The following is a 72,089-nucleotide window of genomic DNA, read 5'->3' on the forward strand; positions in this document are numbered from 1 at the left end:
ATAAAAAGGTCAATCACAAGTAGATACCAAATATGCATGTGCCTTAAGCTAGAAGATGCATGGAGTAAATCTTGCAGAACTAACAGGAAGAATAAGCACAGCTGTAACCAAGGGTAGATGGCAACATCCTTTTCTCATAAGCGGACTGAGCATCTATATGGAAAATTTTGATAATGAAATAGAAGACCAAATAACAACCTCTGTCTCATCGACAGTCCCAGAACCCAGATGTGAAATCTACATTATTTCTAAGAAAACATAACTACTTGCCAATGTTGGTTTTGGGTAGGATCTTCAAACATGGTTCAATAAATTTCAAGTGATATAAGTCCTATATAATATATTCTATAGTTAAAAAAAACTGAGCACAAGGGTACAGAGGTTGGCAGCTGAGGCAGGAGGCAGTGTGGGAGGAAAGATGTTCCCTCATAGTCTAATCCTTGCATCTCCAGCTGCAACCCTGCCCTGCAGTGTCCAGTGAAGAGGTCAGCTAGATGAGTTGCTGAGCCCAAGTTAGAACCATGTAGAGTCCTCTGTCTACTGAAGGCAACTGCCAGGATCAGATCAGGATGTTCTGCTTCATGAGGGATGTGGAGCCTGAGGATACCATGTTCCTGATGGACCCCTTCACAATTCATCACCAGCATATGGACCACATGTTGTCAGGTAGCTTTGGATATACCCCTTCCTTAACATCACAGATGGTAACATGCCAGCAACCAGGCCTGTCAGCAGCACGATGAAGGCTAGGGCTGACTCTCCCTTCTGGATGTTGGGAATGTCTGGTGGCTTCGTGGATATATTTAGAATGATGAATAAACAATTGGAAGCAGGGAACCCATGGTCACTGGAGGCAGCTGCCAGGACTTTTCTTTCTCCTCTCCTACCCCAACACTGGGGATGGTGCCCTCAAGATTTGCCAGGAGACATCTGAGATACGCTCTGTCCCAGGTGGAATCTGGGAGGGATGGGGATGGAGGACTGTCTGGGTATCAGACAGTGGCCTAGAGTCGGTGTCCACTGGGTACCATGTTCAGGACAGGGCTCACATCCTCCAGTACTCCTAAAGCCAGTGTACAGGGTCCAGAAAGAACAGCAGGGCTACATCAACCAGGATGAAAGTGAGGCAGCAGCATTTGATGATGAACAAAAGCAGCATCCTCTGGAATTTCAACAGCATGAGGCATTTGAGTGAGGGATGAGGACTGAGGGGCCTTCCTGCTTGCTATCCAGGGACCTGAGGACTCTTACTCCTAATGGTCCAGGTGTTATGACTGGTGAAGGCCCTGGGCTCTCCGCTTCTCTTGTACAGTCCAAGAGGCTGAGAAATAATCTTCGGGATAACATTGTCCTTTCCAACTTCCATTCTAATTTAATATTAAATTAACAGGAAAACTGACCCCCCCCCCACTTCTCCCTAGGGATCTCAGAAAGAATCTTTAACTACTTTTTCTGTCTTTTATTCCCTCACCATGATGATCCTACCTGTTAGTATTCAGGCATTTGCACTGGCCTATCCTTAGGGTTCTGACAGGATACACCCTCAGCTGCAGCCACTCAGAGCACCACCTGTGCATAGTCACTGTACTCCCTTTTAAAAGGGCCCTGCCTACCTCCCATCCTTCTCTGTCTCTTTCTCTCTCTCCCTCTCTCTCCTCCTTCTCCGATGCTCCTGACTCCAGAGGCCGGTCTCCCCACTCCCCTTTCCCCTTTTTATGATCCTTTTTCCTAATTAAAATAAAAAACAGACAGACAAAACAAACAAACAAAAAAACCATGCTTGAACCTTGTTGCATGGTGTCTTTGTCTCCGCAAGCTGCTTTTCTTAAATTGCAACACTACCCATCTTGTATCCACTAACTTGAGTTTTCATTTTTCTGCTCCATCTCCAAGCCGCCTCATCTTCCCCTGAGCTCATGCCACACACTGAAAGGTTTGGAGTTAGGATTCCTATCCCTCAGCTCTTCTGAATCCTTTCCCACCTGTCCCACAGACACCACCACCCCCCACACCCCACCTCCACCCCCTACCCACCCCCCACACCCCATCCCCCACACCCGGCAGATACCATAGTTCTCTCAGGGCTATTGAGGGAGTAGACTAGTTCCCAACTCTTTGTCCCTTCTCCCACCCCTGCATCACAAAAAACACTTTCCTATACCCTTATCTGCCTTTATAAAAATAAATGACTTGTGCAACTTGTAATTCAGCATTTATGGAATAAAGGAGAATGGGGGAAAAGAAGATGTAGGTAAAATCTCCCCCAATGCGCAAGTTAAGCAATATGTACTTAAGTTACTCATGGGGGTCAAAGGCCTTGCCAGACAACTTAGAAAATAGTTTTAACCTAATCATAGAGACTGAAGATGAAAATAATGAGTTAAACTAAAATAATCTTTAGGTTCAAAGTCTTATCATTTTCAATGTGTATATTAGAAAGGTTGCTTTAAAAAATCAAATACACAATCACAGATCCCACTTACCCCGAATGTCATGACTATTAGTTTTCAAGATTAAACCTGATTAAACTCTTCCTCAAACTAGATTGTGCAGTAAGCACAGGACCCAGAGCCCTCTCCAGCCCCGCAAAGAAGCAACATTTTATGACCCTGTGTGTGTCCTTATTCTTAGAATAAATGAATTGATAGCTTAACATAGCTGAGTCCAAATAAGCAAGCAAAGCAACCTGCAGTGGCAACATACAAAGGTTCAAACCCCTGATGTGTGTGTGTGTGTGTGAGAGAGAGAGAGAGAGAGGAGACAGACAGATAGACACTCATACAGAGAGAGAGAGAGAGAGAGAGAGAGAGAGAGAGAGAGAGAGAGAGAGAGAAGTGCTCACTCAAGGCTTTTCCAGGCACAACCAATAAACAGCTGCAGAAACAAAGGAACCATCCTGATCCCTGAGTTGCTTTTGTGAAATAAAACTGTCTCCTTCATCTTATTCTAAGGGTCCTCAATTGAGTCTGCGTGTGAAAGTCCTACATATAGTACATATTGTTGGGTAATTTGAGCATGCCGGAGATGTCCTGTCATCACCACATAACCAGAGGAAAGCCACCCAGGCTGCCAGCCACGTGGAGACCTGGCCTCAGCAAACCACATTCTTTGTCTTCCTGTTATTCCTGCCAACATGATGGCATTTGATTGACTTTCCTTAATCTTTCTCAGACAGCACAAGCTTAGAAACTGTCAGTATAACTCTTTATACCATACTAAAGTCCATAGGTTAGTGTGTTAGTAATTACAGGATAGTACTTTTTAATTACATGAGGAAACATTTACAGCTGCCTCACACCCAAAGAGTTGTAAGTGTAGAATGATGATCTCTCAGTAAAGGAAGCATCTCTTGGATTGCTAATTGGATTAGGAAAGTCTTTGTTCATTCAGTCTAATTCAATTCACTGAAATCCTGCTCTTTGCACATCTTTTAGCTAAAAGCTGGCGCTCATGGTGGATCCTGATACTAGTTTCTGGGTACTAGGTACTAGCTGGTACCTAGCTGGTGGTGGTAGTATGGGGTACTAGGTGCTGAGAGGGGCAATGAGGTTTCTATCGCCAAGGGTCATGTACTCTAAAGGCATGCAAACCAACTGTCAGCCTAACATGAAAGGAAGAAAGATGTTCCAGGACAGAGGGAGAACTGCCATTATTTGTAAGAATCGAATGCTCTTTGAGTCTTGAAGGATAAGAATGACTCTTGAAGATGGGGATAGGAAAACCTAAAACCACAAAGATTTGGGCTGCTGGATGGCACAGCAATAATGGAACCATATGCTCTGGGAATAAATGCTGCTGTGGCTGTGACTGCCTGGCAAAGGCATGCAGTGAACCTTCAGCCTATAGAATACAGCCTATAGAATATATCCTATAGAATATAGCCTATAGGATATATCCTATAGAATACAGACTATAGAATACAGCCTATAGAATATAGCCTATAGAATATAGACTATAGAATATATCCTATAGAATACAGACTATAGAATACAGCCTATAGAATACAGCCTATAGAATATAGACTATAGAATACAGACTATAGAATACAGCCTATAGAATACAGACTATAGAATACAGCCTGTAGAATATAGCCTATAGAATACAGCCTATAGAATACAGCCTATAGAATACAGACTAGGGCGAAGGACCATAGAAGCCTTTACAGGGTGTATGGAGAGTGGTGGGGCAAGCTGCCTGAGACCACAACCCCAGGAGCAGTGCAGGAGAGGTGGGCAGCTGACTGACACCCTCGGGTATCTCAGGACGCCCACCTTTTGTTGTCAAATACCACTGCCTCTGTTATGCTTTTTCTGAAAGCCACAGGCTGGTGCCACCCAACTTCCAGTGCCCTGCCCTCATTATAATTATGATTGTTAATTGTCCCTCTGGAGGGTTGTAAGAGTAGGGACTAGGGCTGTGAACTTATTTGTGGCCTGGTCTTCACATACTTGCAGATACTCAAAAGATTATTGAGCGAATGAAAAGGATTCTGGGGGGTCCTAAAGTGGGCCATCAAAAAAGATAGGGAGCAAGCCAGGTGAGATGGTTCTCTGCTGAGCAGTGGAGGCAGGAGGGTTGTGAGTTCAAGGCCATCTTGAACTACATGGAGAGATCCTGTCTCTAAAAAACTAAGAGCTAGGGAGAGAGCTAAGTGGTAGGAAGTTTGCCTAGCATAGTAAGGCCCTGGGTTCAGGCCCGAGCACTACTGAGAGAGGGGGAAAGAGAGGGGGAGGGAGGAAGAGAGGAAGGGACAGAGAGAGAGAGAGAGAGAGAGAGAGAGAGAGAGAGAGATAGAGAGAGACAGAGAGAGAGAGACAGAGAGAGAAGAGAAATTAGAGAAAGGAACGGAAGTGGTAGCTGACTGCTGCTGGAGGGGGACAGGGATGATCACGTAAACAGCCAGAGGAGAGACAGGCGGGGAAGACAGGGTGGATTGCCACAACCTTCCGGTTGTTCTTAGCGCTCACCAGCCTGCCCACCCTCTCGCTAGGACCTGAAACAGAGCCTTATGGATAAAGATAGACGACGTTCAGAGTCTGCTTTCTCGTTCTCCCATTCTCTCGCTCCCCCGAACACTAGCACAGGAAACAAACATTAGCCACGTCACTCTTAATCTGCCAGGAGATATTCTTTTGCCCGCTTCGAGCACATGAATGATGGCTTCAGAGCACAACCCAACCTATCCGAGGCTCCTGCAGCCCGCAGCCACCCAGATCAAGGGTGTATCGCGGCCTCATTGGTGCTGAGCTACTTTCTGACACCAGCTGGAACAGCTCCTGGTGAAAACAGACTCCTTTGTCACCAGTCTTAAGATGCTTGTTGATCCTTCCCTGGGCTGAAGTTAGGAATTTTGCAGCCAGCTCTCAGCTGAGCCAAGTTTTCAGTTAAAGATTCAAAGCAGAGCCAGGGAGACGGGCCACTTGGATTGCCATCGTTATGGGACTTTGATACAAGAGCCCAGGAGATAAACAGCTTAGGATCCCAAAGTCTGATGAAGGGTCCCGATAGGTCTGGTTCATAGAGCCAAAGTCAGTTGAATACTGCTGGGAACTAGCTCATCACCCAGCTCTTTTCTCCTTTTTATTTATTTATATTTTAACTTACTCTTTGAGAATTTTGTGTATATGTATACTGTATTTTGATCATACCCACCCCCACTGCCTCCCCCTCGGTCCCCTCCCAGCACATCTACATTTCCTCCTCCTAATTTCATGCCGTCTTTTATACTATTTAACCTATTAAGTCCAATTAGTGCTGCTCATTTGCGCTCGCATATGGGTGTGGGGTCGCTGGAGCAGGGGACACACTCCTAAAGAAAAAGGTCTCTCTCTTTCCCATTGGCCACCAACCAAATGCCTAGAGTTCCCTAGTGGATACTCAGACGCTGGAATAGTTACAGCTCGGTCCTGTGCTGGTGTTGTGCAGGGAACCATGGCTGCTGTGGGCTTCTGAGTACAGGGACTGAGTCATGCCCAGAAGACAGCATCTCACAGCACTCCTCTGCATCCTCCAGCTCTTACTCTGTTCAGCAACCCCAATTCTATGCTTCTGAGCCTTGGGTAGGAGTCAGTTAGAAATGCTCTGAGAAACCCTGTCCTGGGAAAGTGACTCACTTTGGGTCCTGTTCTTGGCTGATTTGTTACAAAAGAAAAGAAAAGAAAAAAAGATGGAAGTCTCAAAGCTACGTGTGGGGGCTCACTCCTCTAATCCTTGGAAGGCCAAGGCAGGAGGATTGCTGTGAGTTCAAGACCAACTTCGGCAACAGAGTAAATTCTTTCTCGGGAAACAACACAACAGTAGCAAAAACATAAAAAAAGAAAAATATACAGCCTTTAAACTTCCTGCCAGGCCACGTCACAGAAGTTATAAATGAGTAGCCTTGTTCATGGAGGCTGGGGCAGCCTCGGCTACAAAGACAGAGGGATTAGTGAGGTGACATCTGTGTATTGTGAAATCCAAATGGGCCATAGCTTAAGACTTCCCAGCTAGATTCATTCATTCAACACGTGTTGGGCACTGTATTAAGTCTGGGATACAACGAGTGTTCAATAACTTGTGAATGAATTAATAACAAAATCAGTACAAGAAAGTTATGTGGTAAACAGCACATTTATAATGATAAGAAAATGCTTGCATATTTTGTGGTCTTGTTTTTATGTAAATGCTGATATAGAATGTGCTTCTGTTAATTAATACAAGACCTAACGTTAAAGAACCAAGGGTTTTCAATCAGTAGATCCATTGTTATTTATTGTATTTTACTTCTTGTGGTACAGGGCCTCACACGTGTGAATTCTCTACCTCTGAGCTGATCTTCAGCCCTTGGTCTTTTTTGAAACAAAGTCTTCCTATGGTGCCCAAGCTAGCCCAGGTTAGCCTCATGCTTGTAATCCCCCTGCCTCAGTAATTTATGAGTGCTGGAATTACACGTTGGACACCACCAGACCTGGCAAGAGAGCATTTTGAGAACAATCTCACATTTACAGGAAACTTATGCATGAGAGCCCCACAAACCCTTTCTCCCAAGTGCCTCTTCTCTTCACTTCCTGCACTGAGATGGTGTGTTGGTTACAGCTGATATGACAATGAAGTCCAGTTCAGGGCCCACACTGTGCACTACTCTCTGTAAGTTTGGACAGATGTATAATGCTATCTACTCCCCATTAGAACGTCATGAGCCTTTCCCCTATCTAAAACACTTGTGAGCCTCACCTACTCCTTCTCCCATCCAGCAACCTTTCACAGCCACTGAGCTTTTTATTGCCACTAGAATTTCACTATTTCCAGTTATCAGATTGTAAGAATCCTACACACACACAAAGTTTCTCCATGAGTTCCATAGTTAAATTTTTTGAGTGGTGAATAACATTTCATTATATGGACATATCACTGTTGGTTTCACTTATAGAAGGAAGACCATTTTGTTTTCTTCCAAGTTTTGCTATTCACAAATAAAACTTCCACAAATGTCCTCACAAGTTTTTATATGAGCATCAATTCTGAATTTCTTGGGCAAATAACAAGGAATTAAATTGCTGGACCACAAAGTAGCTTTTCAAGAAAGAGGCAAACTGTCTTCCAAAGTTTCACACTCCCATGAGTGAGGAGAGAATCCTACACAGTTCTTGGTGTCATCAGGGCTCCAAATTCTGGCCATCCTAAAGGTGTGTAGTGGCATCTCACTGCTATTTTAGTTTGTGTTTCCTTGATAAGATGTTAAATGGAACATACTCACATGCTCTTTGGAGAGATGTTTGTTGAGAGGTTCTTGCCTGTTGGGAAATATTCAAACATACTGTGAGCCCCCAGTTAGCATTTTCATTAATTAAATAAAATTAGCCTTGTATCAGGAGGTTGAGTTAGCAACAGGAGTTAACAGAAAGTAATTATAGAGCATCAGAGGGCATCTGAAAGAGATAGAGAGATGCAACGAAGGCAGTAGGGAGGGATTTTGAGTGATGTGGCTTTTTGCTTGTTTGTTTGTTTGTTTGGCAGAGCAGAAGGATGGGCTTTTCCAGAGATGCCAGCAAGGAGAGAAGGTTGGCTAATTGCTGCTCAATCTCTCTGAGCTAGCAGGGTTTCACCTCAGCCTTTGAATCTCTAGTCTTATTTGCAATAAAAATATAGAGATTTAGTTAAACATACTTGTAGACCTGGCATCAGAGCCAGTGTCAGCAGGAACAGAATTCCCATTAGGCTGTGGCCTGAGTGGCCAGGCCACTGCCAGAGGAGCAGGCTGGTAACTGCAGAGTTGCAGTTGCTGGCTGAAATAGCAGTAGATTAAGGTGCGGCCACTGTGCTGAAGGTAAAGCAACACCTGCCCTTTTGCATTGTAAACTGTGTAGCTGGAGCAGGAGAGGGACTGGCCTGGAACTATGCTGGTCTCCCAAACCTCGGGATTACAAATGTGAACTTTTCGATCACCACCTGTCTGATCTTTGAATAGTTTGGGGAGTCTGGGGCCCAGGTTAATTAATTCACTATCTTTCTTTGATACTAGCTCATGATTAAATGGGGGGATGTGTTCCTCTAGTCTGGCTAGTCTCTTCATTCTTCTCCACTCCCCTCCCCCACCCCCAGTGTCTTTCACAGGGCATAGAGTTCAGCTTCCAATTTTCTCATTTCTGGAATAAAGATTTTAATATGTTATCATCAAACTAAGGTCACCTAATTTTCTCTTCCATTTGTTTTCCAGAAGATTAACAATTTTGTACTTTTCATTTTGATATGATCCATTTTAAGTCAATTTTTTTGTGAGAGGAATCCCTTTTGGTTTTTTGTTTGTTTGGTTGGTTGGTTGGTTTGGTTTGGTTTGGTTTTCTTTTCTGATCAAAAATATTTTAAGATTATCTTTTCTCCAGTGAGTTGCTTTTGTTCACAAAAGCAGACTTTTGAAGTTTGAACTAACAGATAATACCTTTTGTTATTACTAGATGGGGTCTCACTGTGCAACCCAGGCTGGCCTCCATTTTCAGTCTCGCCGTTCCATTCTGCCCAGTCCTGGGGTTAGATGTGTGCCACCACACCGGACATGCATCTACCAAATCTCAAGCAACAGAAAGGAACAACAAGATGTTCTGAAAAATGACTTTCAGAGGCAAGGTCCTCTTTAAGATCATAATTCTGCAATTTAGGTAGTCCCTCTGTCCCACGGAGGACACTGAATAGGAAGGAGTAAACATGGGGTGGGGGAGGAAGAAGAAAGAGAAGGAAGAAAGAGATCCATTTTGGGGACCTTCTTGCTAAGGTGCCAATTACTGATGGTAACTTGACTAAATCTCCACACTGCACCCTCAAAGGTTTTGCAGTGGCAATTGGCTCAGTTGAGACCTGTTCTTGACAAGAGCCAGGCCATGGCTATAATTAAACATTCAACAATCCACACAGTCTGGGAAGCTTTCAGAACCATGCTGGCCAGCAGAGAGATGTGCCATAGCATCCTCTAAAGACTAGTTGCAGTGAAGGTGACATCCAGGAAGTCACCAAATATAGAAGAATCAAAAGTTTAAAGAGAGACTGGAAGAGTAGAGGAGTGAGAGTTTCAGAAGTCAGCTTTGGTAACTACTATTTGGGACATCCCTGAAGTCACAATGACGTCCCTGTAAATGGGGACATCTTGTGAGTTTATGGACAGTAGAGATCCTGCCCAGTCTGTGGTGTCTCTAAATGGGTGGCACAAGTCTTTGTAGTATGTTCTCATCATTGGTGGATGGGTGTGCTAGGCTTGGAAGCCCAGAAAGGGAAGGTCTTCCTGTGGTTTGAAGGAAACATTTAGGGGAGGGACCCCACAGGGCAGGGAGTTTTGAATCTTGTAGGAGCAGCTTGTATTAGTCACTGCCATGTCACTGTAACCAAAACACCTGATGTTGACAACTTCAGGGTTCATATCATCCCACGGTTTCAAAAGGTTTTCTCATGGACAGGAAGACACAATGGGAAAGCTTGGTTCATGGTGGATGGAGCGGTGGGAGGAGGGGAAAGCTGTTGTGGCAGAGCAGAAAGCAGAGAGGGCAAGGAAGGAACTAATATGAGATACAGCCTTTGAAGGCTCTCACTTAGTGACCTATTTTTATCAGGTAGCCCTCAACCCCCCAACATTCCCAGAACTTCCCAAAATAGCACCATATCTGGAGACCAAGCATTCTAAACAAAGGCCTCCAGCACAGTGCATCCACCTCTCTCACACCTGTGTCTTCTTTCCCATCCTCCTGCATTGCAGCCTCACATATCCTGAGCTCTCTCAAACCATGGCCAGAACAGTCTGAAAATATAGTTACAACTTGCTGCCAATTGAGTGAGACCCCAGCGCCAATGAACAAAGCTCCCACAGCTCTCCACCTCTATGCACCAAACATACTGCCACTAGCTTAGGAAAAGCCAATGTCCTTCACCAGGAAGAACAATTAAATCTCTCGTAAACAAAAGAGGGTGGGAAGTGAACACAATCATTTCTTTCCAGTTGCTGTGACAAAATAGCAGACAAAGCAACTCAAGGAAAGGTTGCTTTTTAGTTTGCTGTTTAAGAAGGATGCAGACTTCCGTGGTAGGGTGGGCACACAGTGTGCAGTAGCAAGAGTTCACATTGCAGAGCAAGCCAGATGATGCTGCTCAGTCCTGTCACTCTTCATATCCAGCCCGTGATCTCTGCCTAGCGGATGGTGCTGCCCTCATGCAGCATGGGTCATCCATCCCCAGTCAATCCTCTCTGGAAAAGCCCCCACAGTGGCACCCAGAACTGTGCTTCCCAGGTGACTCCAAATCCTGTCAGGTTGACAATGGAAGATGAACCATCATGGTATTTTACTAGGAAGTCTTCACAGAAACACTAAAGGAGAATCAAGGGGAGGCATAAAAGCAAACAGTCTGCTGTATGTTTCCTGAAGCATACGGGTCTCACACTCAGTGTTGTCTGGTAATTCTGCCGGGTACCCTAGTTATCCTTCAGGACTGAAAACATTGCAATGTTTGTGCCCAACCTAAGCTCTGAAAGCATTCATTGTCAACACCCACCAGCTAAAACTGTCAAATCCTGGCTTCTGTTTTAGAGATAGTAAAGGGAAAGAAGTAAGAAAGCAGAAAGCAAAAGTCAGTACAAATTGCTCTAAATGCACTTGTAGTTAAAGAATTTCACATCAAATGGTGGGTGCATTCTTCATTTCCAAGAACAAACTCACATATAAACATTTCCAGAATTACTATTTTTTTTTCGGGGTGGAGGTGAAGACAATCATACTTAAATATCCCAACTCTCTACTAGTTTGTTTCTAATCTTTTTTTTTTCCTCATAAATATATCACATGCTCATTGGGGAGAAAGCAGAAACAAAATTAATTTTATTTGTAAAATAACTTATTACAGATAATAGATACAGTTGACATTTCATGAGGTGAGATGTACTGGCACACACCTGTATTCCCAGTGCTCAGGAAGCAAAGGCTAGAGGATCACAAGTTCAAGGCCACCCTGAATTATATGGCAAAACCCTGGCTTAAAACAAGTAATAACATTTGGGGTAGTGCAAACCACAGCTAAAATGAAGCTCTAAACAAGTGTCTGCTCCATCCAGAAGCCATTTCCTGGCTCTAATGCTCTTGATCACATGGTATGTTGTCCTTGAACTTAGCACAGTCCTTACCAATGTTCTATACATAGTTGCTTACAAATCATGACTCTCAAAAGCTTTTGAATTTTGTAGTTCACAAATAGTTTCTCTTTTGAGAGTCATGAATGAACCCACACACATACTTGTTAATATTATGTATGAACTTGCCTAGTACAAAGGGCCCAGACATGTTTTATCAAACACCAGTCTAGATGGCTCTATGAAAACAGATCCATGTAGTTTTTAGATGTGAATAACATTAAGTCATTGACTAACACAGATGGCCCTCTGTAATGTGAGTAACCCTCATGCCATTGGCTGAAGGCCACAGGAGCAACAGCTGAGGTCAGCTAAGGAAGAGGGACCCTGCCCCAGACTGTTGTGAATCTCTACACTGAGTCACCTGCTCTACCTGGTTCTCTAACCTGACCTGTGGATTTCTGATTTAATGACCCCACATTTCAAAAGCCAAATTCTTTAAAATGAATCTCTCTGAATACACATGCAGCTGCCTACAGGTTCTCTGTAGAGAGTTCTGACTCACTCACAGGTCATCCTTCAGGAAACTGTCCCCACCTGGGCGCACATTGCCACACTGGCCCCTCCCCAGCCCAGCTGCCTTCCTCCCTGATTCCTGCTTCATGTCCCTCCCACCCCAGGTGAACCTGTGTGGCCTTGGCCAGCCACAACATCTCCCACCCAATTCCTACCAAAAGACAGAGCTACAACAAACATACCTAAAATGGCTTGTCCACAAGTCTAGAGCCAAACAGGCCTGGGGCCAGAGTAGCTTTTGAAGACTATGGTGCTACAGTGTGCCTAGATGATATCTGTGGGCAGAAAGCTGGCATGAACACACGTGGAGACAGCTCAACCATCCTCAGCATTCCAACTCATTTCCACCCATGGGTCACCTGCAATGATTGCAACTCAGTTGCCATGACTGACTGATTTATTGACTGACTCATTGATTATCTATACTAAAGTGGGTTGATTTTTGTTGCATAAATGCTTGAATACAAAAGGCTTCCTCTGGTTTTAACTTTGTTTGACAGAGAACTCACTTTTGCCAACCAGCAAACTGTATGCTGATTTGATTCCATTGAATTGTACTGTGTCAGTCATGCCATAGTTATGAGTGTTCCAGAAGGGTAGATCTAGGTGGGTGGGGGTGGGTCAGAGAGAAGGGTCTGGAAGGTTCCACAGGAATGAAGCCTGGATGTGCTGCACATGTCTGCAGCAGAAATGAAACTACACAGATTGAAGTGAGGGTAGAGGTGGAGGGTGAGTACAGATGGAGGGGGTGCAGGTGGAGGGGGTGCAGGTGGAGGGGGTGCAGGTGGAGGGAGGGGGTGCAGGTGGAGGGGGTGCAGGTGGAGGGGGTGCAGGTGGAGGGGGTGCAGGTGGAGGGGGTGCAGGTGGAGGGGGGTGCAGGTGGAGGGAGGGGTGCAGGTGGAGGGAGGGGGTGCAGGTGGAGGGGAGGGGGTGCAGGTGGAGGGAGGGGGTGCAGGTGGAGGGAGGGGGTGCAGGTGGAGGGGGTGCAGGTGGAGGGGGTGCAGGTGGAGGGGGTGCAGGTGGAGGGGGTGCAGGTGGAGGGAGGGGGTGCAGGTGGAGGGAGGGGGTGCAGGTGGAGGGGGTGCAGGTGGAGGGGGTGCAGGTGGAGGGAGGGGGTGCAGGTGGAGGGAGGGGGTGCAGGTGGAGGGAGGGGGTGCAGGTGGAGGGAGGGGGTGCAGGTGGAGGGAGGGGGTGCAGGTGGAGGGAGGGGGTGCAGGTGGAGGGAGGGGGTGCAGGTGGAGGGAGGGGGTGCAGGTGGAGGGAGGGGGTGCAGGTGGAGGGGATTGTCCTCTAGCACTTCACTTCTGACTTTCTGTCTCACTTCACATGGCTTTTTCAGCACAGCCAGAGGCCAAGGTCACCAACACCAGGTTCTCTTGGAGACCCAATTTTTGTGAGCATTTTTTTCTGCTGGTGGCAAGAGAAGGCTTGGCTCCCTGAAATGTCTTCCTCTGAGAGGTAGCTGAGCCAGGGCAATCTTTATCTATAACCCCAGTGACACTTGGAAACCCATCACCCCATGCCCCAACCAGCAGCCCCTCCCTGTGGGCTATTCTCTGGCCTTCTAACACACCCCAGCTGCCTGTTCGATTTTCAGCCGTGACTGTCTTCTTTATCAAAACATGGCAGGGGACTGTTGGCTCAGACTAGTTTAGAAGGTATCATCCAAATTACCATAGCTGCTGGCTACTGTCTGAGCAGGCTTAATGCTGCCCTAACAGAGCACCTCAGACTGAGCAGCTGATAATGAACACCGAGTTACTGGCTCCAGTTCTGGATTCTGGGAAGTGCCATGTCGAGATGCTGGCCAGCTGAACAGTTCTGCTTCAAAGATTGGTAATTAGAACACTCATCTTCACATGGCAGAAGGCAAGGGGTCAAAGACAGGCGGCAAAGACAGCCATAGGGGCCAAGCTCACTCTTGTGGAGGCATTAATACTTTAGAAGCGGAAGCCTAATCGCCTCAGCACTGTCAAATAGTTCTTAAATTCTTGTGTGGTCATTTCAAAGGGAACATTCAACCCAATGCGTGCAATCCTAGCACACTAGCTCTTAAATGCAACCTTCATTAAGATCTCCTAGTCAGCTCTGCCCAGTGCTATACCTGTCTCGTGTCCTAGGCTCAGCTTCCCTGCCAGATTAGCCACACACCCCAAACTATGTGTCCATTTATTCCCAGCACAAGCTTTCCACTCTAAGCAGGTCAGCTTGTCTCCTCACCGTCACCAGCACGCGTCAGACTCACCCAGCCACCCCAGCTGAAAAGCTGACCCAGATCTTTCCAGCCCTTCCTGAAAAATAAAACTTGGAAACTTTTCCATCTTGTTTGTCTTTACATTGTGGAATAGTACCGAGTGATATGATTATGTGGTGTAACATACTCTTCTATGGCAGAAATGAAAGTGTTTTAATATATCATGGGGGTGTTGATTTAAGGCTCTGATAATCTTACTCTCAAATGAGTACTGCCCTCTATGGAAACATCCCAAAGAAGTTACATATAAGTTATTAAAGAAACACTGGATATACTTTTAAAAAATCCATTTGAAAAACGAAATCAGGAAAAATTATCTCCATAAATGTATTGGGGGGAATTTTTACAACCTGTGTTGGTTAGTTTTTGTCAGTTTGACACAAACTACAGTCACCTGGAGAAAGGGAACCTCCATTGAAGAATTGCCCCCATCAGATTGGCCTGTGGAGAGTCTGTGGAGTATCTTCTTCATTAATGATTGATGTGGGAGGGTCCAGCCTACAGTGGGTGGTGCTATCCTGGGTAGATGGCCCTGAGTTGTTTAAGAAAACAAACTGAGAAAGCTTTAGAGAACAAGCCAGTAAGCAGCATGCTCTCATGGTTCCTGTCTTAGTTTCCCTCAGTGATGAACTGTGAGATTTCAGATTAGGACTGTAGGCTGGATGCACTTTAGGCAGCAAGAAACCAATGATGCAGAGTCCAGAAGTTCTTGGGAAAATGCCATATTGCAGACACTTCAGATCGTTTTTCCCAGAAGGCCGATGTATCCAGCTCTTGGGTGGAAATAACCATTCAAATCTCCCAGCTTTTGCGATCCTCCCTCTATACTCAACAGCAGAAAGTGTGGGCATGGCCTAGCGACACACCTCCAACAGGAAAATGCATTGGCATTGTGGCCTAGAATGTGATATTTGCTGAGCAAGGTGTCTTCAAAATGTAATTTCTGGGCCTGGAGAGTAAAGAACCATAGTGGCATTCCCTGTGCATCTCTGTAGAAGCCTTTCAACGCATGGCTGAATGAGGAGGGGAACAACTCTGTATTTGACACCCTGTATAACAGCATTTGTCACACTTCACTATCAGACCAAACCATTTTTACACAAAGCAATGTTATGTTCTAGCTGCCACCACCTGATGTATAAGGCACCTGTGCTAGAACAACTCTTTTCCTTACTTTTTAAAAGCCAGATTCTTCTAATGTTTGCAATTAAGTATCAAAGAACTCAGGCAGGCCTGGAACTTGCTATGTAGTGGAGGATACTCTTTCCTTATCCCCTTGCTTCTACTTCTTGAGTGTTGGAATGGCAGATGTCCACTACCACATCTAGTTTAGGCTGTGAAGGGGATCACACCCAGGGCTGCATTCCAGGTGACTCTACCAATGCGAGCTGCATCCCCAGTACAATAAACACTTCTTGAATGCATTCACTTGACAAACACCCACTGAGATCCCAGAGTACACCAAACACAGCCCTTGTATATGTACAGAGTTATGAAGAGGCAGAGGATGCTGCTGTCAGCAGGGTATCCCAGCTGAGCAGGAAGGTCAGCAAAGACTAAGCAAGCATGCATCATCCAGCAGAACACCAGTAAAAAGACAACTCCTTAGAGAAATGGATGGGTCCAGGGCTGGAGCCCAGAGTACCCAGGGTAAGTCTGCAGCATCTTGTAAGGACAGACAGAAAGTGCGGCAGCGTGCTTATGTACACGAAATTGTAGGTGTACAGCAAAGAGGAAGAAGGAGTCAAGTGAAAAGGTGGAAACAATCAGAATGAGGAAGATACCATGGGGTTGTGATCCAAAGAGAAGAATAAATATCCATGAGTATGGGATGATAAAAAGAAGTGATTGGGAGAACTGACAAATTTCATCTGCAAAAACTAACAGATGATCCCCACACCTTAGGTATGGGTTGTGCAAGTGGTCTCATCAGAGACGTACTATGTGGAAGGGGGAAGACTGACACTTGAAGGAGCAAAACTGGACAGGCACTACTGAACCCTTTGCCCAAGATGGGCACTGGTAGTAAGGGGCCAGTTCATTACGGTTCTGTACCTTTGGTAAGATGTGTTGAAAGGAACTCTTTCTTTCCATGGTCCTTCTCTCGAAGCACTTAGCCCCCATCCAACCTGCAGACAGACTCAGACAAACCCAATGAGGGACAGTCTACTAAATCCAATATGGCCCTTTTGTTGAGTGAATAGACAAATGTTAGATTTTATTTCGAAGAACACAGATGTCCCTCTCTTCCAGACATGGAGAACTATGTCAGTGAAAACACAGTCTGGTACTGTGTTTCCAAGTTGGACAGTAAAAGCCTGAGCAATAGGACAGGACTCCATCTCTGAGCACATGCACCAGCTGCCACAGTCACTCTGCTCCTTCTGCAAAGGGATGTGAGGGCACTCAGGGGAGAAATGTTCAGAAGAGCCTCTTCTGCTCACCTCTTCTCATTCAGACTGCAGAGCCTGCACCTCATGCACCTTATACCCATCAGTGTCAGGGCCTTAGAAATCACCCTTGTAATGCAAAGGAAAGCAATAATCAAATTGATTCAGGTTCTCAGTTACAACCAAGTCTACAAGGATCTTACTTGGGGTGGTACAATGCTTTGAGATGGTAATCAAGTGATATCTGTCTCCTGAAAGTTTTCATGGCTGACACACAAATCCACATGATCCATCACCACTCCAGGCATCTCTGTATCCTTATCAGAAAATGACTAAGCTCACGAGGTCTACATGAATTTCTGCTAAAACAAACCTCTGTGATGACAACTGAAAATTGAACAATAAAAGCAACTGCTAAGAAATACATGACAAGATCAAAGGCCTCTGAGCTGGCATAGATGATCTAAACAACAACAACAAATGTAATTTTCTGTGTTGAGAGGGCTGCTCTTTGGACACCTGTGTAATAAGACAATCCTTGGGGCTCCTTCTGTGTGGTCCTGGAGCATCTTCCACTGGTCTGCCCAGGCACTGTCTACAAGGAGCCTGAACCAGGAGCGAGATCATGTCTTTCCATAAGAAGAAGCAAACGTTGTTTTCCAGGATTATCTGCTATACCAGTTCAGCTCCGCCAAGCAATGAACAAATGCTTGTGGACCCATGCCTACTGTGTGCAAACTGCTCATTACTGTAGGAATGAAGAAAAGAGAAAGAAATCAGAAGCTTAAAATTTGCAATGCTGTGATCTCCAAAGAAGTTTATGCTCTGCTTGGTGCAGGGAGTAGGAAAGCTGGTTTTCCTGAGCCCACCTGTAATGCACACTTCCAGTGAAATAGAGAAGGAATTAACCCTGTGCTGTGGCCATGCTGCGGGAGGCAGGGAAGAACACCAGGGCACTCTACAGCTGTCTCATTTTTATCTCCATCCCTGGGTTCAAGGCCATTCCAGGGACCACTCATATGCTCTAAATTTGCATGATTTGAGGCCTATTGTGAGAACTTTGTGCTCATGTATTTCAGAAGGTGGGTTTTCATAAAGTGTTGGCTCAACTTCAAGGGCCTGGGAGAGACATTTTAGGAAACACTATTAATTCTTGTTTCGTGAAAGAATATGACCCAACAAGTAGAATATAGCTACGGTGGGGACAATGTAATTACCAACCAATTCTGTGGAATAAGCAAGTTACACATCTCTTGTCTGATCTAGGATAAGGCAAGCTTTGTAAAGCCGAGTTCCTAAATGCTTTCTAGCATTTCCAGCCCGGTGAGCCCCATATCAACTTCTCTGCTTGCCCTCACCTGTCTGCAACAGCAGATACAGTGGGGTCTCTCAGTGACCTGGACCAGAGGAAATCCACTTCATTTCCATGGAGAAGGCTTTAAGGAATTCAGGTGACTAATAAAAACAACACTTGTGCCTCCTAAGTGGTCATTAATGAATACAGAACCCGCAGGCTGCACTGAGGAGAGGGTGCCCAAAGGGTCCAGAAAGGAAGATGAAAATAAGGCAGCTGCCTCCCTAACACTGCTACCAACAGAAGAGACATGCCGCTGGCTCTGGGTCCACTCCGCCAAAGTCTGTTCCCTTGGCATTCTGGGCAGCCCTCACCTCATTACTCCAGTGTCCAGCCCCAGTAAGGCCTCAATGGGCAATTCTTCCCTGCCCTTGTTGGAACCTGGCTGAGCTTGCCCATCGTGGTCCATGCTCCACCCACATCCACGAGAAGGGACATGCCTTATGTCCCCAACCCATGAGAAAACCATCTTGCACCTAGTGCTTAGGCTGGTACCTCTCCTATGGGACACTTGCTGTGTGTGGTCCCTGACCCCAGAAGAAGGGCCTCACCTGCGTCCTCTAATATATGCACCCTAAGACGGACCCGCCCTGCTCCCCTAACCACACAGGGAAGGCCCCCCTGCGCCCTGCTCCACAGAAGGGGACCCCGTGCCCCGTGCCCCGTGCCCCGTGCCCCTGGCCTGGAGAGAGGGCGGTGCGCACCTCGGCAGGCAGGCGCGTCGTGTGCACGCGCTCCTCTCCCGCAGCCCTTCTGTGCGGCGCGGCGTCAGGCAGAGGCGGGGTGGGGCGCGGTTAAAAGAAGCCGCAGGTGGGAACCGGGGCTCCACCCGCACAGTCCCCGATTCCCATCCCGCTTCGAACCGTAGACACCCGCCCAACCGGAGCTGTCGGCACCGCTGCAAGCCAGGATCAGGATTCTACCGAGCAGGTAAGCGCGAGTGGGGGAATTTCCTCAAGAGAAACCCGGGCAAGTGAAGGAAGTGCCCTGTCCCCTTCCTCGCCATATTTGTCCCTGTGGGGCGCAGGAGTAGCGACTGTCCCCAGGTGGCCCGGTGGCCACAGGCAGACTCTTGGTGGTATGGTGGGTGCCTGCACCTTGGCTGCCCACATCCTTATCTGCCTCTGATCGGCATCCTGGAGCCTTTGCGCGCCCCCCGCGGATAGAACCGTTGTGGGATGGTTGTCATCTGCGCCGTCCCCTCCCCCCGCGCTGCTCCAGAAACTGGGATCGACTGGTTTGACTTCTGCCCGTAGCGTGCCCCTCTGACTTGCACAACAGGTTTTAGAAATACATCAAGTTATGTGAAGTGACCAGAGTCCGGACTGAGTTCCTTTCCCCATTTCCTTTGCTGGTTTGGGGCTGTCTTTGTTCAGAGGTCATCAACCTGTTCCATTTGGATTTGGGGAACAGAACAGCAGAGCGAAAGAATGATGTTTAAGTTCAGTCCAACCCCAAAGACTTGGAGCAATGGATAAGTTTTGAACAGAAATGCCCGTTCAGACTGCATGATTAAGACTCAGGAACTTATGAAACAAAGATGACAGTGGTGTGCACAATAGTAATTAAAAGTAATTGGTGACACACCTGATTAAAAAGTTCAAACACAGGTAGTATTTCCTTGTCGGGTGAAGGAGCCTAGTCCCAGGTGTTGTTAGCCTGGTTTTTGCACACTTGGGCTCCCTTCTCTTCCTGGGGACCGGGCCTCGGGTCTCAGAGAGTGTGGACCTACAGCTGTGGACACTGGAAGGGCTATGGACCTGCAGCCGAGGTAAGGGACACCAAACAAGCCACTTTCGTCAGTTTGTGCTTGCAGCCTTGTTTTCCTTCAAGTAGACTTTATGCTTTCTTTGCCCCAGTTCTAGCAGAATCTAACCAGTGTTCTAGAAGAAAATGTCCTGTCCTGATGCAGATTTTAGCAGTGCAGGATACTGCACAGAACTGCCCCTGTGGAGAGCTTTGTCAGCTCTTTGGATCCAGCAGAGTCTTTGGGGGTTGTTGTCTGATCAGTGCCAAGGAGGGGAGGCAGTGATGGAGAGAGCTGCCTGGGTGCTAGGATGAGAAGGGTTCCCACTCACCTCCCCAGGTCTACTGAGACCCAGAAGGCTGACCATCAACCTGGGTCACTGGTGGCTGTCATTAAAGGTAAGTTCCCATGGCGTGGTGACTTTCTTCCTTAGTTCTTTTTCTCCATTGCACTGCAGGAGAAGGAAGAGACCTGGGCAGGGTCTTTCAACAACCTCAGCAAGGGAAAGAAAATCCTGACTTACATGTCCTCACCATGCATTTCTGATTCTGTCTAAAAATCCCAGAGACTTTGAGCATATTGGGGAAAGTTGTTTTTAACCCATTAGGGAATGATCTTATATTGTCCTAGCTAGGATATCCAGGAGCTGTTGCTTGATCTGGGAGAGTGGAACTGGGCCCCTGGAAGCTCCCCTCCCCCACTTCAGAGTCATTTAATTGTAATTGAGCCTAAATGAAATGTTGAGAGAGGTCAGAGCTTTGCTTGGAAAGGGCAGCTGCTAAGAAGGCCTATAAGAGGGATGTTGAACTTAATGGGAATATTTTTTGTAACTCAAGTGGAATCAGAAATATAATTTTGTAGATTGTCCATTCTTACATTTAAAGACACAGCAAAAGTTTCATTGAGATTGAGTTGATGTTGGCAAGGTATACAAATCCTAAACCCCATGCCATCACCAGTCACTGTTTTGAAATCACAGTTCCTGATAGTTTGCATCATTAAATTTCAAACCTAACTATCAGGTTGTCTGTGGGGTCACCTGGGATTTCCAGAGACTTCTTGATGAAAGAAAGAAAAGCTTTTAACTCTGCAATGGGGGGAGGGGGTGTTGGCTGTACCAAGCTTCTCAAACCCTTTGCCACTCTTTGCATACTTACTGTGTTTGAGGTTTGGGATAGAGTATCATCATCACCATTGTTATCATGACTACAGAGAAATTAGTCTACCCTGGAGAGTGCTTTTGATGAGGACGGGAGGCTACAAAGCATAGGAATCTGACAGGACCCAAATTTACCTTTAATGGGCCTGGTGATCAAGGAAAACAACCCATGAAATTCACCAGTGCACTAACAGAGAACTTGAAAAAATATGGCAAACAATGATTTTTTTTTTTCATCCCACAGGTGACATTCCTACTGCCACCCATAAAGAGAACATCGTTGTAGTGCCATCATCACTGCCCTGCTGACTTCCAGAGGAGCTGGAGGAAGAGCCAGAAGTCCTTACAGAGGGATTTAACCTTGGCTCTTGAGCTGGACACACTGGGAGTCCTTGGGAATAAGACTCAGGTTTGGGTGTTTTGCTTGGACCTGGTTTCCTTGTACCCTCGACTCTACAGACCTCACGTGGGCATTGTAAGGAGTGTGCTTTCCCCTTGGATCTAGTCAATAATCAAGAGATATTTTTTTCCTGAAGTGTACTGTAGCTTGATTTAGAAAAGGAAAGCTCTTTCTGTGTGCTGAGGGGTTTGGTTTGGGTCCTGTCTTCCGTGGAGCTAAAGTGGCAACATGGTTAAGTTTTGGAATTTCCTTTGCTGAGCACAACTCAAGGGGCAAGGCTTTCTCTCCTCTTCCCCCTTCCCCTCCCCCAGCAGCTTCTGACACTGAGAGCTCCTCAGCCCAGATGCTTCCTCTTCAACTCTAATAAAATTGTCCTCAACCTTCAAATACCAAAAGCTTCAAAAGCCAATTATTGTGACATATACCTGTAAATCTCAACCCTCAAGGAGCTGAAACAGGAGGATTATTGTGAGCTTAAGGTCATCCTAGGAGTACAAGGCCAGTCAGAGATGCATAGTAAGAACTGTCTCAAAACAAAATTGTAAAAATGATAATAAACTTTCATCATTGCTGGCTGGGAAAAAAGTAGACCTAGCTTATTTGTGAAAGGGAAGAACAGATGCATTTCAAAATGGTGTCCCAAAAGTGAGGTCACTGCTGTACTTTTAGAGTTAAATATTTAAGACTGGAATTATAATATCAAGAATTAGTATAGAATTGTGCCCTGTAATTAAATACATCACAGAAATAGATGTGATTTGTCTTCTTAAGCCTAAAGACGACCACATTCTTGTAGGGTGACATCTGTGGGGCTAAGCATATCTATTTATTTGTTCCTCATAGGCAAGCCAGGAAGCTGTCAGGTTAAATAAGCTTCTGTGGCATACTAAGAACGAGTTAATAGCTTGATTTTCACTGGAAAGCCTCCTCCCATCAGGTCAGGCCCCTTGAAGCATGGCAGGAAAGTGGATTGTTGCTCACTGCAAGTAGCGAAGGATTGTGGTGGCTGCAGTAACTTGGAAAATTATTTGTGAGTTGGTGACCATTTCTCAGATGGTGGGTACTTCCACTCTTCTCTATGACTGAAGGTCATGAAGGTATGAATTCCTACAAGAAGACAAGGTTCAAGGCCTTCCTAGGCCCTAGTGTCAGTCTGCCCTTCCATTGGCCAGGGTACCTCTGCTCACTGATAAGGCAGGCCAGAAGGGCAAGTCCTTTACTCTTCAGCTGTCCACCACCTCAACCCCTCTTTGGGTGCAGAAGAGTCTCCAGGAAGCAGCCAGACTTTCCCAGGAGCTGAAGTCATGAATATAGAAATGTAGGACTCAGGACCCCTAAACTTCTCCATCACCCTGGACTGACTCCTAATACTTATAAGGTGACCTCCACTTTCTTGCTTTTGGCCCGTGGCAAATGCTATGTAGGACAGATACCCAAGGTTTTATGGAAGACACCCCAGGAATGACATGGTCTAGACAAAGAAAGTGCAAGATCCATCTCACTGATGGAAAAGGCTAACCCAAGTTTACCTCATGTCCTTGGTACTGCCACTTAGGGTCAGGGTGAACTACAGAGGGTGGTAATAACCCTCTTTCTTGTTCATATCCTCTGTTATAAATAAAGGGATCTTTATTGCTTTTCAAGAAAAACCGTTGAAATCAGGTGACTTGCTTTTTGCCCAATTGTCTTGAGTGACCAGTAGGCTAAACAAGCCAATATTTGAGTTTAACTTTGTTTTCCTTGGTGACTTAGACATTTTATGTTGTTGTCATCCTTTAAAGCAGTGGTTCTCAACCCTTATGGGGGTAGATTGGCTCTTTCATGGGGGGGGGTCACCTAAGACCACTGGAAAACACAGATATTTACATTATAATTCATAACAATAGCAAAATTACAGGTATGAAGTAGCAACAAAAAGAATTTATGGTTGGGGGAGGTCAAATTCTTGTCTGAAATATTTGTTTGAGGCAGGATCTTGTAGCCTCAAACTTCCAGTCCTTCTGTGCAGGTTCCCACGTGCTGGGATTCTAGGTATGTACCATCACACACAGCTAAATTTATTTGATAAACCACATCCATGGGACAAGTCGTTGAGCAAAGTGCAGAGTTCTGAGCTAACTGGCTAACAAGAGAACATTTGAAAATGAACAATAACTCATGGGGGAACAGTTGTGGCAAAGTATGTGTGACTACAAGATTTACACACCTCTGCCTCCTCACAGGCCACATATTGACACGCCTCCAGAACATGGCAGCGACAGTTGGAGAAAATTAATATAGTGTCTTCCGGCAAAAACTAAAACTTAATTTTCATAATTCATTTTATTTAAGGTGAAGTTTTTTTGTTTGTTTGTTTACCACACAGATACTTATGGCAGGGAAATGAAAGCTTCTTTGGGGCTTGGAATACATAGTAAATAAGAGAGAACACTTAGTAAATATTCTTACTAGTGGAGCTTGAGATCATGACTTCCCAGCAATCTATTTCTCTGCCTGGTGGGTCTCAGCTCGCCTCTGACAAAAGGCTTCCAGGGCTGAGAACCATAGCTTTCCAAGAGCCTGTTTCAGCTTTTAAGATTCCTAGTTTCTGTTAATGCTAAAGACACAGCCCAGCTTCTAAGTTCCAGGTCAGTACAGGTTTGAATTTTCTTTTGCTATAATTCCCAAGATTGCTGTCAGTCCAGACCCACAGTCCAGACCCACAAATTAGTTTGCCTTGGCCCCTTAGCTGTTTCTCTTGCAAAACAAATTCCTCATTCAAGACCCTACCACCTGCTGTATAGACTACCACAGGTACCCCAGAATGCTAGGCTCTCCCCAGAACCAGGAAGTGAATCTGTCTTCAGGGAGCCTGAACACTCTGTTCTCATGTAGCCTAAGTCATTCTTCTGCAGTAAGACAAGAGACACTAAAGTCCCACTGGAACAATGTTCCTTATACAAAGCACTTAACCACAGAGTGATGATGTGTTATTAAAGAAGCTGTGAGGATGCAACTTTGTTATTGATGTTATGAGATGTCTACAAACACTAGTGCCTACAACACTAAGAAGCTGTCCACGTGGTTTCCATGGTAATTATTACCCAATTGTTACAAAATAGAGAATGCCATTGAGGATCCTTGTTGGAGGTTAAACAGAAAGTGCCTTAAGTCAGGCTCACCCATACAGTTCAGCTGGTAGAGTGCTCACCTGGCACACACAAAGTTCTAGAGTTCCGTCTCCAGCATTATGAATAAATAAATAGGTACTTTTTATTGGTTGCCAATTAAAATTGTACTGTCTGGAGTGAAGCATGGTGGCACATGCCTGTAATTCCAACTCAAGAGGCAAAGGAAAGAGAATCAGGAGTCCCAAGCCAGTTCGAGCTACATGACTTTCTCAAAAAGCAAAACAACAACAAAAGTTAACCACAGCCATATACACCAAGAAGCACCCCCTACTTGCCTTTTCCTTTTCATACTGTGGATGTTTGACTTCTGTTTGTGTGTTTACAGATTTAGGCCTCTCCATTAACCCTCGATGTTCATTGTCTCTATCTCTCTGGGGCTCTGGATTCCCACCCTCACCTCCCCTCATAACAATGGACACAGTTTTTTGAGAAGCTTCATTCCTCCACTTTTGCAAATCCTTGAGGATGGAATTCAACTCCTCTTTTCTATTAAGAAATTAAGATTTAACTCAGTCCAGACAGAATTAAAACCATTGTTTGAGTTTGCTCCCTGTACTGGGAGTGAGCAAGCTCAGTTTCGGTGTGGCTCTAAAAATCCAGCTGTTTGGGTGATAACCTTGTAGTCACAGCATGTGATCAACGTTTGGAACTGTGAACACTCTGGTGTTCTGCCATGGCAAGGAGACAAATTCTTGCAACCAAAACACAGAAATTTCTAGCTATACCCCTATCATGCCTGATTCTATCCCCATGGTGGACACCTGAGCTCCCATCGTCTGGCCCAGCAGGAACAGAAATCAGCACACAAGGGTCAGATGGATGTATCAGCTACTCTGTGAGCCCAAACCTGGTGGCTTTCTGAGAAAAGCATAAACTCTAAAATTAGTCAAATCCAGGACATCCCGGGGACGTGGTGGGCAGTGTGAGGGCCGTGGGTGGACCAGGCATGATTAGATGGTGACCATGGTTAACTTGGAGGGAAGTTGAACAGTGTTCCTCAGCTACTTTCAAGAGAAAGCCTCCCGAGGCCAGCAACAAAAGGACTTGGATGACTCTCATCCCCTCCATGTAGATGAAAACATGCCTGTCATCGTTTCTAAAGATTTTCAGTGTCTGTCATTCATTACCTCCCACACATACATATCCTCAAAAAAAAGAGAGAGAGAGATAAAGAAAAGAAAAGGAACATGCCAATCAATTCTTCTAAGAAGCAACTGTTTGAACTGTTTGAATTATAGTAAGAGTTGCCATAGAACAATGATTCTCAACCCGTGAGTCTTGACCCCTTGGAGTTGGAACAACCCTTTCACAGGGATCACCTAAGACCACCAGAAAATACAGATATTTACATTATGTTTCATAACAGTAGCAAAATTACAGTTATGAAATAATGACAAAATAACTTTATGGTTGAGGGTCAGCACGACATGAGGAACTGCATTAGAGGGTCACAGCATGGGGAAGGTTGAGAACCACTGCCTTAGAGGAAAGAAGTTCCTTTTCCTCTCGAGATGTCAAATCAGTCTTTTAGAAGGGAAGAAAGGCCTGGGCTTCAGTGGCCCCTGGTGCAATGGGACCCGTGTTTTTGAGCAACGGCCAACACATGGCCTGCTTCCATCAGAGAACAAGGAAACAACTTGTGTCAAACCTTGTGATTCTCTTTTGGGGAAGGTAGTTGAAGATATTAGCTTTCCTGAGAACACATGATTGCAGCAGATGGTCTGTTCAAGCTAGAAATAAATATACACTGAATAAGGTCAACTGGCAGCACTGTTTCTTCTTAGTCTGCAAAGTAAACCTGAGTATGTCATTCTAAGGAGTGACTTTGACTGCTATTTTGTGGCTTGGATAAACCACTTAATTACTAAAACCTATGGCAAAAGTTCTGAGTCCCTGAGTAAAACCACAATGATACAATATGTTCATTTGGATAGGGAAGAAAGGAAACTCCGGCACATGTTAGTTTAGCTGTGTTCTTGGATTAATGACAAACAGCAACTAATATACAACCTGTGTTTAATTGAATTTAGATGACTTATATTGCATATGAAAGCACAATTCTTATATAAAAAGTGAAATCAAGTTCCTATTTACTGTGACAGTTGTTTATTAAAACTCTTCATCTAGTGAGGAAGTTGTCAGATTGATGTTGCCTCATAGTAGGAAGAAATGAAGTTTGTACACTATTTGTTATTTGTGGTCAAAAATGAGAGACCATCTATATAATGGGCATTTCTTACCAGAAAAACACATAAAAATAGCAGAGTAGGCTGAGACCGCCTAGATACACATGACCTTGTAATTGCACTACAGTACTGGCCGGTCAATTCAGAGGTGCCTTCCACTAATTGGCGTTGCTCCTATTTGTCTATTTAGGAATAGACCTGCACAATGGATTGGGGGACCCTGCACACTGTCATCGGTGGTGTGAACAAGCACTCCACCAGCATAGGGAAGGTGTGGATCACAGTCATCTTTATTTTCCGAGTCATGATCCTTGTGGTGGCTGCCCAGGAAGTCTGGGGAGATGAGCAGGAGGACTTTGTGTGCAACACTCTGCAGCCAGGGTGCAAGAATGTATGCTATGACCACTTCTTCCCGGTATCCCACATCCGGCTCTGGGCCCTGCAGCTGATCTTCGTGTCCACCCCAGCACTGCTGGTGGCCATGCATGTGGCCTACTACAGACATGAAACTGCCCGTAAGTTTATACGTGGGGAGAAGAGGAATGAGTTTAAAGACCTGGAGGACATCAAACGGCAGAAGGTGCGCATCGAGGGTTCGCTGTGGTGGACATACACCAGCAGCATCTTCTTCCGCATCATCTTTGAGGCTGCCTTCATGTATGTGTTCTACTTCCTGTACAATGGGTACCACCTGCCCTGGGTACTGAAATGCGGCATTGAGCCCTGCCCCAACCTTGTGGACTGCTTTATTTCGAGACCAACCGAGAAAACGGTGTTTACTGTTTTTATGATTTCCGCATCTGTGATTTGCATGCTGCTCAATGTGGCCGAATTGTGTTACCTGCTGCTAAAACTGTGTTTCAGGAGATCCAAAAGAACACAAGCACAGAGAAACCAGACCAACCATGCCCTGAAAGAGAGCAAGCAGAATGAAATAAATGAGCTGATCTCAGACAGTGGTCAAAACGTAATCACAAGTTTCCCGGCTTAAGCATTTCAAGTGTAGATGAGCCCTAACAAAGCCTGTGCTCTGTCTGTAGACAATAGCAATCTGACAACTCCCTCTAGGTCCAGAGTTTATCTGCAAATGACTCACAGCGAATAGATGCCTGAGTTCAGTGTTGGTAGAACACCTGAACTATTCACACACAATGTAAGTCAAAATTGTGGTCCGTCTCTGAAAACAAAATCCTGGTGACAAATGAACCTTGAAGTCACCCTGACAAGTCCTATTCAGACTGTCGGACTTAGTGGGTATTTTCTGAAATACTTTATATGACTTGTTGGTAAAGAGTGATTTATCTAGAAATTAATAGTTTTATCAGTAAGATATTTTTATAGGATTGAATATTTTAGTTCTGACCTTGAACTCATATAAAGTATTTTTTTATGACTGGCCTTCCTTACCTGAAAAAAACACAAAGTCAGCTTTGCAAGTGCACCCCAAGTTTCTAAAGTCTGAACTTGTAAAGGGTCTGGCATGTTGTAATGTTGCACACTATCTGAGGACAGTTTTATGAACTAGTGTGTGCTCTTAAGGTGGGGCGTGTTCATTGGACAATATATGTTGCTGCTTGCTAAATACAGATGGAATTGAAGGAAATGGATTACTTTTTTAGACTGGCCTTCTCCACCTATGGTGAACAGTGCAAACATGAGTATGATTGCCCCAATAAAGCTTGACCCTGTTGCTTAAGCCTGTGTACACTGTGGGTTTCTGTTCCCTCCAGGTCGCCTCCATCATCACTGGAGGTGATGAGTTTTTGCTGGGGCGTTAGGTACCTGGGTTTCAAGAGGCATGCTTGTATCCTCGGGTCCATTGGCACCCTGGCACTTGTAGGACTGTGGGAAATGTCTTCTTGGGAAGTTCAGCCTTATGGTGCTCCTGTTATCCTGACACTTAGGAGTCAGCAAAGGCAAACTAGGTCAGCATTGGCTACATAGTGAGTGAGTGGAGTTTTCTAGAACCTGCTGAGCATTCATAAGAGTTTTCTCCATCATCAGAACATGGAGGATAGCTTTGTGATGGGAGTGGATGTGAGAAAGATCACAGGCAAGGCAGAAAGAGGGCCAGTGAGTCAGGGATGTATCAGCTTGCTTATCACAATCTCCAATGGGGTTCCCAGAAGACCCGCATTCATCCCTTCTAAGGGCATGCTCCCATGACTAAGTGCCTTCTGATAGGCTCCTCTCACAGGCTCTGCCACTGCAACATCACCCACTAGCTACAGATGTGCAACACTCTCAATCCACACCCAGCCTATAGCAGCCCCAGACAAAGCTGACCTTGAAGGATTGGTCCACAATGACTGAGCACACTGTACATCACACCCAGGGATGGGGAAATGTCTTTCTCCCAGGGATTTCCAGATTGGACACACAGGCCTCACAGTGGGTGTAGGTGAATCAGGGCAGACTGGTCACTCTGGAGAATAATGAAATGTGAAGAAACCTCTCCAGTAAGGACTCATTAGCATGCTGCTCAGTGCTTCACCATCCCAAATGACTAATGACATTAACTGGAGGACACCTAGTCAATGATGAACAAACATAGGCGGGCTTGACACCACACTCCAATTCCTAAAAGACCTGTTTTGGAGCCTCTTTCTAGAAGAACAAAGGAATAATTCTTGGATTCCACCTGGGGTAAACTATAAACAAGTTAGTGCCAATATAAAAAAGCAAGAACCAACCTTTTAAAACAGCACCACAAATTCCATCATTGTGAATAGGATATAGTCAGCCTGTGCAAGTTCTGATTCTCCTCTGTTGTTTTTTCCTTTGAATGGAGGGGTGGCGGTGCTTTCACAGACATGGCAGCCTTGGGCACAGTCCCCGTCTGCATGGAAGAAGGGTTTCCCACCTTGCTCTTGAGACCACCTTTCTCCCACAGGACAGACTGCCCCTCCTCCCTTCCCTCCCTCCTCCCCCTCTCTCCAGCTCTTAGGTATAATTGATATACAAAGATATGCATATATTTAATGTGTCTATTTTGATGAGCTTTGAACTCTGTAAATACCTGGAATTCCATCACCAATTCAAGGTAATATGAGATCTACTCTTCCAAAGGGTTCCTAGTGTCCCTTTATTTTTGTGCAAAAGGAATGAAGAAAGGACGGAAGGAAGGAAGGAAGGAAGGAAGGAAGGAAGGAAGGAAGGAAGGAAGGAAGGAAAAAACCCAAAAACAAAAATTGTTTAAAAATTAACATGAGATCCACTCTCTGCACAAATGTAGAAGGACACACATCTTGTTTTATTTTGTTTTGGTGGGGTTTTTTTGGGGGGAAGATTGTTTTTTGTTTGTTTTGTTGAGACAAGGTATCTTTGTTTAGTCCTGGCTGTCCTGAAACTCACACTACAGACCAGGCTGGCCTCGAGCTCAAAGATCCACCTGCCTCTGCCTCCCAAGTGATGAAATTAAAGGCATGTTTCACCATCTCCTGGCTACAATATCACCTTATTAACTATAGGCATATATATGCCATAAATCTCTAGTAGAACTTAAATGTCTATGATCACTGAAACTTCATACCCATTAAACTATAGTTTCCTCAAGCCTTACCCCAGCCTTGGAACCACCCTTGTATTCATTACTCCTGTAAGACTATTTTAGCCACCTCATAAAAACGGAATTATATGGTATATGTTCTTCTGTTTCACTGAGCATAATGTTCTTCAGTTTGTTTATGTTGTAGCATACGATAGGGTTGCTTCCCTTTTAAGGTTCAATAATACTGTATTACATATAAACACTATATTTTTCTAATATGTATAACCCATATTTTTCTTCATTGGATGTGTCAAAGCTATGACAAGACATCATCTGACATCTCTCAGGATGTCTGTGTCAACATAGCAAATAAAAATCACAGGTGCTGGAGAGGATGTGGGGAGCCTGGAACTTCTGCATTGCTGGGGGATGGGAAGCGGTACAGATGCCATGGGAAGCAGTGTGAGGCTCCCACTAAATACTAAAAACAGGTCCAGCAGCTATACTGCAATGTACACTTCTGAGTACACACCTGGCAGAATAACAGAGTGTCAAAGATACATTTGTACATTTGTGTGCATAGAGCACCATCTCCACGAACCCAGAGGTGGAAACGGCCCGGCCCTCCTTGCTAGATAACACCTTCCACTCTACTCCTAGAGTCCCTAGAGTCCCTTCCCACCTTGATGCCACTGTTCTAAGAGCAGTGACCCACACCTATTTCTCAGCATTGCATCTGGGCCCACACTCCACTGAATTGACATCACTATCAGCACAGAAGACCTGAACGCCAACCCTAAGGGCTTTTCAGCTAGTCTGCTACAACAGTTAAGTCTTTTCCTGTTTTTGGCATGCTGACCCTCCTGCAACTGTGCCTCTCTCCTCTAACTTTTCTTCCTATCTCCTCCTTCAGGCCAAGTGACTGCTCAGAGCCTCCCTTTCCTCTTCCATGATGTATCACCTACCTGCATCTGGTATTTGCCCTACAGGGTAAAAAGTTCAATAGCTTGCCCAGAGACACAACAGAAGGAAGATTCACACCAGGTCTGTCTGCAAAGTCTGGAGCTTTTCCTTTGCGTAGTTTTTTATGGTGCTGTGGATTGTATGGACCATCGCACACATGAGCTACTTCACTCATTTCTCTGCTGAGGGTTTCTATGTCTTCATGTGTTTCCAACATGTTCATAATTACTCATGGGAGCATTTTTATGATAGTTGATTGAATTTTTTTGGTGAGTATGTGGGGTGTGTGTGTGTGTGTGTGTGTGTGTGCATGCATATATGCTGTACATGTGTGGCTGTCAGAAGCTGATGTCAGTTATCTTCCCCAGTTCCCCTCCACCTTAACTTTTAGACAGAGTCTCACTGAACCTGGAGTTCACTGACTCTTCTAGGCTGGCTACTCAGCAAGCACCAACCACGTTCTTGTCTCAGCCTCCCCAGCCCTGGGATTACAAACACATGTCACCATGCCTGACTTTTTTACATGAATGCTAGGGATTGAATGTAGGCCATATTGATTTTTTTTTTCATTCATGTTGAAAACTTCTTGGTTCTTGGTATGACAAGAGAGTCCCAAAGGCATCTGGGGAACATGCGGATTCCCCTAAAATTTGTTATTTGAGTCAGTGTTCTCTGAGACCACTCTGGGTGGCAGGGCAGGTGGCTCCTGACTGTCAGTTGGAGGGAAAGTATAGAGTTGGTACTTAGCCTCCACTGATGCCTAAGGTGGGCGGGGACTCCTTATTGCTGCTGAGATGGAGCTAGAGTTCCAGCTCCTACTGTAGTCTCCACCAACAGCATGGTGGAAATCCCAACTCCCACCAAGCCTCCGAGGGCACAACACAGGCAGTTAGGAAAGATAACCCACAGTTCAGACTGACGTGGGAACATGGAGCAGAGAGGCTTGGGTTTCAGTTGGGATGAAAGTCCAGCTTCCCTGATGGAAAGAGCACACCACTACAGTCTCACCCAGATCCTCTGGCCTTAGCTGACTCTGCTAGGAGCTTTTCTGGAGTAATTGGTCCAGGCAGTATACTGCTGTATTTCACTCAGAGTCTCTTTCCCTGGTCCTTTCACTAGAAACAGAAGGCTTTTCTGGGATTATTTCTAATTAGTTCATTAGGAGTTCATGGGTTTTTAGTGTTTCTGTCTGCACCCATGGGTGTTTTGATCACTGGCTTTCCTGCCTCTCTACCCTCAACCCAATCTTCTCTGAGGATCACCCATTCATGTCTCCACAGCCACTGTTCCCCAGCTTCTGGTATCTGCTGCCTCTAGAAGCCACTTACTCTTGCCTCTGGGCATTACAAAAACTCTCTCTGTCCCTGGAATGTCCCCTTCTCAGCCTGTCCTCTGGACCAGTTCAAAGTCTGCACTGTGGACATTTTCTCTCTGCAATAAACAAGCCCACTCCCTCCCCCACCCCCTACTCCTAGGCTATGTGTGCATTCTGGGGCTCTCCCTGCTACTTCAGGGACCTCTTCTTTGGTCCCCAAACATGCTCCCTACATAATGAGCATCCGTAAACACGTGTTGGATTGACCAGTGCCTGGAATACCAACACTTTCCCTCATTAGCTTCCTTACCATAGACTCCAAGGCCAGTAAACAACTTCCCTCTGCCAGCGCTGCAGTCGCCATGGTTTCTCCCACCCTCCAGGAGAACTAGGTGAGTGCTGATTGACAATCAAAGCAGGGCTGGCCAAGGCCTTTTCAGGCTTTCTTAATAAGAAGGGGAAAAAAGTTCGTGTTGTAAAAGAATGCCTTGAAACCATTCAGAGGGCAGAGCGGGGGGGGGGGGGGGGGACTGGGGCTTGACAGCCAAGAATCTCTTTAAAGATAATACTGCAGGAGCAGACTCCATCATTCATCATCTTCAGAAACAAGAAGGTGCTTGTCAGCTAAACTATGTCTATATTATGATTTATTAGACAGGCAATAAAACAACCTTGCTAGATTTTCCTAATACTTTTGTACATTTATCAACTCGGGGATTACTTGGTGTTTTGATTCTTGGAGAGCACTAACTATGCTGTAAGGAATTGTTTAACTATTTGAAGTATTACTTGTGGGTACCACTGAGAGGATAGTCTCCTAATCAAAATTATTTTTATAATTTTTATTTCTTATTTTATTGACATATTTACTTATTCTTCTCTTCTTGACACCACAGGTTCTTTGCATATATATTGTGGCTTCTTGTTTTGAGTTTTTTACGGGGTTCCTGAGTGTGCGGATGAGTGGGTTTCTGCATCTATATCTATTCCTTATGTCTTTACTTGGGTTCTTTTCCTTCTGCTTGTTTTGTCCTATTCTGATGTGTTAGCTTTTGTTTTATCTTATTTTATTTTATTTTGTTATCCCTTAGGAGCCTCTTTGTTTTCTAATGAGAAACATAAAGGGGGCGGATCCAGATGAAAGGGGAGGTGGGGAGGAATTGCGAGGAGTAGAGTTAAGGGAAACCATAACCAGGATATGTCATACGAGAAAAAACTATTTTCAATAAAGAAAAAGACTAAAAAGTAATACAGCTGGAGACAGTCTCTTCTGATTGGTCATCAGTGTCCACTGGACAGTCCATGCTCAGAAAGGGGGAAGCCACGCATGTGGCTCATGCCTGTAATTCCAGCCCTTGGGAGGCTGAGGTATCGGTATCAGGATTGACCTACATAGTGAGTTCCAGAATAAGTTGGGTGAGAAAAGAGGGGAAGAGAAATCCAGAGGGAGTGAGTATTGCTTCTGGAGCCCCTGAATAGTCACAGGAGAGGGATGTTCCATGTTGCTGAGGTCCTTTGTCCCAGACAGTCCTACCGCCCTTGACCCCAAAATAAACACACAGATGCTATATTAGTTTTGAAATTGTTGGCCTGTGTCTAGGGTTTCTTATTGGCTAGCTGTCTTAATTACTAAGCCATTTCTATTCATCTAAGTATTTCCACGTGGTCTTATCTTACTGGAGAAGGGTCTGCACCTGCTACTCTTTTACAGTCTACATGGTGACTGTTTCTGGCCTACCTTTCCCAGAATTCTTCCCTTCTCCTAGCCCATCCTGTCTCCCTGCCTCTGTTGGCCACAGTGTTTTATTCATCAACCAAAAAGAGAAAAATATATATGAAAGAACAACCCCCATCATCTCCTCTTTTACGTCTAAATAAAAAAAAAGGTTTCAACTTTAACATAGTAAAATTGTAGATAGCAACACAGTTATCAAGTAAGAATTATAGTTACAATCTTTAGTCCATTAATATTTAGCAAGATTTAAAGAAAATATTCTATGACCTATCATATCTTTGTGAGTCTAAAGTCTTATATGTAACTTATCTTTTATCATAACTAATGAAACCATAACCATAGCTATCTGTCTTCAACTCCATCAAAGACCACAGAAGGATCAGCAGGATAATATGCAAACTCTAAAGTTGTCAGAGACAGTTCCACACCAGTCAAGAAATGGCATTTGAGCTGGGTGAATGGTGTACATGTCTGTAATACCAGCACTGGCTGAATGATAGTGGGTTCAAGGCCAGCCTGGCCTACAGAGTAAAATCATATCTCAAAAGCATTAGTATTTGAGCCAGCCCAAATACCAGAGATAATCTTTGCTAAAAATATGTCAAAACTTCTCACCCATGTACCAGGGAGTTATGATTTTACATGGATCTTAGGGGTCCTCCAAGGTAGCTCTGTCAAAATTGTGCTGACTTGGTCTGGGAACACTAATAGAATACCATAGACTTCAAGGCTCAAAAACAATGGAGATTTATTTCTCACTGTTTGGAGACCTAGATGGTTCATGATAAGGCACCCACAGGTTTCCACTGGTCACTGGTGAGGAACCGGTGATTTGTGCCTCTGTTCTCACATGACGGATGGGATGGGCTCTCTATGCCCATCCTCCTAATTTATTTTCATCTCACCACCTCCTGAAACCTTCACATTGTTAGGATGTCATCATGTGACTAAGGTGGGGATCACAGTCACTGAGTCCAATCTCCAGATCATAAGAGTCACATGGGCACAGACACAGGCCAGAGGTTCCCAGAACTACTGATCAGTATTTCTAATCTCATAGCCCAGAAATGTTCAGACTCCTTGGAGCAACCCTCATGCTGGTGTTAAACAGACCCCGACACCTGCAATTTCCTGCAAGTTCTATGAAATAGCTGTTCTCATATCCCCCATGGAGGGATAACTGCCTTAATCTAGAGACAGGAGAGAAGCCCTAGTCCCTACTTCACAGGACCTGTCAGATCTACATGACCCCAACTGGATGGCATTGCCCTACATATGGAATTGGGGTGGGGGGATGGGAGGAGAGGGTGTTTAGAGTGCATGTGAGAGGGCAGAGAGGGTAAAAGGGAGGGAAGGAGAAAGGGAGGGTTGGAGGTGAGGGAGGAGGGAGGGAGGGGGAACTGGGATCAACATGTAAAACAATAAATTAAATTAAAAAAAATGCTTTTACTCCAAAATTTAAGTTGAAGGACAAGTTACTGGGGAAAAGGATTTCTATTTTTATTTCCACAGAAAATGAAAAGATGTGGATTCCTTCCAGACTAATGTGGTTTGATCACGCCAGACCGCCTGAAACAGAGTACAAGCTAATCCTACATTCAAAACAGCTGGACAAAACAGCCCTACAGACTACAGCCAGGATATCTGAATCTTCTTCGAATCCCCCCAAGACAGTGCCCCTTACCAGCAGGAAGTAGTTTGGAAAGAACGACGCCCAAATTCCCAAATATTGTGTATAAATGTTTGTTTTCATTTAATTGGACTTTGTTATATAAAATTAAATAAAATAAAAAAATAAATTAAAAAAAAACAGTAAAAAAAAGAAATAGCTGTTCTCTAAAATGTCCACTCTGGAAGTGTGGCTTGTTCAGCCACAGGGTAATAAAAACAACTGTTAAAACACCGTAAAGTGATTCAGATCTTTATAGCCCAATGGACTCAAAACATTAGTCTGATCTTTCACAGCTTGTCCCTTTTAGGGAGGGGGCTAGGGGTGGCCCTGGGCCACCAAGAATGTCACTCAACTTACAGGATCAGTAAGTCATTGTTTCAAACTTCCTGCGCCTGACTATCACTGTCTTCCAGGGCAAGGCTGCAAAAAGCTGCAGGTTGCTGAGCTCCCCTGGGTCTCCTTCTTCTTCAGCCGTTTGTCTTACTCTGTTCTGTGTCCTCTGCTGCCCTGGCCCTCGTGGCCTCCCTGCCAGCAGCCTGCTTTGTTTTTAGGACTATCTTCTTTCTCTTTCTTTCAGAGTGTTCTCCCTTATCTCCTCTGGTACCATGAAAGGTCAGAAGCCAAACTCATCACCAGGCAGAATCCAGTGTCCCCATTTGCTCCATGTCTTGACCAGAAATTAGTCCAGCCCCACCATGATTATCTGAAAGAAGGCTCTCATGCCAGTCCGTCTCGGCTCCCAGGATGGAGGCGGGGGAGCTCTGGCCTAGCAGTGCCTCCTTCTAACCGTGGTCCTCATGTCCTGTCTGTTTCCCCCACCCCCATACCAAGGGCTCTTTCCCTCAAGTGTCCACCATGATTGCTGCTCCAGGTATTATCCATCTCACATGGAAGATGTGTACAACCTCAGCTCCTGAAGAGCCGATACAGATGGCCAAGCTGTTGACAAGGAGAAGGACCCGAGACTCTGACAAGCGAAGGGATGTGGAAAACGGTATCCAAGGTGCTGTTACATTTTGCTGGCAATCTCAGTGTACTGGCCTGGGGAGGAAGGCAAGCAAACACTGATAGCAACCTGCTGGGTGGCTCAGAGAAGGCCCAAGGACACTTTCTTTCCCAGTATAAGTGCTTGCCACTATTCTCCTGATCAGTTATCAAAAGTCCATTCTTATTCCGTTCCTACACTGTCAGCACAGATCCCTTTTGAGTCTATGATCTCAATTTAAACACGTTTATCTTTACTTCCTGTCTATACTAACACTGAGTTTAACTTGCTCTTTGTGTGAAACTTCTTAAGATAGAAATGCAGGCCATTACCTTTCTTCTTTTGTAGCTACATACATATAAGGCAACATTTTCTTTCACTGCATCAAAGTGCATCCCCAAATTTTTTTTATTTGATTTTACTTTTATCCATCTTAAATATTAATCTCAGCTACTCTGTAGAGTGAGGTAAAGGATTCTAACATCAAGGCCAGTCTGGCAACACTGTGAGAACTTGACTTAAAGCAAAATAAGATAAAATTAAATACTTTAAATTTCTCTTAAATTATTTCTTTTATTCACGTGTTGTTGTCCCATCCCCAAACACTTGGTAACTTCTATACACATAATGATCTAATTTGGTTCTATAAACATCTGTATGGTTTCCCTTCTTTATAATCCATTGAGACTTGTTTTATGATTGAGAACTTTGGGGGAGAACAGATGGAGTTTGTGGGAGACAGTTATGCATAGATAAGTTTATAAAAGTGGGACCTATAACATTCCACAAATATAAATAAAATATAAATGTTTGTTAATAGGGTTTAGATTATCTATGTTCTTAATAATTTTGTGAATATTTTCCATGAATTCTGTTAGTCTATGAATACAGATTTTTGTCATTTTTCCTTTGGTACTTGCAGTTTTGCTCCTTATGATTTACAACTCTGCTATAAATTCACAGGCAGGACTGTTGTCTCCCAGATGAAATGACCTTTTGCCCTTTTGCAGTGCCTTTCAATTCTGTTCATCTTACCTGGAGCTGTTTTAAGAATATAGCATTCCAGCTTCCCTTTGAGTTGACATTATTGTTTTCCACCCTTTTAATTTCCATGTATCTATGGATCTACTTCTATTGACTATTGTTTCCTCTTGATTGTGAGTTTCATTCTCCAGCTTCTTTACACACCTTACAATCTTTCATCAAACGGTGGATATTTGTATAGAAAATATCTCCAGGGTGTCTTGCTTTTGTTTCTGGTGAACAGAAGTCCTTTTCATTCTGCTAGATACTAGAATGAGACCCTGACCAGTCAGCTTTCAAGATGAAGGTTGAGTTGAGGCTAAGTCAAAGTGACAATGTGAATTTATAACTGAAGCTTGATGCAAACAAGGACCCTTGGGCTCCGAGCCTAAGCTCAATATCCCCTCCTACACACTCGCTAGGGGTGTTTTTCTCTTTCATCTCATTAGTGTTTGAACTAGAAAGCCATCAAGACAAACTAAGTATTGCTTGAGGCTTATCTTGCAGTCAGCTCTAACATGGTTCTGAAATTCAAGCATATTGAAGTTGTCTAATTCTGTTTTCCAGTGTGATAATAAAACCAAAAGAAGTCATCATTGCGTTTGGGTCAGTTTTCTGTCACTGTGACAAAACACCTGAGATGAACAGCTCAAAGGGAGAAAGATATTTTTGGGCTCACGGTGCCAGAAAAGTTATTTTTGATGGTTTTGTAAGTTTTTATCAGCATACATAAGATATATATGTGTGTATATATATATGTATATATATATATATCAATGTGATTAAGTATGATTTTCATATTTGAACACTGTATATTTTGATAACATTTACACACCTTACCTTCGTGCTTCTGTCTCATGCCCACTGGCCCTCCTCTTCTTAGCTAGTCTTCCTTCTGCTTTCAGGGTTTTTAGTGGTTTTGTTTTGGAGAGGGTTGTTGCTGTTGTGATTGTTTTTGTTGTCATTGTTTTTGTTTGCATGTGTGAACAAACGAATTTCGTTAGAGTTACTTACAGGAATATGGTTATAAGGGTTAGTCACAGGAACAAAGGAAACTTACCAGTAGCTACTCCACTAAAGAAAATGTCTCTCCTCTCCACCAACCATTAACTGACCTGGGTCCTCAGGAAAGGGAGAGGAGTTTGGGAGGTTTTAATCCATTGGCTGCAATGCAAAAAGAGCATCACGGTGGTGAGCACTAAAATAGCTCAGTTCTTGGTACCAGGAAGCAGACAGAGATGGGAGGGAGAGCAATGAGACTGTCTAGCCAATGAGCTCCAAGGATCCCTCTCCGCTCACTCATGCCCTGGAATTATAGATGTCCACTGCCACCACCAGTGTTCATAGGTGCTGTGGATCCCAAATTAAGGCCTCATACTCTCATGGCCACTCTGCCAACCGAGCCATCAACCCTGCCCAAGTCATAGATTCTTAACTTTGTTCCTACTTCTGTTGAAAGGAATCAAAAGTACTTTTTTTTTTTTTTTTTTTTTGCTAGACTGGTAACACATGTTTATTATCCCAGGATTTGGGAAGCAGAAGCTGAGGTGGGAGGCACTGTAAGTACAGAATCAGCCTGGTCTACATGGTGAGTTCCAGGCAGTCTGGGATATCATATCTTCTAGGAAAAGCAAAAAATCAAAGAAGGAAGAAACTTCCTTCATAGGTTCCTGTAGCGAGGTAAGCATGAAGCATTTGCACACGTAGGAATGCCCAATTATGTATAAATGATTAGCACACTAATCTGTATCAGTTTACACCCAGAGATTCCTTCCTCTGTGTGTGTGTGTGTGTTTCTGTGTGTCACTACTACATGTTACATCTACAATTATTTCCTTTGATAAATCATAAGTGCAAAATCTTTCAAAAGCCTAGCAGAGAACAATCGTGGTGGTGCACACCTTTAATCCCAGCACTCAGGAGGCAAAAGTAAGAGAATTTCTGTGGGTTCCAGGCCAGGCTGGTCTATATAGAGAGTTCTTGAACATCAGGGCTACATAGAGAGAGCCTGTTTGAAAACACAAAATCAAAGTCAAAATCCAAGCAGCCCAGTAGCCTGCATGAACATCATGGAATGGTCAGAAAAAGTGACTGTTCCCATCTAATGGCAGTGCAAAGACTCTGCCCACTTCTCAGCACCATCTTCATGTATGTAAGCTACATACATGCAGGAGCCCCACATCACCTCCACCAGCAGCTGGATTCTCTACATTTCTCACCAATGCATCCGTTTCAAATCCAGAAAAGCTTCAACATTTGCTATCTCTTCCTATAGCCCAATTACCCACCGAAACTTTCACATTGAAAGTCTCCAGGGCCGGACTGGGGAGATGATCCTGTGGGTAAAGTGCTTTCTGTGGAAGCATGAGCACCAGACTCTGAATCCCCAGAACCTATGAAATCACAGTGCTCCCACAGCAAGCACGAAGTATGGACAGGAGGATTGCTGGAGACCTGCCTCAAATAAGGCAGAAGGCAAGGACTGAAACCTGAGGCTGTTTCCCTGACCTCCACACACAGCTGTGCCACACACACAAACATGAATGTACATTTACACATTTACACACATCATTCATATGCACATTTCCATGTAGCTCTTTTTTAATTTTTTTATTAATTTACCTCTTACATTCCAATCCCAGTTTCCCCTCCCCCCTCTCTTCCCTCTCCTCTCTCTCCTCCCACTCCATCCCCTACCTCCTATCTGCTCATCAGAGAGGGTAAGGCCTCCTCTAGGAAGTCTAATAAGTCTGCCCATCATCTCACTGAGGTATGACCAAGGCACCTCTCCACCCACTACACGCCTGCGTCTAGGCTGAGCAAAGTATCTCTCCATATAGAATGGGCTCTGCTAAGTCAGTTTGTGCATAGTGTTAGATCTTGGGCCCACTGCCAGTGGCCTCATATATTGTCCCAGTTGCACCATTGTTACCTATATTAAGGGAGTCTAGTTTGGTCTTACACAGGTTCTTCATTTGTCAAACATGAGTCAGTGATCTCTCACTAGCTCAAGACCCTGCAATACCTTCTGTAGGGCATATACCAAAAGGAGGTACATTCACACCACAAGGACATTTGCTGAACTATGTTCATAGCAACATTATTTGTAATATCCCAATCTTGGAAACAACCTAGATGCCCCTCAATTGAAGAATGAATAAAGAAAATGTGATATATTTACACAATGGAGTACTACTCGGTGGTAAGAAAAAATGACATCTTAAAACTCGCAGACAAATGGACAGAACTAGAAAAAAAACAAAAACAAACAAAACAAAACAAAACAAAAATCTTAAGTGAGGAAACCCAAACCAGAAAGACAAATATAGTATGTACTCTCTCATAAGTAGATACCAGAAATAAAGCAAAATATAACCAGCCTACAATCCACAGCCCCAGAGAAGTTAGAGACCTCTTCCAGAAATAGATGGAAGAAGATGCAGAAATCCACAACTAACCATTGGACCAAGCCCCTGGAGTACAATCAATGTGAGGGAGGAGGGATAATATGAGCAAAGGAGTCAAGACCATGATGGGGAAATCCACAGAATCAGCTGACCCATGTATTCTCTACATACATAAATCCACTAAAATGATGGGTGGTGACAGTGCTATTTATCAAAAGTGCTACTTATACTCCTTTCAAGGCAAACTTTTATTTATTTAGTAAAAGACCTAAAGACTGGGTGTGGTGTGGTGGCACACACCTTTAATCTCAGCAGGAGAAGGCAGAGGCAAGTGGATCTCTGCTAGTTCTATGCCAGCCTGGTCTATATAGAAAGCTCCAGGCTAAAATAAAAAGGTGGGTGTGGGGAAGACACAGACAAATGTTGCCATTATTTCTCAGCTCAGAATAGGGGGAAAGAGATCTAGTGGTAGACCAGATGTCCTTTTCCAACCTGAAAAAAGTCTTTAAGTTGACCACCCAAAGCACATCTTGCCAGCTAGGGGCCTGGTGGGGTTGTCAATTGTGAACTTAAGGCACAGCCGAGGTGGGAAGTGACATCTGGAGTCTTCAGGTCTCTCCTCTATGTTATAAATCTTTTTCATCTGCAGCTACTATGATATATCTTGTCTCCCTGGAAAAGGAACAGAACAGTGGCTTTCACGCTTGCTTGTAACAGATACTGACAGCAAGAAATGCACTTGACACTGGATCTGGGAGTCTGTGCAGACATCTCACAAAGTGATACTTACCCTTGTGAGAGCAATGCATTCTGATATTTTCTTTTTTATTGTTTCATGTTTGCATTAGGAAGGAGAGAGAGAGGGAGAGGGAAAAGAAGGGAGTAGGAAAAAAATTATTTCCCTGCCTACTCATGAGATCAGGACCAGCAACACTAACTAGAAAAATAAACGTCAAATGTTCTCCCTGTACAGGTCTGCCGAGTGAGTATTTTAGTGCCATCTACTGTGCATTCTGGGTATTACAAGCACTTGTGTTTCATTCTGAGATTTATTTTCCCCCTTTTAAGAACATTTGTTCCAGAGTGGAACTGTCTCTCCGTTAAAGGAGAAGTTCACATGAAGAGCTACCACATATATAAGCTCTATTCTGAATCCTCAAACAAAATACTTCATATTCAGTTCTCGAAAGAGGGATTTGCGGGTTGCAGAACACAACAGAAGTCGGACCTTGGGAGCAAAAACCTAATCCCATGATCAGTGGTTCCCAGGAAACAAACCATAAATCAGAACACTGTAGGTGAGTGTTTCACACAGAATTTCAATTGTCTATCAAATAAAACATAACCAAGAATCAATAATCCATTATCAACCCTACTATAATTTTGTTCTGCAATACCACATGAGGTCCCCTCCCCCAGATTGTTCCAGAAACAATTCAAAATCCTGTAGGGCACAATACTGTTGGCACACAAATTAGAATACAGAAATGCCAATGGCTCCTCTGTGGATGATACAGGATTTCCATGCTGACTAGCTACTGTAACACACAGAATTTAAATTTCTATTCCGCAGAAAGGAATGTTTCCTATTAGCCAGCAAAGATAGTTATGGTTGCTGCATTTCAGAGTAATATGTGCGTGCTCTTGACACAAATATGTTTGGAAGGATCTTTGTCATTCTTCCACGGTCTGTTTAATTAACCACAGAAGAGCCACAGCAGGGTGTGTGCATGAGTAAGAGTCAATACACATCCAGCCATGCTGCTGAAGTCTCTTCCATCACACTCTTGCAGCTGAGACACAGCTATTTCAATTCAAAATGTTACAAATAAAGAAAACAGAACCACTTACAGCAGGCTTAAAGTTGGGGGTTTAAATGTCTCTCATTTGGAGGAGGTTAAATTGTGGAGAGCCTGAAATGCTTTTTATTTTCACTCTGAATATAACAACTGACTTTTTCTTCCTGTATGATTTCAGATTAATGAGTTTTAGAAAGCATAAGAATGGTATGACTCAGAGACGAATAAAGAAATGAGGTTTGCGGGTACAGGCCTGTGATGGTAGCACTGAAGATGCATCGGCAGGTGTCAAGTCACATCATCCTTAGCTGATAGGAAGTCCAAGCCCAGCCTGGGCTAGAGAAGCTGACTCAAAACCAACAAAATAACAACAACAGAAATTGTAGTGAAAGCATATCCAATATAATAATTACCCTCACAGTCTGGCAGGGGCCAGAAGAGCCATTCTGCCATGACATGACATTATCAAATGTAAGTCATTACTAACTATCCAGGGAGCCAGAGGCTCTTTGGTTCTTTTGGGAAGAGCCTAATATGATTTATTAATTATACTCACAGGGTTAGTGCTTCAATAGCAAACTCAGGAGAGGAGCACGCAGCCCAAAGGGCAGATGTCGATGGGTGATCAATGGGCCCAGCTTGACTGAGAACTTGTCAAGTGGTGAAAAGAGACTCCAGACACTCACAAGCCTTTTCTTGTTCTGAAACATTCTATGTCATCGCCTACATTTGATTTGTAAATTTGAACTGTGAGACACTGTGTGTGTGTGTGTGTGTGTGTGTGTGTGTGTGTGTGTGTGTGTGTTCAGAGCATCCTTCCCAGATTCAAGATACTGCCCCAGGAGAGAGCCGGCCAGCAGTCATCCATCAAAGTGACAAGCTGTACCATTTATCTTGCACTGATTTCTTGCACAGTAGCGAGTTCTTTTGAGTTTATTTAAAAAAAAAAACTGTCAAATTAAAATACTAAATAGCCTAAACATTAGCCTTGTCACCTTTCAACATCATCAAGAAAGTTCAGCTGAGTGATAACCAGCTACGGTTAGTGCTAACCAGACACAAAAGCCATACTCACTTGTCCTGACACGTGGACATGTGGACACATGGACATGTGCACACGTGGACGTGAGTGACAAGGGGCAGTGCTCAGAGCTCTTCACTGGTTAATCATCTGTAGCTATTTCATAGGCCCCTCCTCACCCCTCGCCATTGTCCAGCCTTGCTGCTGCCTTCGCTCAACGCCAGCCTAGAAGATGTCATGGAATTCTGCTTAAAGCCAAGTCAAAATCTGTTCTTCATCTCTTTAGTTTCTACACATGAATGAGACAATGGTCAGTCATCGAGCTCCTGCTCCCCACTGTGTTACTGGAGCGGAGCTTCTCATGGGCCCACATGCTGAAACATAAACACATGAGAATCGGGATGAGAAGAGCAGGATTTATTTCCAATGCTCACTTTATCAAAGCAATGCTTACCATGAGGGGAGGACTCAAATTCTTTTTATAGTATGTTAATTGGATGTGCATCTAGCTTCATTCTGAGATAATCTCAAACAGTCAAACCATCCCCAGCTCTTTTCTGGCCTCTTCTCTCCTCTCCCTACCCTCCCCGACCAGAGTATGCACACACACATATAAATTTAGCAGTTCCTGCCCTAGAAGAGCCTCTGGTCCAATTAGGAAGAAAGGATAACACAAAGAAACAAGAGCAACTGCATGAAACAGAAGGAAATCAAGAACTGAGTTCTCCGAGCAGACTCTAGAGATGAACTATAAATCCTAATATTCCCAGTGGCTGTCACAATCAGCCAGCACACAGCCATTATGCAAATCTGTAGAAACAAGTCGGGAACTAGATGTTGAACCTATAATCATAATGCCGGCACTAAAACCTCAGGTGAAACTGCTCAATGGGGAAAGTGAATCAATTCTCATCTCCAACTTATCATTTTTTACCAGCCAACTTCCTATGATTCTAGAATCTTCTCTCATTGACACTGAACAAGCTCTCCGTTGGACTGAAAACCATACTACCCATGAGAAACTAAAGGTACAGACTCCCTTCTACCCCTGCTAACAGCCACCACCTCAGCACCGTGTCTGGATGTGCTCAGGCCAAGGGAGTTGTACCACCCCAGCTGGCTTGACCAGTCATTCTTCACATGCTGACTCAGCACCTCTCAGGAAGGCAGTCTGAGGATGTGGGGCTCCTGGAGTTTTGTCTCTTCATTATAGACACTCCCTCTTAGGTTAAGACACAACTAGAAGGGGGGTGGTAAACAGCCTCAGCACAAAACCCTCTGCCCCTCAAGAGCCACGAGGTCTGCCCATGGCAATGAGCCAGCTTTGCAAGCAAAAGCATGCACCTTCAGCTAAGGTTGCTGGCACTGAAAGCATCCCTTAGACCACATGGGCCTTGTCAGAATAAATCACTACCTCTTCACTTCATGTAAAACTGATTTGAGGAAACTGAGGATGTGAGGCTTGCAACTCAAACCTGGCTGCTCTAGGACTCAGGTCGCTGGTAACTGAGTAGGGGGAAGCTGGCTGGCCTGCTCTTGATATTTTAAATTCTTCTCTGAAGATTTTGTGACTGTCCACTTCATTCCCTTTGCCCCTCAAAATTGTCTAGCTAGCTGAGAAGTGTGAACACAGACCTCACATTATACATCCAGAACTGTCTTTCCCGCAGATTTTGGGCGCCCCCCCCTTTTTTTTTTTTTTTTTTTTTTTCAATGATTTCAGTTGTGGAAAAGAAAACACTGAGAGGTAGGCACAGACACAGGACACTCCAGAGGCCGTGATACGTCCACTTCCAGGCCAGGGACTTTGAGGCCAGCCCTGGAGATGCACCTCTACACTGCCCCCTGGCCTAGCCCCCCCCCCTCCCCGCACACTGTTCAAAGGGATCGAATTGAATCTGGAATTGAGGCAAATAGAAGCCAGAATTTGGCCAGCCCTGATGGCGCCCCTGTTAGTCGGCCTTGAACCCAAATTCCAGATGTCCTGGATCTCTGTGCTGCGGGTCCCCTGGGAGAGGAGCCTCTTGTGCCATTAGAAGCTGCGGGCCTACACAAAGGGTTTCACGTACGTGCCTCGAATGCCATACCACGCTTCCCCTAGTGAGAGTAGTAATAACGACAACATCATTAACTCTCTTTCAACACCACCCACTCCCCCAAAAGCCTGGAGCTGGGGCTTGGAGCTTTGAGACCTAGGTCCTGGGTGGACTCGGTTCAGGCTGCGCACAGGACACGACACTGGGAAAGTCTGGAGGGCAAAAATCAAGGGTGGGGAGCTGGGGTTGGAGCTGGGGCTCGAAGAGAGCCTGCTTCTGGAGGGCCGGGTCGGCTCCGGGTGCCCGGAGAGCCCCGCCCATGGCGCTGGGGCCGGCGGGCAGCTCGGAGCCGCCTCCTCCGCAACTTTCTCAATCGCTCCAGGGGTGAGAGAGGCGGGGTGAGGGGTGCGGTTAAAAGGCGCCACGGCCGACAGGTGTCCAAGATCGCAGCGCTCTGAGCGCTTGGCTCTCCCAACTCGCAGCCGGTCGGCGGCGCTCCCGCCCACAGAGCGCAGCCTCTGCGGGGACCAGCGGCGACTAGCTCCGGATCAGTCCGAGATCCACTCCGGACCAACCCAGGACAGGTCCGAGACCCACTTCGGACCAAGCCGGGACCGGCCCCATTGCTTACTCAGACCTGCTCCTCCTTCTCGCCACCCGGCGCCGCGCGCTCCTCGGAACGCAGGTGCGACAGCCCACCCGCGCCCCCGAGTCACAGCGGCGTGGCCCGCGCTTGGACGCGACACCCCGCGGCGTCGGGAGCCTCGCCAGTAGGGACGCGTGAAGTGGGAGGTGGGGTGTGGACCGTCGCGGTCCTGGGAAACCGAGGTCCGATCGCTCTGTGCCGTCCCCGGGGGTCACCGCCACCCGCGGAGAGGGACCCGAGCCACGAATGCGTTTCTGCGCCTGGAGCGGCTGGCGGGGCTGGGGATTGGACCTGACTAGTCCCGCAGCGATCGCTGCTGCTGCGCACAGGGCAGGAATCGTCCGCACAGGTCCCGCACCGCGCGGGGCAGGGAGGGACGCGGGGGCCAGGCTGTTCCGCGCGCAACAGACATGTTGCCTGTGTTTCTTTGCTAGGATTTCCTCGAGGCCTCCTGGCTGCGTTGGCTGCCGCCATTGAAAGTTTTTTAACTAACCGAAAGCTTAGCAGGAAAACTCGATTTCGTTTGTTTAAGCAGGAAGCCTCCATGGGAAGACACTGACCTTTACCACCTAAAGCACTGGGGTGACGCAGCCTACCGCCCAAAGCGCGCGTCTGTAGCCGCTCCCACGAGCTAGGGGACACCAGCCTGCAATTGAGTGTTGATTTTGGTCGCTTTTCTTAAATGCTTTTTAAGGGTTTGAGTCCAGGTGGGGCTCTGCAGCTGGAAGGGAAGCATCCAGACACAGGCTCACAGATGGTGTGCTGCTGAGAAACGTATCCACTGGGACTCTTGCATCAGCCCCTCGGTGTTGTCTCACTCTTAGGGAGCATACGTCTAAATGGGACGAATGGCCCAGGTCTCTGGGACAGTCCTGAGAAGCCTGGCACAGCCCTGCCTTCATTTACCCTGGAATCCTTTGAAACTATGGGCTAAGTTAGTCACAATCGCGAGAAGAGTTGAGGGTGAGGTGGGGACAGCATCTGGAGATGTTGCGCCAGCTCCCCAAAGTACCATTCAAGAAAAATAAGGGTCTCATATTAATTTTTAATTGTTATTATTGTTGTTGTTTATTAAGGAGAAGCTCCCTTCTCCTTTACCGGAGCTGATTGGTGGTCCCTCACACTCTGGCAGCGTTCCAGGCAATCTGCCCGTGACCCAGACCAGATAGAGACCTGCCTGTGACCTTCCCGTCAGAGACTGGGAGATCACCTCCTATGCCACAGTTGAATATTGACGATTTCACTCTGCTGGCATAGTACTGCAAGCCCCTTGTGAGGTCAAAATTTAACCCATCCCTCGTCTTGGAAAAGCCATTAAGAAAGGCTGCTGCAACCAAATGTGCCTGGGTCCACACCTATGACCCAGCGACTTGGTTTTTTCTCGGCGTTTTTTCCTAGTCTTGTTTGTTCAGTTCTGCCGACCTTTTTCCCTGTGAGTTTTTTGTTTGTTTGTTTGGTTGGTTTGGTTTGGTTTGGGGTTTCTTGCTTATTTGTTTGTTTGTTTCATTTTGATTTGGTTTTTGCTTTGTTTTTCTCTCGGTGATTTTTGTTTTGTTTTGTTGTTTTTGTTTTTGTTTGTTTTTTGAGCCTGGGTCTTCCTCTACAGCTGGAGTTTTCCTCAAGTTAGCACAATCCTCCTGCCTCAGCCTCCAGAGTTCTGGGATTATAGATGTGTATTAACCCCAACTTCATGGAGTTAAAATTCAACCTAACCTGGGTAACATAGCAAACTCAACAAAGTCGTTTTTACAAACAAGTGAAGATTTTATTCAAGTGTATTTTTCTCAACCGACAGTACTTGGGCTAGTCTGTGGATGCTATAGGCAGGTGAAGGTACATGTCCCACTCACCCTGGAGCTCTGTGTTTTGGGTCAGGTGTGTGGATGTTTGTTTCAGTCAGTATCCTGATCTCCACTCAGTGGGCATGAAGAGTAGAAGGTCTAATCCAATCTGATGGTTTTGTTAAACTTAGAACACTGTTTCTTTCAATACTCTTGCTTGTTGGGGGCAGACTTCATGGAGCTATGAGGCCGATCAAAGGACACCCAGCTTCCCTAGGGAACAGTCCAGGTATAAATGGGTCAGGGCTGAACCTGCTCAGCCACTGTTTCTTCCTGTGGTGTTTCTGCTTCCCATGTTGGGTAGGACTTGATGTCTCACCAGCTTCCCATGGCCCTGTCTTCTCTTACCAAGGCCCGGTTGAGTGAGTCCCACCAAGACCTTGGTGTTCTATAGCAGCCACCATGGGCAAGGGGGACTTTCACCCTGAACTGGCTTAGTTCACTAGGAAACAGGATGCAACTTGCCTATAACAGAAGGGCAGGATGCTTTTAAGTGAGAGCAAGAGGATTCATTACCGGGTGGAAAGCGGGTGACTCATCAGGACAGAGGGAGGGTGGGATCTTGTCAGAAGAGGGGCTGATTGTGACAGAGAGGGTGTAACTATGAATCAGTGAAGACGGTCCTTCCCTGGGATGAAATAGAAGGCCATTGGTTCTGAACTAATGGTAAATTCTGTGGCCCAGTATCTGGGGAACCACTGAGCTAAACTTCCTACCAATTTTTCATAATATATTTAGTTTAGGATCATGTCAAAGTTAAAGCCATAGTCCACAGTAGCAAAGCTCACTTGGTACACATATCAAAACAGATGTGCTGAGCATTAGCCAAACAGTCCCAACTTGACAGTAGAGTCACCAATCTGCATGTAAAACCCTAGGTGCAGAGACTTTTTTATTTTTTTATTTTTTTTTTCACCCTGCTCCTCTCACACAGAAGATGGAAGCAAGGATTATATATAGTGAAAGGTTAAGTTGAGGAATCGCAAATGTAAATGTAATCATTAGTAAGGACTTGACACCCATATTAAAATATTTAAAGAAACAGCATCAGCCTGGAGACTGCAGGGAATTGGCACTGGGTCATGTGGAATTTCACAAATTCTGTCCTCTGAACTGGACAGCTATGTCTGTCACTGTAATACACTGCAAAGCTTGGTGCTGCCAACACAGCCTGCTGGGTGACCTGTAGGAAAGTGGAAACAGGAGAAGTGGCCTTAGCCAGTACTTGGTTTTGCCTTTAGACTAATAAGTACTTTGCTTTGGTCCACCCTGTGCCTACATCTTTATTATGTGCTAAAGACTGGGTGAATCGCCCAAGTGAACAAAAAAAAAAAAAAAAATAACAAAAAGAACACAGAAACATGTTGGAGATGGTTTGGGAACTATGCACTCAATTCTAGGGCAAAGCAGGTTGTGTTGTCACCATCCTGGAGGAGACAGAACAGAGCTAGGACTTGGATTCTGGCCAGACCAGTGAGTGATTCCTGTCTTGTGTTTATTTGTCCTTTCTAGTGCCACCCACCCAGAGGACAAGATGGATTGGGGCGCACTGCAGACTATCCTTGGGGGTGTCAACAAACACTCCACCAGCATCGGGAAAATCTGGCTCACCGTCCTCTTCATTTTCCGCATCATGATCCTTGTGGTAGCTGCCAAAGAGGTGTGGGGAGATGAGCAAGCCGATTTTGTGTGCAACACTCTCCAGCCTGGATGCAAGAATGTGTGCTATGACCACTACTTCCCCATCTCTCACATCCGGCTCTGGGCCCTGCAGCTGATCTTCGTGTCCACACCAGCCCTCCTGGTAGCCATGCATGTGGCCTACAGGAGACACGAAAAGAAACGGAAGTTCATGAAGGGAGAGATAAAGAATGAGTTTAAGGACATCGAAGAGATCAAAACCCAGAAGGTCCGTATCGAAGGCTCCCTGTGGTGGACCTACACCACCAGCATCTTCTTCCGGGTCATCTTCGAAGCTGTCTTCATGTATGTCTTTTACATCATGTACAATGGCTTCTTCATGCAGCGTCTGGTGAAATGCAATGCTTGGCCTTGTCCCAATACAGTGGACTGCTTCATTTCCAGACCCACAGAAAAGACTGTCTTCACTGTGTTCATGATTGCCGTATCTGCAATTTGCATCCTGCTAAATATCACAGAATTGTGCTATTTGTTCATTAGATTTTGTTCAGGAAAGTCAAAAAGACCAGTTTAATGCATTGCCTGGCTGCTAGAGCAAAGATTGAGGGAAAGGATGAGGTAACCTGTGCTTAGCTGTCAAAACTCAGCCACCAGCATTTCACAAGGCAGACATTCCCATCTTAAATGCCACCATTTGAAGTCCCTGTAGGCCTCACATGAAACTCCAGAGGCCTCCATGGGACTCCCTTCCCCCAAAGCTCTCAAACAAAGGCCCAATTCTATGCCTGTATTAATCGGTTCTAAAGTTAGTTACACTGAGCCCCCATGCTGGTAGAGACTATTCTTGTAGGATACATTCAGAGTTTAAACAAAGGATCTCACATTGTTTCTCTTTCTCTGAGGACAGGAGAGATGAGCCTAGTCCTGAGGAAGGTGCCCAGAAACTTCATTGTGCACCCCTTAGGGTACCCTTCCCCAAGATGCCCCCAGTTAAAGGTAAAGAATATCCATTCTATTATTTGCTTTGATAGTGTAAGTCTGCAGTAATGGACAAAGTTATTTAATGCTTCAAGCAATGTATACTTCTTCTTTTTTTTTTTAATGAAAGCCTTAAAATAAGATAGGTTCTTTTGTTCTTAAAACAATCTGGACACCATTATACATTCCTCCGATTTGAAAGGTTCAGTTTGTGATATGAACATGGTGTGTAACCAGATCTCATAAGGTCTTTAAAGCATTGGCCTTTTGGTTATGGGAAATCTGCAATGTGGCTAAGTGGTCACCTATGGTATTCTTCATCAATGTGTTGAATACAGTCATCACAACCAGTCTCAAATGAGACAAGCCGGAAGCTTCTGTTGCTGGCTTCTGATCAGAAGAGGCCTCAATTAAAAAAATTCAAGTGTCATTCCACATAAGAGACAGATAGGAAGTTTGCCAACAACTGCCACCTGCTATGAGCCTAAGCCAGCCCCTCCCTCCCTCCTGACATTTGCCTACTCTGTAGCTGTGGGATGTGGCCACCAGCTTCAGAAGAACTGACTTCATGAGTTCACTTGGGAATTTCACTGCCAAGATACAACTTAAAGGTGCAGAAAGCAAATGGGGTGGAGGCAGGGGGTTAACATTTTCAAAGAGCCAATGGAACTTCTAAACTCTTAATTCTGTTGATTTTTCTGCTATGAAAGTCTGCTTGCTTCCCTCTTCAGCACTGGCTTTCTTAACTGGAAACAGAAATATGGATATTTGGAAAAATAGGAACTAGAGTTTGAGTCAATATGTAATTCTTCTAAGGCAAGTTGAAACTTAGCACTGCCATTATGCTTAATGTGTTTCCCACAAGATGGCACTCAGTAACTCCAACAGGGGACACTTCTTACTGCCAAGAATGGCATTGGGAAGCTATTTTGTAACAATAAACAAGAGTTGTGGTTTCATGCTTGTCACTAAAATAATTTTGTAAACTCTTAAATATCATTTATTAAAATGTAATTATTTTGTATACTTTAAAATTAAATAAGGTTTTTAATAGAATACCAAATTTTAACTTAATCAATAGTAAGTCTTTTTTGGCAGGGGGTGAGAGGGTTGGTGGAGAGTTGCTTTCTTTTGTCTTTGAGACTGGGTCACACTATGTCACCCTCACTGACCTAGAATTCACAAAGGTCCACCTGCCCCTGCCTCTCAAGTGCTAAGGTTAAAGGTGCACACCACCATGCCCAGTTATAGTAATTTGTGTATGCATATATCTCATAGTTTACATTTTGCAGCATCCTCTGAGTGTGTTCACAGGTTACCTATGCACTGTTCTGGGATTCTTCTTCCGTAGTTACAGAAAAACCCCTGTGACTAGAAAAATGCTACCCAAATATGTAACACCCCTAAGAGGCTCAGTGAGCCCCATCCTAAAGACTACTGGGTGTGGAAATTAGTACACAGCCTTCAGAATGCTAAGCCTTGGGGACAGGGTCAGTCTGGTCTCAAAAGAACCAGAGGAATTCAGTTTAAGAACTTCGTAGACTCAGCATGTAGTTGTGGATAAACACCTGCCTCCCATGTATGGGTCCCCAGATTTGAGCACCAGCATCACAAAAATAAATAAATAACATTCTTTATATTTCAAAATTAAATTGTCTTCCACTGGGAAGTCTACAATATGAGAATCATCCTCTGTGGAACTTTTTCAAGATTTCCTTTGTGTCTAGAAGCATGTGGCCCCTGAGACAGCTTTATGTTTCCTCGGTGTCTATTGCCATGGGATATAACTTGTCAGGCAAGCCTGTCCCAGGGAAGTGGCTGTCTACATGCAGCACTCTCTGAGATGGCACCAACACTTCTGTCTTTTAAGGTACAAGCTTCCCATCAGAAGATGCCAAAGCTTTAAACATCAATGATAATATCTTTATGTTAGACCATATCCTTTTTTATTTTTTATTTTACACACCAACCACAGTTTCCCCTCTCTCCTTTCCTCCCATTCCTTCCTCCCACCACCTTTCTTAACACACACACACACACACACACACACACACACACACACACACACACACCCATCCGCTCCTCAGAAAGGGTAAGGCCTCCCATGGAGAGTCTACAAACCCTGGCATAGCAAGGTGAGCAGGACCAAGCCCCTCCTGCCTGCATCAAGGTTGAGCAAGGCATCCCACCACAGGGAATGGGTTCCCAAAAGCCAGCTCATGTGCTAGAGACAAATCCTTGACCCACTGATAGGGCCCCCACAAAGAGACCAACAACACAACTATCACCCACATGCAGAGGGCCTAGGACCATACATCCTTACATAGCTTGGAAAGGATAAAACTCAAGCCAGTTCCACTCAGATAAAAGAACAGAAGTGAAGAATTTCCCACCTGTCAGGGTGCCCTGTTAAAAGAACACACAGCTTTTAAAATGGCTAGTTCCACTCCCACACCTTATGAAGATTATCACTCTTGTGGTATTAAAAGACAGGGCCAAAATAATTACAAACCACCAGCAACCACTTCATAGGACTGATGGGGAGGTCTGGCCGCAAGCTTGAAAATTCAAGCTCGACTTCTAAAATATGATCATCCTGAACTATCAGTTGGCAATGTGTCCATAAGAAGATGCCCTCGGTGTGAGTGAACTCTGAGGTTATAGGTGGTGACCTCAACCTGTGTGGCACTCTGTGACAAAGGAAACATGGTGTCACCTGTTGTGAAACAGGCCACTGCTGTAAGTGGGACAACAGTGTTCCACTGGTTTCCTGAGCCTAAGTTGCCTAGTTTCTAACTAGGTGACTCACCAGAGAGCAGCTTGCAAATGCTGGTAGAAGAGAGCTCCCTGCTTACCCTGGCCTCAGTATCCTCACCTTACAATGGCTTCCCCAATAATTCCCAAGCCTGGGGAAATCAATGGGGTGATTTACATAGACCCTGTCCTCCACCTAGGACTAGAGCCCGAGGGAGATGGTGAGTGACATCTTAGATAGGAATGTCTCCAGCAGAGCTCAGTTAACTGGAACCTTGGAGAAAGTGCACGTTGACACAGAAGTGAGCATATACAGTGACCTCAGGGATCAGCCACCCCAGGAGGGGAAGGAGGGCTGAGTGCAAAGACAACTGACAGCTGTGTCACTTGGTAACACAAGGAAAATCAATGGCTGAAGAGTAAGTAGCTCAACGCCAAGATGCCTGGCACAAGCCATTGGTTCCATTTCCAGCTTGGAAGAAAATAAATAAGTAGGAGTGGTGGGTGGAGGAGTATGCCTATAATCCTAACACCTAGGAGGCAAAGCTAGGAGAATCTGAAGTTCAAAGTCATCCTCAGCAACATACTTAGTTCAAAGCCAGCCTGAGTTTCATGAGAGTGTCTCAAAAAAAAAAAAAAAAAAAAAAAAAAACCTCCTACATAAACACAAATAATTGAATAAAGTAAAAAGGAGAACTGTAACAAAGAAGTTTCCCGTGTGTCCCATCTATACTACCTAACAGGTATGCTTTATCTCTTGACTCCTTTTATCTTCAGAGCAACATAAAAGACAGCACTGGGCGGGGCTCATCAAGAAGGCACAGCTCTGGGAACTGCCAATAAGAGCAGTCCAAGCACATGGAGGTTATGTGGACTGGCCTTCTGGAATTCCTTTAGTGTACTTCCCTCCCACAGCTCCACAGGCCTGCACCTCCATCTTTTGCAATGCTATTGGAGTCCAGGTTGTAACCACAGCCCCACAAGATTCCATGGTCCATTCTTCAGATCCCACATGATTTTTTTTCATCAGCTGACATTTATTGAGCACCAACTGTGTACCAGACACTATTAGTCCCTGGGACTGGAATTGATTAAAAAGAAAAAAAATCGAACTTGAGCCTTTATGCTGAATGTCTGACTGTCAACAAATCCCATAGATTGTCTCTGGTGCAAGTCAGAGCCCCAGTAAAGAGAGTTCAGGGAGTGTCAGGCATCGGGGAATGGTACCCAAACCACTAGTGTGGGATGTTCACTCTTCAAAGAAACCCAAAGAAATCAAGTAAGAAAGAGCCACCTGCCTCAGGGCAGGGAGACAAAACAAAACAAAACAAAACAAACAAACAAAAACCACTGGGAATGGATTTCAGGAATCAGGAGGACTTAAGAAGAGGATAGATAGGGCCAAAAATGGAGCTAGCCTATCCACATGAGAGCCAGCCAGCCAGCCACCAGGAGGACCTACGATTCTAAGAGTCTCTTCCATACTGTGCCTACATCGGCCTCCTCGCCACACCGGCTCTATACCCAGACTGGCTCTGCCCTCGCTGGGAGGACCAAGAGTGTATCTGTTTTCCACTTGAGCACTCTGCAAACAGCTGAGGACAGATCCAAGTTCAGCTGGGACTTGATTCCTTGGGTTGATCATTCACTCATTCAACATTAAGCAATTGCTGTATACGGCCCTAGTAAGTGCTTGCTGATTTAAGCTTCTCTGAGAATGAATAAAGCACTACTCTGCCCCTTGGGCTGTGATTAGGACCAGGGGTTCCCTCCCCAAAGCCTCTTAGGGAGCTGGTGACCCCACCGAAGGGAGATGTGCCTGGCACGCAATGTGGTGCACTCTTCTAGAAGCTGAGGTTGCTGGCTAACTCCAATCCAACGTTTTAATAGCACTGTCACCTTTGGTCACTTCTAAATGAAAGGTAACTAATGTCACTTGTGTAAATGTTAATAGACAGTCACATTTTTACTTCAAACTCAATAAATCAGATGTGCATAAAGTCAAAAGTGGAATTCAGCCTCATTTCACCTCTTGCCCCGAATTCTTAATTATCAATATCTCGGCATATGTCTTTCCCATACAGTTGTACATACAGCCCCAACACAATGGTTCAGTTTGCATGTCTTTGGGATGCTACCAAAGTATATATAATAGACACCGTATTCCATATCCAAGGGACCTTTTCCTGGGCCATGGCACTGTTGAGTCTGGTCCTCTCTCTTTCCTGGGCAACAGTATCGACTAGAGCTCCTAATTTACCCTGAGATCTTGAGGAAAACCACAGGACTCTACAGTGTGCCATAAAACTGAGTTAAAATACTCAGTAAAGTGGTTGATTTATTGCATTTTCTTTTCTTTTCTTTTTAATTACAGGGCTTCTCTATACAGAGAGTCCTGACTGTCCTGAAACTTTCTCTGTAGACCAGGCTGGCTTTGAACTCAGAGATCGGCCTGCTTCTGCTTCCTGAGTGCTGGTGCGCACCCAGCAATTAATCACATTTCACTTCAGAATATCTTCAACTCACAATGAAGTTTTAGGCTATAAACTTATATTAATCAAGGACCACCTGTCCTTGTATAAACATAAACATACACAACAAGAATTCCAGAATTCAAATGGTCTGTGTTCACATTTCTACATTTTATTACATTGTTTGATTGATTAATTGATTGATTGATTTTTGCCTGTGTTTGAAGGCAGTAGGTAAATGCTATGACATGTGTATGGAAGTCAGAGAATAACTTGGGGAAGTTAGTTCTCAAACATGTACATTCCAGGAATCCAACTCAGATCCTCAGGAGGCAAGTGCCTTTACCAAATGAGTCATTTCACTGGCCCTTTGTTTATACATTTCTAAGGTCAATTTTTCCGTGATAATTCCTACTTAGTGATATGTCTTGGAACTCTTTCTAGATTAGTATATTTAAATATTTGTTCTTTGCAATTATGCATCTCCTTTCTAAGGGACAGTTACATTGTTTCCCAGTTTTCACAAAAACTACCCTCCCCTTCCCTAACAAAATAGATTTCCCATTTGTAGAGCTTTTCTAACTGTCCATTTCACCTGTTCTCCCAGACCTCAACCCTGGTCTTCTGTTTATTAACAGTTATCTCAGACTGTAGAGCATCCATCAGTTTAACAAGAGTGATTTCTCATGGCCACTTAAGCCAATAAAAAGGGTCGAATGTGGAATACTACCAAAGACTTCCTTCTGGCGCTACATGGGTTCACTTACCTGCAAGGTTCTAGTGTGGACTTGCAAGGATAATGAAACTTAGTGACATCTAGTTTGCAGGCTTCTGTGTTGATATGAGGAGACTATGACAGAGTTTATCAAGCATTTTGCAAAAAACCCTACCCAATCATGGCTGCCATTTAAAAAAGGGTCATTCATTGAGATCTTCCTGTGATCTCAAATACGAAGATGAAGTGTGAAAAGGAGCCGCCTTGCAGGAAGACACAGGAGAAGTGGCTGCTGTACCGTGTGCAGCAGAGAGCTATGGCAGGTGCACCAAAGCTTACCCGAACTCTGGACATGAAACAGCTTCGTGGTTTGGGTTGGATTCTGTGGGCCCTCAGGAACAACTTCATAAAAGCTAGCTCATGCAAGAGCACTAACTTTAAGGGAAGACCTGAGAGTCATGGTCTTTCATTCGTTCGTTCGTTCTTTCTTTCGTTTGTTTGTTTCTGTGAGAAGCTCAACAACTTGCCAAGGACTCGTTTCACTAGTATCATTTATAACTGACTAAAGGATTTCTCAGAAGCCCCTATTCAGAGTTGAACCTGGAGTCAGGTGGAACGTTCTCTCTCTGCTGCCATCTGCAGTCCATTGTGGATAATTGCAGAGTGTCACCTTGCAATTCCCTTGAGCATCAAGAAACAGCTTCAAGACTTTCCTCAACCTGAACATTGCCCTCTCCACAGAAACCTCTGTGTTCCCGCTGCTCTGGGTTTGCATTTTCAGTGCATAGATATCTACCTGTTGTTGTTTTGCCAGGGAGACAATAAAAGGGGATAGGAAGTTCATTCACGCTATTTCCTCACAAACAGAACAAAGGAAGACAATCCTAGGCACTTTGTGTGGCCTTGTGGCTGTTCTTAGCCTTACAGGGCTTCTGAAGTTGGCTCCTCCTCTATCTTCAATATCAAAAGCCTCCTATCGGATCATAACCGCAATGAAGTAGGGCTACTTCTTCTTTCTCACATTCTTTCAAGCAGACACATTCCTTACTCTACGGTCCACAGCTAACATCAAAGCGGGACCTCTTGAAAGGGTCAGCATTCTTTGGTTTTCTGTCCTGTTTGTCTCTTTGGGGTAGGGAGTGGAACTCAGGGCCTCAAGCATGCTGTGCAAGTGGCCTGTCCCTGAGCTACACCCAGCCTCCTTAATAGTCTTAAGGACAGGAGTCACCATTCAAAAATGTCAGGCCTTTTCCAAATGTGACATTTACTCCTAGAGACCTTAAAAAAAATGAAGGTGAGAAAATTCTAAATCATAATTACTCAAGAAAGCATTTTTTTCTACCTACCAAAACCTTTTACAAAAAGGAAAAGCAATCTCAATTGCACAGATTTGTAAACTCTACTCATAGTCTTACTCACACTGGCCCAGGTGTCCTTCAACAAAATGTGCTCTTATCCACAGAGCAGAGAACCCTTCAGCCTTAAAAAGGAAGGAAAGTCTGGTTCATGAGACCTGGACGAACTTCTAGGACATCAGGCAAGGTTAAAGAGGCCAGACACAAAGGGACAAATATCCTAGAGTTGGTCTCACAGCAGTAAACTGCACACACTTAAAAACAGATATGGTGACAATTTCTTTAACTATTCTTACCACCATGTTTTAATGAGGAGGAAAAGATCTCTTTTCTCCACACAAGAGTCAGTGGATAGTCCACAATGGAAGACACGACTCATTGAGGTGTGTTCTGAATGGACACACACATCATAACACTGTTGGCATCTCTGCCTTCCTTTATTAGCACCGAACCCTAAAGCCTATATAAATTAACCATGAACAGTAAATGATTAAAACAAGTCTGCACATGAAGCTGAGGCTTACCCAGCCTGGAGAAAAACAATCGCGTTCCAGTCTGGTCAAGTTTTTTAAGGGAGAAATACCCAGAAATCATCCTGCCTCTCATTCATGAGACAGTCAGAAGTGACCTGTGCTCATCTCAAAGCTACTAAAAGTGTTCTTGGAAGACTACACCAAGTGGAACATTGTGAGTAAATATTATTGTCAAATAATATTGATAAAAATGGGCTCTTGCCCCCATGGCAGCCTTTTAAAGCTCCTAGCCCTCCTGGTTCCTGGTTTGCTAAGCCCACATCAACTTATTTCCCAAATCTGGCATGGATTTGTGTTTGCTTATATCAGTGATCTGGTTAAAGAATTTTAATTTCCATTCAATGCGGAAGCCGAAGTTTTAATAATCTTAACATCTTCTATGTCCACAAGTATGTGAGAGGGTACAGTGGCACTTGCCACCAACTACCTGAGTTTAATTCCTTCACCCCAACCCTTGCAAGTTGTCCTCTGACCTCCACACACAGCCTGGAACATGTGTGTGTGTGTGTGTGTGTGTGTGTGTGTGTGTGTGTGTGTGTACATATAAATAAACAAATGTAATAAAAGGATAATTTAAAGTCTGACTATGAGCTTCCAAAAACACTCAATACTCCCGCAAGTGGCTGCCTTTACCTTCCCCTACCTCTCCTTTACCCTCCCCTCCCTTCTCTATCCACCTTCCCCTCCCTCCCCTCCTTCACCTTCCTCACCCTCCCCTCCTTACCTCTCTCCCCTCCTTTCCTATCTATCTTCCCTTTCCTTTTCTTGCCTTTTCTGGGACCAAACACTCTACCAAGTTTTATTTTATTTATTTTGAGACACTGCCTCACTAGTTGCTCAGGCTGGCCTTGAACTCACTCTGTAGTCCAGGTATACTTTGAACATTCATTTGGTCCTCCTGCCTCAGCTTCCTGAGCCACCAGACCCCATTACCAACTAAGTTTTTAAGGGAAACAGGAAATGGTCACCTTTTATTGCTAGCATTCTCTTGCTTGCTTGCTTTTCCTTTTGGGTCATTCTGCACTCTGTGGCAAGGAGAGTGGGGATGGATGGGGTCTGGGTCCAGTCGGGGCACTGGTTCTTAACCTGTGGGTTGGGAACCCTTGGGAGGTCACATATCAGATAACCTACATATGTATATCATATATTTACAATTCATAACAGTAGCAAAAGTGCAGTTATGAGGTAGCAATTAAATAATTATATTGTTGGGGTCAGCACAACATGAGGAACCATATTAAAGGGCTGCAGAATTAGGAAGGTTGAGAACCGCTGAGTCAGGGTGAGAGGGGCTGGGGCATATCTACACTTATTGGACTATGTTATGGGAGAGTTAAGATGAATTCTTAACAAAAAGAAAAAAAAAAGAAGGAAAGCATGATAAATGCAAGATTAATTCTCCAAGTTAGTTATGTCTGTCCAAAATGTTATAAAATGAGATCATTCTGTTTAGCTACACAACTGAATAGAAAAGCACAGACAGTTTATGAGAAAGCTTAATTGAGACTCATGATGACTTAAGCGAAAAAGAAAATCATGAAATCAGCTAGGCTCTGAAGGGGTTAAGAAGCTTTCTAAACTCGAGCCGGAGGAGCCTTGTAGAACAAAGGAGGCCATGCAGAGTCAGGAGGCCGCATTGTGCATGTTGGTGGGCAGTGGGCACTGAGTGCAGAATCCAGAGCAAAAGGCTGCTGGGCATGGAGTCATGCATCTGTCATCCCAGCACTCCTGACCCAACAGCAGGAGGACCAAGAGTTCAAGGTTATTGTTAACTGGATAGGAAGTTTATAGCCAGCCCAGGCTACATAGCAGAGGACTGAGGATTCACGGAGACAAGAGAGACTCATGCCTAAGCAGTGGGAAACAGAAATGAAGTAACCAGGGTACTTGTGTTGAGACTGAGTTAAAGAATGTTGAAAATGAGTCATGTGCAAACTGAGGAAATAATGCAGGCATTAGAAAGACTTGGCAGAAATTCATGACATATGATCAGGGCTAAGAACTAGGGGCATGGCTCAATGGCAGAGGCATTGCTCAGCATGCAAGATGTCCTGTGTCTATCTACCCCAGCACTGCAAAACACAAAAGCATCAGGGCTAGAAATATGCATGAGGGCAGCCATCCTATGGGCTTCTGCCTATACAGTGTCAGGGGCCAGGAAAGAGAAGAAAGAACACTGGCCTCTGAACCCTCTTTACAGTCAGAAAAGGTGTTGAGATCCCACAGAGTTACATTGTGCCAGTACATTGTAACATTGTAACTGCTGGGAAATAAAGAGATAATGGACAGGAGTAGGGGCTAGCCCCAGAGGGGACCCTTAGGAAACCTGGCTGAGCCAGCTGCAGTGGGTGACAGACTCCCTGAAGCAAAGCTTCTGGAACTGCCAGCCCAGCCACAAGATCAAGACAGATATACCTCACAACTGTCAATCATTAGTTAAATCCCAGCGAGACAGCTCACAGGCAAAGTCCAGCAAAAGGCAGGTGCTGAGGGCAGTCTGGCTAGAAATGGTGTTGGAGGATCTTGTGGACAGAGCTGAGGCAGCAGGAATGCAGTCAAAGGTGAGGCTGGGAGAGTTACTCTGCTGAGCTAGGACTGAAGGACATTGGTTAGGCAGACGGACATCTCTGGTCAGCAGCACTGCAAAGCGAAATCATAATGAGATCCTGCTCTTAGCTCTTTGGGTGGCTTTACCAAAAGGACAGGATAGCTAGTGCTGAGATGCAGGCACAGAGGAACCCTTGCACGGCTTTGGTGGGGAATGTGAATAATGCAGCCATTGTGAAAACCATGTGGGAATACCTCAAAACTGAAAAATAGTAGTCCATTGTGACCCCAATCCAGAGTTTGAAGTTGATATGGCAGATGTCAGACACATCTGTACTTCCATGTTTACTATAGCTCTAATCTACCCACACAGGCCAGGACATACATAGAGTCAATATACGAGTCAACCCACAGATAAATGGATGAAGAAAACTACACTATGAATATACAGGGGAAGAGGCCAGCGAGATGACTCAGCAGGTGAGGGGAGCCTGCCACCAAGCCTGATGACTTGGGTTTGATTCCTGGAACCCACATAGTATAAGGAGAAAACAGACTCCCACAAGTTGTCCTCTGACCTCCACCTGTGTGCCCAGGCATGTGCAGACACATACAGTTTTTTTTAAAGTATGTACAATTTGTATATATAATTTCTAGGAAGCGGGGCGTTGGTCGTGTATGCCTTTAGTCCCAGCACTCGAGAGGCAGAGGCAGGAAGATCTTTGTGAGTTTGAGGCCAGCCTGGTCTACAGAGCAAGTTCCAGGACAGGCTCCAAAGCAATACAGAGAAGCTCTGTCTTGAAAAACAAATTTCTAGGAATGAAGGCATGTAATCTGTGACTTGGGAGGTACAGGTAGGAGGATTAGAATTTTAAGGTCATCCTTAGCTACAGTGAATTTGAGGACAGTCTGTGATAATTCATGGGGCCCTGTCTCAAAAACATAAATAAATTTCAATTTAAGACAATTACAAAATAGAAACTCTGTCCATGAAAACACACACAAACCTGGAAGACATTGTGTTAAGTGAAATAAGGCAGACGTGGAAAGACAGATATTGAGTGGACTCATATAAATATGAACTATTTCAAGAGGTTATGGAAGTAGGAAACTAGGCAGTAGTTACTGGATGCTGGAGACAGTGAGGGTGAGGGAAAGTTGGGAAGTTGAGTCAAGGATGGAATGCTACACACAGCAGAAGAGAGTCCTGGTGGCTACGGTACAGTAGGTGACTTACTATAGTCATCTTTGTTGGTAATGGGGCACAGCTCAGTGACAAAGCACTGGATGAACATGTTTCTAGGCCCTGGGCTCTGGCTAAGAGGAACACAGAGAGAAAGGTAGGAAGGGAGGGAGGCAAAGAGGGAGGGGCGAAGGAGAGATGGAGGGAAAAAGGAAGGGAGGAAGGGAGGGAGGGAGGGAAGAAGGGAGGGATGGAGACAGAGAAGGGGGAGGGAGAGAGAGAGCGAGCCTTTGGGAGTTGTTGGAGAAGTAGATTTGGAAGGTTCTCACTATGAAAAACAAAAACCTGATAACTGAGATTAGAGTGATCTTGTTTTGATCTTTGCACTGTTTACTTGTAAAAAAAAAAAAAAAACAAAAACAAAAAAAACATGTGGTTAATAAACACGTACAGTTATTCTGTCAATGAAAAACAACACAAAACTTTAAAATATGAGAGGCAAAAGTCAGTGGGTAGAAATAGAAGTCTAGCAGGCCCAGAGTCCTGATCTCACTGTCCACATCCATCCTGCCTGGCTGGGCTCCGTCCTCACCACCTGCCTGGCTGTGCTCTGTGCTCTTGGCCCCTGCCTTCATCCTTGGTGTTCTTTCAGAGATTGAGACCAGCCATGGGACTTTTAGGTTTTTCCTCTCCCAGGCAGCAGCTCCTCCACACACAGAGCCCAGGGCACCTGGCTTTCTCAGTCTGCCCTGCCCTCCACACCTCCAAGGCGGCCCTACTCCTGATTATGCAGATGTGCGAAGCAATAAGATTGCTTGCTTCCTCTGAGGGTTTCTCAGAGCAGATTGGGACACAGACCAGATAGAGGATTCCTGTGCCTTCCCACCTGTCCATGCAGCCAGAAGCTATGAGCAGAAGCCCTGCTGTGTGTAATCTTTTCCAGAAAATGGAAGCAGCTGAGCAGCACTTGCCCAGCCCCGCCAGCCCCCTCTCAAAACACAGAGCCAGAGGTGCCAGTGCTGCTTGGGTAATGGCAGCAGGGGGAGTTCACAACCTGGGTGCAGTTCCCAGCACCCACATGGTGACCCACAACTATCTGTAACTCCAGTTCCAGGGATCCAACCCTCTCTTCTAGCCTCCTCAAGCACCAGGCATGCACATAGTGCACATATATGCATACACACAAGACACTCATACACATAAAATGAATAAAAATCTTAAGCCAGGCTGGAGTACATAATGAGAGTCCCATCTAGAACTAAAAAGCAAACGGGAAAATGTCACTAAAGGTAATATTGCCCCAGCAACAGCCTAAAACATCAGCTCCACCATAAGCAGTGACCTACTGAGAGCATCAGGACATTGGAGCAATTGTTTTAGACTAAAGTCACTCATTCAAGCACCACCGAGGTTAGGTGAGACTGACAGGCAGCAACAGCTTTTGGTACAATGCTTGGTAGTTTGTCTGTGTGGCCTAGACCCATAATATTAAATGTTACATTCTCTCACACCAACCTTAGGGTAACTCAGTTGTTGGGATCCATGGAGTGGGGCTTAGGCACCAGAGTGAAGGTCATGTGCACAATACCCACTTGGGGTCCCTCTTGAGAGGGTGGAGATAGGAGCAGCTAGAGGAAGGGATGTGCAGTCCCCAGTTCAGCTTTCATGAGGGAGGCTTAGGGCAGCAGCATGGCTGACTTTTCTCTCTCAACATCCAAGGAGTAAATAAGGTAAGGCTTCCTACCAAGTGCCTGATCCCTGTTGCCTGGGTGACCCTTCCTCGGTCTCTCCTCCTTTAAATACCTCCTGTTTTGGGGACAGGAAGCAAGGGCTCTCAGGTGTGCTGAAGCTATTCAGGCTTTTGTGAACTCACCTCTCGTGGCACAAATTCTTCACAGAAGAAGGTCACCTGAACAGTAGCTGCATTGCTTTCTTTCACAACCATTCCGATTCTTAAGATAAAATGTCCCAAAGGCCATTCAGTCTTAAAACAGAAAAGAAAAACTGCAAAACACCTCGGCCTCTCTTCCCAGGAGGACAGCCTCCTTCCCAGAGTTAAGAATGCCCACCCCAGGGTCCACACAGGGTGCTTTTGGGTTCTGAGCCCCCACTTTTTAATTGCCATTTCGATCTAATCACAGGGTATATTTAAATCCTGGGTCGGATAAAAGGATACAGAAATATTCTAGTAAGCTGTCTTTAACTTGGACAGACAGCCCTGATGGAAAAGACAGCCATTTGGGAAAGCATGACAAGATCTTTATCACATAGCCATTTGAAGAATTTATCATGGACATCAGTAAAAGAGTCTAATGTTTGTAAACTGCTCTGACTTTTGCCTCAACCCTTCCCTTCATAGCTCAGTCCTGTGACAGACAGACAGCCATTTGAGTCAGGAGGTACTATCCCAGGCTCGAAGATAAAGAAACTGAGCTCAGAGCAATTCACTTCCCCTGAGGGAATACAACTTAAAATACTACAAAACAACTCTAATACTAGACACCCACATTCACACACCTTTCAAGTGTTCGAACTAATTTAAATGATACTGAGATAAGAAAGCGGTTGGCAGAGTCACTGACACACCGTGTGGGCCTCAGTGAATTTAATTGTCCCTTCTCTTAGCCAATGTTGGCATCTCTAGACACCCATGAAGTGGGAGTGGCCTTCCCTGTGTTACAGCCAAGCAAACTGAGTAGAGCCAGAGGGCTTGCCCAACGAAGACATCTACCAAGCCACCAAATTGGAATTTGAAAGACCTAGGTTTCTTGTGTTTTTATGATTCAATTGGACTGTGTGCCCAAGAAAGCTTTTTCGACTCGGTAAATTATTTTAAACATCTCCAGTATTTCAACAACTAGCTCCCAACCTTAGATGTGTACATTCCTTGAGTTCAGCATGGCAGCAGGTGTGGCGGTACACACCTATGAGCACCATAGGAGGGCCAGAGGTTCAAAGCCATCCTGGCCACAGAGGGAGTTTGAGGTCAGCTCAGGTTACTTGAGAGACCCTGTGTAGCCAAGAAAAAAGAAAGGAAGGAAGGAAGGAAGGAAGGAAGGAAGGGAGGGAGGGAGGGAGGGAGGGAGGGAGAGAGGGAGGGAGGAAGGGAGGAAGGGAGGAACAAATGAACAAAGGAGGAAGGAAGAAAGGAGGAAGGGAGGGAGGGAGAGTAGAAAAAAAGAAAGGAAGGAAGGAAGAAAGAAAGACATGTTTTGATGGCACAGTTCTAGCCAGGTATGTAAGACACTCTGAGTTTCATCCCCAATCCTGGGGGGAGGGGAAGCCATACTTAATTAAATGGTATCAGGCCAGTGACTTCAACTAAAGCTCCTTAGAGAAGGAGTATTTTAGCAATCAGACAGGAAGTGGGAGGACTCAAAACCCGCCACCATTGCAGGGTCAAGAGTAGAAGTGTTTGAATTCTGAAGTCCCGAGGCCAAGACAAACAGCAGGAAAACGATATGCATTACTTCCTCCTCAACAGAAGCCAGAAGCAGGCAGCACCCTTGAGAGCCAAAGAAAAGGAGACTGCACTGCTTGTAAATTCTCAGCAAGCACTGGACACCCCTCATTCCAGACATGGGGTTGCATGGTTCAAGGTATGGAAAAGAGGCCATAATTACAGACATTACGGGGGTGTTGGGCCGGTGTGGGTGGTTCAGCTTCCAACTTCTCTCTGAGTTGGTGCCAAGACAGGGTCAGGACTGGTTTGTCGTGAGGCTTGAGAGCCTCACTCCCACATCTAATGAGGAAGCACACGAGTCTCTGAACAGGGAAGGATGGTGACTTTACAGACACCAGAAGAGGAAGAGCTGGGGGTGGGGTGGACAGACACAGGTACTCAGGCCTGAGGGTCCTGGGCAAGGACCAACTAGGCCTAAACAAACATAGTCAAGGTGGGTCAGTACGAGCTGATAGGACAAGGCCTGGGTGAGACAGCCGGAGGCCAGGCCACCACGATGAGGATGACATGGGATGTAAGGAAATTGCAGGAGCCACGGGCCATGACCCGGAGAAGATACACAGCCCTGGTCCTAGCTCTCCTCCAGCCATTAGTCTCCAACATGAATAAAGATGTTCCCATCCTCTTCTCATCCCGTGGGATTAAATGACACCTTAGCCTCCAATGGGCCCCATCTCTATGTACTGAATCACACCCAATGTCCTTTTCCTTCTTTGTGTCCCTTCCTGCCCCCACCCTGCAGTCCCCCTTCCCTCTCCGTCGGGGAGATGGAATCAGCCTGCAAAGCTCCATACCCTCTACCCTGTTCTGAATGGCGCTACCCTCAAGCCCAGGGGGCATTTGATCTGTTCTTAGAAAAGGACAACAGGTAGTTAATCTATTTTAGAAAGAGGCATGAAAAGTTACCTTTCCTGCTGGCAGAGTGGCACACACTGGCAATCCCAGCATTCAGGGAGGCCAAGATAGAGGATCATAAGGTTGTAGCCAGCCTAAGCTAAATGGTGGGACCCTGTCTCAAAAACATAAATAAAATAGGGACAGAGGAAATGGCTCATTTGGTAAAGGGTTTGCTTCATAAGCATGGAGACCTGAGTTTGGACCTCCAGCATCCACATTAAAAATGCCACAGATTGTGGCACCTGTCTGTAATCCCAGCACTAGATGCTAATTCCTGGAGCTCGTTGGTTAGCCAGCCTAGCCAATCAGTAAGCTCCCCGGTTAGCAAGAGACTCTGTGTCTGGTCCTTCAATCTCTGGCATCCATACACACAGCACACATACTACAGTCAAACAAATATAAACAATCAAATTAAATTAATGTGAAGTCACCTTATCTTGGCTTTTTAAAACTGAGATCTCAAAATTTCCATCTGCCTCTCCTTCGTGTGACCTCTTGTGTCATTCTAAGATTGGGAAAAGTTGGATATGGCTTGTCCCCATCAAAACTTGTACTGAGGCTTAATCCCAACCTAGTGGAGCTGGCACAATCTGCCATCATGAATCAATCAATGTTTCTCTCCTGAAAGTAGATTAGTGACCATAAGAGCCCCCCTGCCCTCTTCTTCAAGCACTTATCACCACTGCTCTCCCATCACCTAAGGGACTGCATGAGGCCCTCGCCAGAAGACAAATAGATATCAGCACCTAATCTTGAACTTTCCAGCCTTCACTTCATGAACCAAAATAAAACCCTTTTCTTTCTTTTTATATATTTTTAGATGGGGGGGGGGAGTCTCACTATGTAGCCCTGATCAGGCTGCCTCAAACTCAGGGATCTACCTGCCATTGCCTCCCTCCCAAGAGTGGGCTTTAAAGATGGACACTGCCACACATGCAGATTGCTTCTTGCATTAATATATTTTAAGCCAGGGCCTTCTCATACAGTTCAGGTTGGCCTGGTACTCACAGCAATCCTCCTGTCTGTCTCCTGAGTGCAAGAAATACAAATGTACATCACCACATCACCACATTCAGTTTTAAACTTTTTTCTTTATAACTCACTCAATTCACAAATTTTCAAATTCTACAACAGAAAGGGAACTCAGAGGGTGGGTGCCCATGCCAGTAAACACTGGCTTTGATCCATTCAAGTAAAACTCTGAACCCACAGTGCCACTATGTCTGCTGGGTCTCCACCTGCAGAACAAAGAGGCCACAGGTTTCCTCTGTTCCAGGTGCCTGGGAAACTTTTCATAGCCGTGTAAATGTTCCCCAAACAGTCAGAAAGGATGCTGAGTATGAAGGAGAAAAATCCACTAAGGCCAGCCAAGTGAGGCAGCCTGTCCAGAGAGCACCACATGTCCTCAGGCCTCTCTCTATTCCTCTCCTCCCTGGAAGCTGACCCCTATCCACCAGACTTACTTAAAGACCTGGGGAAGCCCATCACACCCTCCCTAGATATCAGAGATACTCACTGAGACCCTCCTGGCTTCCCTCAGTGCCTTCCTTTGCCCAACTTCAAACTGCAGTGTCCGCAACGCTTCAGTCGTCCCATCCCATGTTGGAGGTTCTTCTGCTATGCCACGACCTGCCAAGATGCCCATGTGCGACACAGGAACACGTGGCCCTGGCTGTCACAGGCCCACAGCCACCTTCAACCAGCTCAGGAGGGGGATGGTTGGAATCCATCCTGGGCAAAGCACTGAGGAAATGGCTTGATTGTTACTTTTTCTCTTCAAGGTAACCTGCCTCCGTAGAGCGGCTCATTGCTGACAGTTTGGACTTTGGGTACCATTTTCCCATTTCCCAGGGATTTGGGGAGGTAGGTGCCCTGCATTCTCTGACCAAAACATTTCAAACTAAATCTAAAATGGTTGTGGCCATATAAAGTGGAACATTAAACCTAAAACCTGTTCCATTCCCATCATCATTTACATACACAAAGAGTCCCCTGGGAATGCACCAGCCTAATGGTGAACCACAGCCCAGGCCCCCACTGACACGTGACGAATGCCCATCAATGCTCAGGAATTCTTGTGCACACTGCTCCCACCACCATCGCTAGTACTGTGAGATCCTCCCCCACACCCCCTCCACTCATGTCCTAGGGGTCCCTCAGCCTCCGTCCCTGTCATCTGTGCTTCTTGCCTAGCCTTGCTGCACCTGCTCCTGCCTGGGAATCGGGAACCATTCTCAGTCCCTCTGGGAAACTCTGGGACAGTCACCTCTGCCTAGCTTCACACTCCAAAGGCCAGGGGCAAGGGGCACAGGTGCTGTAGCAAGCCCTTCTTTCATCACTTCTAGATCTAAGAAGGGAAGAGAGAGAACCAGTTCTCAGCTCATCCTCTGAGAAAATTCTGGAGACTGGATATTCATGAGAGTGAGGGTCATTCCAGAATTTTCTGCTGCCTACAAAATAAATTCCCTGCTCAAAAGCCTCTTATATTCTGGCCCCAGTCTATGCTCCAGACTCATTCGAAAAACAAATCTGCCATCAACTCTCAGGGCCTTCACTTATTTAATTCATTCATTCATTAATTGGGGGGCCATGGTATAGCATATGTATTATTCTTATTCTTACGATTATAGATATGCTGAACAATTGTATATATACATATATACAATATAAATCACATATCCTTTCTGTATTTATATTTTTGAGGAACTGACTGTTTTCCACCACCTTACTCTTTATAGTTCCATTAACAAACAGTACATAAGACTTCCTATTTGTCTTAGGATTTTGTTTCTTCAGTAGAGTCTCATGTAACCAAGGCTACACTACCCATCCTTCTGAGGGAGGATGGTGTCTCATTGAAGGTTTGCTTTACCTCTCCCTAATGACTAGTGAACTGTCTATTCAAATCTGTTGCCCTTTCATATGTGTTGTGTGTGTGTGTGTGTGTGTGTGCTTGAATGTGTAGGGACACACATGGGAATGCGCGCACATGTGTGTGTGTGTGTGTGTGTGTGTGCATGTGGAGGACAGGAGTTGATATCAGATGTCTTCTTTGGTTGCTCTTTATTTAGTGATAAAAGGTTTTCACTGAACCTAGAGCTTGTCAACTCTCCAGCGTTCCCTGGGGACCTCCTGCCTCTGCCTCCCAAGCACTGGGATTATAGGTAGGGCACCGTGCTCCCTTGGCTCTTCTGTGGGTGCTGGGGATCTGAACTCCAGTCTTCTTGGTCGCATGGCAAGTGCTTTGTCCACTGAGTCATCTCCCCAGCCCCTTTGCCCATTTTTAACCTAGTTGTGTGTTTTGGTGTTTTAAGGTGTTAGATTCCTATCCTTAACCAGACATATCATCCTACAAATATTTTTCTCCTCTCATGGTCTTTCCCCTGTTGACAGCATCCACTGAAGCACCAATGTTTTGATTTTTCACAAAATTCTGTCTGGGGTTTATTTCCTATATTTTTGGTGTCACATTAGAAAAAAAAATCCTTGCCAATCAAAGCCAATGTTGTCTTTTTTTTTTTTTTTTTTTTTTTTTTGCTATATTAAAGCTGGACATGATGGCACACAACTTGTGATGGCAGATCTCTATTAATCCAAGGTCAGCCTGGTCTAGATAGTGAGCTCTGGGCCAGTCAAGGCCAGCTAGCTACATAGTAAGGACTTGTCTCAAAAATAACAACAAAACTATTGTTTCAGGCTTTTGACCTTTTTGGTTTTTTACATCTGAATTTGCAACTTTAGTATATTAGTGATGGAGCTTATGGAATGAATCTCTATAGTATATAAGAGAGGGGTCCATTGGGATGACTTACAGGAGGCAATCCAGCTAAGCCAACAATGGCTAGCTGTGAAGGAAAGCACAAGAATCTAGTAGTTTCTTAGTTGCACAAGACTGGATGTCTCAGCCAGTCTTCTGTATCTGCTGGAATCCTGAAGAAGCAAGTTCCAATGCCAGTGAAGGAATGGATGTATTAGCAAGGCAAAGGCAAGCAGGCAAAGAGCAAAACCTTCCATCTTCCGTGCCCTTATATAGGCTTCCAGCAGAATGTATGGCCCAGATAAAAGGTGTGCCTTCCCTGCCCCTCAAGAACCAGATCAAAAGCATGGGTCTTCCTACCTCACAAGTCCACTTCAAACCAAGCAGAAAATCTCTCTCAGGAGGGCCCTCTATTTCTGGATTATAGCTCATCCCAGATACAGTCAAGTTGACACACCAAGAATAGCCATCACAATTAGTAACACTGTAATTTGTTCAAAACACTGTCCTTTCCTTGGTGTGATACAGTCTTATCACCCACCAAAGTCACATGACCGTGTTCACAAAGGTTTCACTCTGGACTCTTTTCCGTTGCCTCAGTCTGCATGTCTGTTTTCATGTCAGTACCGCCCTGTTCTGACAGCTTTGTGGTGAGTCTTGAAGTCAGTCGGCTTTGTTCTGCCTTTTCCGGACAGCCTACTAGAAGTCTGCTGAGAATCCAGATGAATGTTTCTCAGCTTAGACCTTTGCCTTTGTTGCAAAAGTATTGTGCCGCTTCTTTGGGCTGTGTACTCCTTTCCTAGGTTTTGTTTGTCTTGCTTTTGTACTAAGTATCGAACTCAGGCCACACACAGACAAGCTAGGCAAGTGCTCTAACACACAGCTATGTCCCTAGCTCTCTTTTACTTTCTTAATTTGGAGACAGGGTCTCATTAAGCTATTGAGGCTGGCCTTGAACTCATCAATAGCCGAAGCAGGCTTTTAACTTACAGTTCTCTATGCCTCCCCCTGGTAACGTGGAGGGCAGGCCTCCATCAGGCAGCCT

General features: G+C 45.1%; 2 protein-coding genes and 1 pseudogene across 2 annotated transcripts; all 3 read left to right on the top strand.

Annotated features, from left to right (window-relative positions):
• The first annotated feature begins 569 nt into the window (after positions 1 to 569).
• Positions 570 to 1,281, top strand: LOC127230498 (myeloid leukemia factor 2-like; annotated as a pseudogene).
• An 18,500-nt stretch (positions 1,282 to 19,781) lies between these two features.
• Positions 19,782 to 27,813, top strand: Gjb6 (gap junction protein beta 6). The gene is made up of 3 exons (XM_051195619.1): positions 19,782 to 19,926; positions 21,306 to 21,470; positions 27,008 to 27,813. The coding sequence occupies exon 3, from the start codon at positions 27,023 to 27,025 to the stop codon at positions 27,806 to 27,808; it is 786 nt and encodes a 261-aa protein (XP_051051576.1). The 5' UTR covers positions 19,782 to 19,926; positions 21,306 to 21,470; positions 27,008 to 27,022; the 3' UTR covers positions 27,809 to 27,813.
• Positions 27,814 to 46,691: 18,878 nt separating this feature from the next.
• Positions 46,692 to 52,425, top strand: Gjb2 (gap junction protein beta 2). The gene is made up of 2 exons (XM_051195620.1): positions 46,692 to 46,948; positions 50,263 to 52,425. The coding sequence occupies exon 2, from the start codon at positions 50,285 to 50,287 to the stop codon at positions 50,963 to 50,965; it is 681 nt and encodes a 226-aa protein (XP_051051577.1). The 5' UTR covers positions 46,692 to 46,948; positions 50,263 to 50,284; the 3' UTR covers positions 50,966 to 52,425.
• The last annotated feature ends 19,664 nt before the right edge of the window (positions 52,426 to 72,089 follow it).

This window comes from Phodopus roborovskii, unplaced genomic scaffold, assembly GCF_943737965.1.
Source record: "Phodopus roborovskii unplaced genomic scaffold, PHOROB, whole genome shotgun sequence".
Classification (NCBI taxonomy): Eukaryota; Metazoa; Chordata; class Mammalia; order Rodentia; family Cricetidae; genus Phodopus; species Phodopus roborovskii.

Excerpts from the sequence above, each read along its gene's own strand:
- Gjb2 (XM_051195620.1), top strand. The coding sequence starts at position 50,285 with ATGGATTGGGGCGCACTGCAGACTATCCTTGGGGGTGTCAACAAACAC.
- Gjb6 (XM_051195619.1), top strand. The coding sequence starts at position 27,023 with ATGGATTGGGGGACCCTGCACACTGTCATCGGTGGTGTGAACAAGCAC.